This window comes from Vulpes vulpes, chromosome 14 (assembly GCF_048418805.1).
Source record: "Vulpes vulpes isolate BD-2025 chromosome 14, VulVul3, whole genome shotgun sequence".
In the NCBI taxonomy this organism is placed as follows: Eukaryota; Metazoa; Chordata; class Mammalia; order Carnivora; family Canidae; genus Vulpes; species Vulpes vulpes.
The window spans coordinates 28,899,509-28,971,230 of record NC_132793.1 but is presented as its reverse complement, the minus strand read 5'-3'; the positions used below and the strand labels follow the sequence as shown (position 1 = coordinate 28,971,230).

At 46.3% G+C, this 71,722-nt stretch overlaps 1 protein-coding gene across 1 annotated transcript; it reads right to left on the bottom strand.

Annotated features, from left to right (window-relative positions):
* Window positions 1-26,363: 26,363 nt before the first annotated feature.
* On the bottom strand, window positions 26,364-66,359 carry TGM3 (transglutaminase 3). Its single transcript, XM_072736228.1, has 13 exons — window positions 66,297-66,359; window positions 55,286-55,459; window positions 54,646-54,888; window positions 53,858-53,976; window positions 52,431-52,559; window positions 49,681-49,858; window positions 49,457-49,592; window positions 40,194-40,297; window positions 37,348-37,593; window positions 33,875-34,183; window positions 31,620-31,777; window positions 27,310-27,443; window positions 26,364-26,972 (listed from the first exon to the last, which is right to left on the bottom strand). Exons 1-13 carry the CDS (start codon window positions 66,301-66,303, stop codon window positions 26,825-26,827), a joined length of 2,085 nt encoding a protein of 694 aa, XP_072592329.1. The 5' UTR covers window positions 66,304-66,359; the 3' UTR covers window positions 26,364-26,824.
* Between the last annotated feature and the right edge of the window lie 5,363 nt (window positions 66,360-71,722).

Here is a 71,722-nt window from a genome sequence, read left to right as displayed (position 1 = left end):
GTCTCTTATGAATGAATAAATAAAATCTTTTAAAAAAATAAATAAAAATCTTTAAGAAAAGAATTTGCATTTTTCATTGTATGTGAATTTCACATTTAAGAAAAGAAAAACTGTAAGCAAATTTCAAACTCTAGTCAATGATAGATGTGAACTATTTAGAGGGAAGTGTACTGATTCTGAAATTTAATGATAGTGCAATTGAAATGCAACAAAAATGAGATGGAGGGATGTATGGAGAGGTGTCATAAACCACGTAAAGTCACATGTTAGTGGTGGGAACTAGGTGGTGGGCATATGGTGTTCACTATAAAATTCTTTGACAAAACTTTGTAAAAGGTATGTTCAAACATTTCATAATAAAATGAAAAAGGGCTTTCTTTCCATGGTGCATCATCTTATCTAATTGCCCAGCCCCTTTTGAATGCCTTTGCTGAGTATGATGAATTTCCAGCCTCAAGAGTATCAACCCAAAGGCAGAACACAGAAAATCCTGGCCTCCCTTGCAGTTAGGATTTAGACCTGTGACCTACACTCATCAGATCACACCAGACTCAAGCTCAGAGTGTGTAGTCCTTGCACATCCTGTGTTTGCTGGCATGAGTGGTGGCAGAGACCAGCTGCTCTGGCGGTTATGCTTTCTTAGATGTCGCAAGGATGAGCTCCTGTCCCAGAGGTGGTATTGGCAGGGCAAGGGCAGGAGCCTCAGTAGTATCTGCTGTTTCCTCTCCAGGCTGGTTGTGAGGTTCCAGGTATCATTCCTAGAAGCTGAGTGCTCCTGATGATTCTGAGTCCTCCTTATCCTTTTAATACACACACACACACACACTCTCTCTCTTTTTGTTATTGTTGGAAACAGCAGTTGCCAGGGAGGGGGCTTGAAAGGTGGGCCTGAAACAACCTTCTTATATATAACATGTGGGAATCCAGATGTTCTCATGTGCCCCTGGGAAGTAGAGATGCTGAAAGGGCTGGTGGAGGAGGCTTTCTGGTTCCCAGCCCTGCATATAGGGAGCTTGGATATCTCATGCTGTTCTATCAAGTAAACAATGGAAAATCAACAACTCTTCTTAGATCTGTCCCAGAAGTGGGGCCATAGGGTAGGCTACTGACCCCCAAATTGGAGAGATAGACAGGCAAGTAGAAAGGCAATTTACTGGAGCAGAAACCTCCATGGGAACTTGTCTTGGTATTGGAAGACTTAGTCCATTATTGATGAATTGCTGGAGGCTCAATGTGGACCAGTTTGAGAGATAAAGACTCCGGGGGCCCCGTCCTAGAAGGGACCCTACACCTTTGTAAGTTTTGTCTCCGGGAGCCCTACCAGATTCTCACAGTGCAGATTAGAGAACACTCCCCCATGCTTCAATCAGGGGCAGGGGAAAGGAACCATTTAGAAATAGCCCAAAGAATTCTGTTCTTCTTAACAAGGCCTGTCCTTAAGCGAGACTAACCTTAGCCTAACTATTGTGTGTGTGTGTGTGTGTGTGTGTGTTTTTAAAGATTTTGTTTATTTATTTATTCATGAGAGACACATAGACAGAGGCAGAGACACAGGCAGAGGGAGAAGGATGCTCCCTGTGGGGAGCCCGATGCGCAACTAGATCCCAGGACCCTGGGATCACAACCTGAGCCGAAGGCAGATGCTCAACCACTGAACCACCCAAGTGCGTCTCTACTGTGGTTTTGTAGAAGCCTAACTGACTTGGGCCAAGGAAAATACCCAACTCCATGCCCCTTTAGCCATCCTGTCCCACCAAAGGAGGCTGAGGGGCTGAGAAACACTTGTGATGGTCACAGCCCAGAGGCTCAGGCTCACTAAAAAGCTGTGACCCAATCATAGAACCACAGAATGCTTCCCTCCCCTCTCCCCAACACCTCACCACCATCACATCACTACAGGTCTATTTATCGAATTATTTTACCCAGAACATCATGTTCAGCTTTCAATGAAAAATCACAAAACATACTAGAAGGCAAAAACACAATTTAAAGAGATAGAGAAAACATCAGAACTGGACTCAGATACAGCAGGGATGTTAGAATTATTGGACTGGGAATTTAAAAGAACTCGGACTAGGGATCCCTGGGTGGTGCAGCAGTTTAGTGCCTGCCTTTGGCCCAGGGCGCGATCCTGGAGACCCGGGATCGAATCCCACGTTGGGCTCCCTGCATGGAGCCTGCTTCTCCCTCTGCCTGTGCCTCTGCCTCTCTCTCTCTCTCTCTCTGTGTGACTATCATGAATAAATAAATAAAATCTTAAAAAAAAAAAAAGAACTATGACTATTATGCTAAGGCCTCCAATGAAAAAACAGACAATATGCTTGGCTTGGGTAATGTAAGCAGGAAGAAGAAAATTCTAAGAGAATCAAAACAAATGCCAGAAACTGTAACAGAAATGAAGAATGCTTTCAATGGGTTTGTTAGAAGACTGGAAATGGCTAATGAAAGAATCAGTGGGCTTAAGAATATGTCAATAGATACTTCCAAAAAAGAAAAGCAAAGAAAAAAAAGAATGAAAACAAAAACAAGCAAAACCACAAAGACCCCCCAGACCAGAACAGGATATCCAGAACTGTGGGACAACTACAAAAAGTAACATCTGCGTAACAGGAATGCCAGAGTACAAGAAAGAGGCAGAGAGAGAGAGAGATAGAAGAAATATCCAAAGCAATCATGAGTGAGAATTTCCCCAAGTTAATGTCAAACCCCAAATCACAGATCTAGGTAGGTCAGAGGGCACCAAGGAAAAATGTGAAAGCCTGCAGCCCTTGGAACCAGCACCATTCCCAGAGGGCCATGTGGGACTGGGCATAAGTCACTTGTCACCAGTCAAGGAGCAGATGGATAGCTCTCTGTGAACAGAGGACTCCATCATATAAGCTCCAGATGCAGTGCTGGAGAGAAATAGGGAGAGAAGGAGCTCTGAGAGGCTGGGCATTTATCCAGTAGGGGTTGGACCATCACTGTGGACCACTTGGACTGACCCACATTTAAAATCCATTGTTTCAGGGCACCTGGGCGGCTCAGTGGTTGAGTGCTTACCTTTGGCTCAAGTCGTGATTCCGGGGTCTTGGGATTAAGTCTTGCATCGGGCTCCCTGGAGGGAGCCTACTTCTCCCTCTCCTTGTGTCTCTGCCTCTCTCTGTGTGTCTCTCATAAATAAATAAATAAATAAATAAATAAATAAATAATATCTTTAAAAAAATAAAATAAGATAAAATCTGTTGTTTCTGGAACCCAGCACAGCCAGAGTTCACAAAGATTAGATCATGATAGAATGTTTATAAACTATCTTTTCTTCACCTTTTTGAGAAATTGTCATGGTTACCATTTTCAGTTGTGCTTCCTCTGTGCCTCTGCTCTAACCTGCTTCTCATGAATTATTAGTTACCAGTGTTGTCCCCACTTCTTAGAGAAAACTGAGGCTCAGAAAGGATCCATATATGTCTCAAGGTCACACATTTGAAGACCGATAGAGCCACACTTGAACCTGTGTAGCCTAAGTGTGGAGCCTGTACTCTCTCTCTCTCTCTTTTTTTTTTTTTTCCAAAATAACATTTATTTAGAATTGTAAAATATGAGCAATAGCAAATAAAATGTCTTCATTCCGACAGTTTAAGAGTTTGAAACCAAAGCATTTGCCCAGAAAGTTTTATGTATCTAGATCTCAGTCTGTACCTATCATAGTTTCTTTTTAGTTCATCTAATAAATGGCCTAGCCACAATGAGTCCAAACAAATATTTAAATTAGATGCCCATTTAGTAATTTTGGTTAAATATTTATTTATTTTTTGATTCATCTGTACGTTAGTACACTTGTGGATATTTTTCAAAGGGTAAAACAACTGCTATAGTACCATTTAATGATTTCATTAATATAAATTTATTTGGGAAGCCAGGTTTAAGATGACCCAGGTTTCTGGGTCATCTGTTTTGGTTAACTCTCTGGTCTAGTCTTATGATTGTATTTTTTAAATACATATTCTCTCTTAATCTTATAAATTGCTTTAAGAATTGCTTTTATGATATTATATCTAATATGTTTTTTATTTAATTTTTAAAGATTTTATTTTTTTATTTGAAAAAGTGTATGAGTGGGGGAGGAGTAGAGGGAAAGGGAGAAGCAGGCTCCCCAGTGAGCAGGGAGCCTGATTCGATGTGGGGCTCCATTCCAGGCCCCTGAGATCATGACCTGAGCCAAAGGCAGAGGCCTAACCTATGGAGCTACCCAAGCGCCTCTAAATAGTTTTTTTTTAACGTATCCTTGTCTTGCCTGTTTTTCTTACTCCTTGACCTTAATGTAGAGAACACATCTTAACCATTTTAAAAACCTTATTTAATGCCCTGTGCATATAAAATGCTCCATATATGGAGTACTAAACTAAATCTCAGAAAAATGTATGGAAAATAAATTATGTGTATGCATGGATGTGTATATATCTGTAATTTAAATGATATGTACGTTCATAGCTTTATGTGAAATGGTGTTTTTTAAAGATTTTATTTATTTATTCATGAGAGACACAGAAAGAGGCAGAGACACAGGCAGAGGCAGAAGCAGAGTCCATGCAGGGACCCCGATGTAAGACTTGATACCAGGACTCCAGGATCATGCTTTGAGCTGAATGCAGGCGCTAAATTGCTGAGCCACTCAGGAATCCCAGAAATAGTGGGGTTTTTGACAAAGATTCATACAAAGGTATAAAACTTGTATAAATTGGGTATGCAACACTGGCTGTTTGAATATTAGACAAAAATATAGAAGACACAATTAACCCCTCTTCTTCTCATGCAAAACCAGTGAATAAAGGAAAAATACCAAGCCAAGGCTTTCTGTGGTAAAGCAGGTTAAACAAGGGCACGTGGGGGGCTCAGGTCAGGATCCTGGAGCCTGTATTCTCAATGCAGGGTTATGCAGTGAATTGATGTTCAGCCCCAGGGCAATTTTTTTGTTTCTTCATTTCTTCAGTAAATAGCTGGTGCTATTTATTGGGTTGGGATAGACACAGCAAGAATACAGCAGGGACACTGGGAGATTGCTGTGCTCCTGCTTCTCTGGTCCAGTTATCACTGTTGGAGACTCCCCATATCTTCTTGTCAGTCATCGAATGCATATTAGCACCTATATAGGGCATCTGGGCAGGGTCCTTGGAAGATTAAGGAGTTAAACACACTCCTGCTACCAAGTGTTATTTTGTTCAGAATTCCTCGATTCATTTATTCATTCACTCCATCATTTATAATGTTTATTCACACCTGCTCCTGGCAAAGTGACAGCAGGAGGTGGGGAGAGAGATTAAAATGAATAAGACAGTCTATAGCCTTAAAGAAACTCAACGTTTGTAAGAGAAATAAAACACATACCCCAAATAATCACAACACATGGTAGAGATGGATTATTCCCAAGAAATACATAAACAGAGAATAGGTTAGCTCAGAGCTGGAAGAGGCCATTCCAGCAAAAGTTTCCCAGGAAACGAATTAAAAGTAATTTAGTTCTGTTGGGAGTAGGATGTTCTTCCTGTGAATTCTGAGTGTTTTTTTTTTTTTTTTAATTAAATCTCAAATGGAACCAGTTGGGAGAAATACTCTCACAACCTAATTCCCAATCTCCCCCGCCCCAAAGCATTCTTCAAACTCTCAAGGGAGATGAAACAAAGAAAAAGATGAGCAATGGGTGAGAGTCTTCTGGCTTTTGCTGTGTCCTGGCCAGCACCACTTGGATGGTCCTCAGACCAGTCACTCCAGAAAGTCAGCTGGGAATGCTCCCCCACAACTTTACTGAGAGCTTCACAGAACAAGGAGGGGCGGGGATGGAGGATGGGGGGAGGACTTCCAGGGAATGGCACTGGAGTAAATGTGTTCAGGCATTTCCTGAAACTTTGCTGCCAAAATGGCAAGAAGGAATTTCTGTGGAAACACATACGTGCACGAGGACCAGAGAGCCAGGGAGAAGGTAATAGCAGCAAAGGTTTGAAATGTAGAGAGCAGGGAGAGGAGTGCAAATCACTAACAGATCTGAAAAACAATTCCCAACCTGAAATCACCAATGGAAAAAGCCAGGCAGTAGTGAAAACCAATGTTGAGTTACTGTGGAGTCCCCCTAAGGCTCTGGAACCGACAGCCAAAGACACCTCCATCATTGAAATCTGGGGTAGAGGAGCTCATGGTGAGAAATAAGAATTGATTAAAAGTCTGTTTATGAAGCAGTACATCACCCCCGTCACCCATGTGACCTGAATGACTTCTCCTTCCCTCCCTAGTAAAGCCTGGAACTCTATTCTTTGGAGAGAACACAACAGAGGCTGGCCTACACCATACACAGTTGAGAGCTGGGGTACCACTGAAAACAGGTGCAATGGGGGTGGCACTCACTGGTGCACCCTGCCTCCACCTCCCTCTCAACTTCCCACCCATGATGCTGACAGCCGAGAAGAAATATCTGTCAGGAGGCTGACCATCCAAAGGAAAGACTTCAAGATGCAAGGTTGGAGTTTCCCACCTAAATAGCCCCAAGCTGCCACCGCACCATGGCATTCCTGTCCCCCCAGGCATCTCCAGGCCTCCCCCCCCACCACCCGCACCTCCTATGAGCACTTCAGGCCCCATCCTTAACCCTGGGCAGACAAGAATCGCCATACATCTGCAGAAAACTTCTCATGAAAGAGAGGAAAAGAAATAAACATACTAAAATAAGAACCTTGGACGAAAGAGTCTATTTGAGGAGAAACATTTCAGATAAGTAAACCATGCTTGGTATCCTCAGAACCATGAGAAGATATTGTAGCCATGGAACAAAAACAGGGTATAATTAAATAAACAAACAAAAAAGGAATGTTCAAAATGAAAAGCTCTAGGAAACCACAAATTTGATAGCAGAAATGAAAAATTAGAATATATAAGTCTTGGAAAAGAAAGTTGAAGATATTGCCCAACGAGTAGTGTGAAAAGAAAAATAAGCAAGTATGTACACTGTACACATGGTAAAGAAAAGATCAGAAAATTTCAAGGCCAGTCCATAAGGTCCAATATCCAGGCCACGGGAGTTTCATAAAGACATAGATGGAAACAGATATGAATTATCAGTGAAGTATTTAAAGAAAATTCTTCAGAACCCAAGGACATGCCCTTCCAGGGAGAAAAGACTTTCTGGAGGACAAGTAGAATGGACAACGGACAATTAAGGACACCCACCAGGTCTTGTGAAATTACAGAAGCCCTCAGAGGAAAGCAACAGATCACAAACAAAGAATTGGGAATGGAAATGGCTTCCATTTTCTCAGTAACACTAGAATGCAGAAAATTCTGAGGGAAAATAATTTCTGCTTCAGAATTCTTGATCCAGCCAAGCTAGAAGCCAAGTGTGAGGGTAAAATAAAGACATTTGTAGACATGCAAAGTCTCAAAAGATTTACCTCTAAGGACCCTTTCTTGGGAAATTACTGTAGCATATCTTGCAATATAAAAGAGAGAATAAGTCAGGTAAGAAGAAAAGACAGGTGATATAAGAAACAGGAGCTCCAAAGGAGAAGAGGGACAAATTCCAGAATGATCCAGAAGGGAAACCCCAGGACTCCAGCTGGTTACTGGGTGTAAGAAGCAACCCGTCCAGGGTCCAGCAGGTCGGAAGGCTCTGAGAAGCTTCTCCAGAATGTTAGAATGGATGGAATAGCTGAGGTGTCCACAAATCTTGAGAGGCTATTTCAACATTTGCCAGAGTGTTTGGTTTTTGAAATAGTAATAAGTATATAGAAAATGAAGCAAACATAAAGTCTAGATTTTAAATCATAACTCCAGAGAAAACCAATTTTGTGCAGGAAAGGAAGAGTAAGCATGATGCAGCTACATGGATGTTGTAATAATGTAAGGACCACATAATAATCCTACCAAAGTTATGACATAACTACCCTGGGAGGAGGAGGACAGGAAGAGTGTACTGGAGGTTGGGCTGGGGGTGGGAATCAAGAGGACCTGACCCTCATTTTCCAAGGTGGGAAGTCAAGGGACAGTTGTCACTGTATTTCTGAAAAATAAAGATGCAGCTATCAAATTATTCAGGGTATGTTATTTGAAGACATGGCTGTAGACTTTTTAAAAAATCAAGTAAAAGAAAGGTGTAGTTGTGTTTTAATTCTACATGATAAATTGCCACAAATAGCAGCTAAAACAACATGTATGGAAAAATATTTGGTGGCTCCTCAAAAAATTAAACATAAAATTACCCTATAAGTCCACAATTCTACTCCAAGCTGTATATTCAAAATAATTGGAAACAGGTTTCATGAACAGGTTTCATGTATACCATATTCATGGCAGCATGATTCACAATGGCCAAAAGGGGAAACAACCCAAATGCACATCAAATGATGCATGAATGAATATATTGTGGGATATGCATACAATGGCACATTATTCAGCCATTAAGAGAATGACGTACTAATGTCTAGCATACCATGGATGAACCTTGAAAGCATCATAGTAAGTGAAAGAAGCCAGACACAAAGGGCCCCACACTGTATGGTTCCTTGTCTATGGAATATTCAAAATAAGTAAGACCAGAAAGACACAACTGATTGGTTGGTTGCCAAGAGCGGAGGGGAGGGGATGTGGGGAGTGACCATTTCATGGATACGGGGTTCTTGTTTCGAGGATGAAAAGGTTTTAGAAATTTATAGAGGTGATGGTTGCACAACATTATGAATGTACTAAATGCCACTGGGTTGTTCACTTTAAAGCGGTTAATTTTATGTCATGTGAATTTCACCACATTAAAAAAAAAACCTATATAATCCTAATAGTATGGTGTCATTCTGGGTTAGTGTGTGTAGCAGCCCACTATCCTGATGAAGAGAACCTACCATGTAGAGTTATAACCTCCTCCTCCTTCATTGTCTGTTTTCCAATTCTGTTTTCCTTCATTCTGTTTTCCGATTTAATTCTACTCCCCAAAATGGAATAGTACACTTCCTTTTATTTTTTATTTTTAAATTTTTCTTATTTTTTAAAAAAGATTTTATTTATTTCTTTGACAGAGAGAGAAAGGGAGGAAGAGAAGGAGAGAATGAGGAGAGGGAGGGGCAGAGACAGCGGGAGAGAGAGAATCCACAGCAGAATCCTCTCTGAGTGGAGTCTGGGGCTTGATCCCAGGACCCTGAGATCATAACCCAAGCTGAAGACAACAGTTGGCCACTTGACCAACTGACCCACCCAGGTCCTCTAAAACTCTGTTTTTGAAAAACCAGCCAAACCAAAAAACCCAGACAGCTCTAATTTCACAATTTCTGTAGGTGTAGGCTTGCTTTAACTGGAGTCTCTGCTGATGGTCTCACATGGCTGAAATCAAGTTGTTGGCCTGGGCTGCTCTCTCATTGGAAGCTTGGGCTTCTCTTTCAGACTCATTCAGCTTGTTGGTAGAACCCTATAGATGTAGGCTTGCGGTCCTTTTTGTCTTGCTAGCTGTCAACGGGGAACAGCACTCAGCTACTAGAAGCCATCCTCAGTTACTTGCCAAGTAGCCCCACAGACAGTGTACAGCATGGATGTTTGCTTTCTTCCAGCCCAGCAAGAGCAGGTCTTTCTGACTTCCTTTTCTGCAACCAGGCAGAGAAAATTTACTTTCAAAAGACTCACCTGATTAGGCCAGGCCCTCTCAGTATAGTCTCCCTTTTGCCATGTAATGTAACAAAATCATGGGAGTAATACCACACTCATAGTTTCTATCCATACTCAAAGGAGAGAGGATTTTTATAAGGAGAAGGGTTATTGGTGGTTGTAATAGTCAGGGTTCTCCAGAGAGCCAATAAAATGTATATAAGGACATTTATTACAAGGAATTGGCTCATGCAGTTATGGAGGATGACAAATTCCAAGATTAGCCAGGTGAGTTGAAAAGCTGGAGACCCAGGAGAGCGGATGGTGTAATTCTAGTTCAAATTCAAAGGATTGAGAACCAGGAGAGCCAATGGTGTCTTTCTAATCTGTAAGTCAGTGGCTGGCAACCCAAGAAGAACTAGTGTTTCAGTTTGAATCTAAAGGTAGAATAAAGAGTCCCAGCTTGAAGGCAGGAGGACTTCCCTCTTACTCACAGAAGAATCAGCTTTTTTTTTTTTTTTTCTATTTAGGCCCTTGACTGATTGAATGAGGCCCACCCACGTGAGAGAGGGCAATCTGCTTTACTCAGTCTATCAATTTAAATGTTAATCTCATTCGAAAAGATTCACAGAAACACTCAGAATAGTGTTTGACCAAATATCTGAGCACCCTGTGGCCCAGTCAAGTTGACACATAAAATTAACCATCACAAAAAATCAACCAAGCTCATAGGTACAGAGAACAGATTGGTGGGTGCTAGGGGCGTGTGTGTGTGTGTGTGTGTGTGTGTGTGTGTGAAGGGGTAGGTGAAACGAGTAAAGGGGGTGAAAAGTTACAAATTTCCAGTTAAAAAAATAAATCAGTCCTGGGGTTGTAATGTACAGTGTGGTAAGATTATAGTTAATAATATCGTATTGCACACTTGAGACTTGCTGAGAGTAACTCTTCAAAGTTTTCACAAGAAAAAAATTTTCTAACTACGTTTGGTGACAGATGTTAACAACTTGCGGGGATTATTTCACAATATATACAAATATAAAATCATTATATTGTATACCCGAAACCAATAAAATGTGGTATGTCAATTATACCACAATAAAAAGAAAAAAGGGACGCCTGGGTGGCTCAGTCTGCTTTCCGCTCGCGTCACAATCCTGGGGTCCTGGGATTGAGTCCCACACTGGGTTCTCTGCAGGGAGCCTGCGCAGCCTATGTCTCTGCCTCACTCTGTGAGGCACTCATGAATAGATAAATAAAATCTTTAAAAAAAAAGAAAAAGAAAAAATTAATCATCAGAGTGGCCATCTTAGAATTCTGTTTACCACGAAATGGGAAAGAAGTTGTCAGTGGAGAGGGGCAATTAGGAGAAAGGGAGTGGGTAACTGATACTTTTCATACAAATCTTGTAGAATTATTGGATTTGATTTGTCCTTAGACCTGGGTCATGCACTGTACTGTGTTCCCCCTACCGCCCCTTGCCAGGGAGAGAATTCTGGGAGGCCAAGACGTCATGACTACAGGGAGCTTGTGATACCATCTTTTATTTATTTATTTATTTATTTATTTATTTATTTATTTATTTATTTATTTATATTGGAGTTCAATTTGCCAACATATAGCATAACACCCAGTGCTCATCCTGCCAAGTGCCCCTCTCAGTGCCCATCACCCAGTCACCCCAACCCCCCGCCCACCTCCCTTTCCACTACCCCTTGTTCATTTCCCAGAGTTAGGAGTCTCTCATGTTTTGTCACTCTCATTGATATTGTCACTCTTCTCTCCTTTCCCTTTATTCCCTTTCGTTAATTTTTATATTCCCCAAATGAATGAGACCATATAATGTTTGTCCTTTTCCGATTGATTTATTTCACTCAGCATAATACCCTTCAGGTCCATCCACGTCAAAGCAAATAATGGGTATTTGTCGTTTCTAATGGCTGAGTAACATTCCATTGTATACATAGACCACATCTTCTTTATCCATTCATCTTTCGATGGACACCGAGGCTCCTTCCACAGTTTGCCTATTGTGGACATTGCTGCTATAAACATCGGGGTGCAGGTGTCCCGGCATTTCACTGCATCTGTATCTTTGGGGTAAATCCCCAGCAGTGCAATTGCTGGGTCATAGGGCAGATCTATTTTTAACTCTTTGAGGAACCTCCACACAGTTTTCCAGAGTGGCCGCACCAGTTCACATTCCCACCAACAATGCAGGAGGGTTCCCCTTTCTCCACATCCTCTCCGACATTTGTGGTTTCCTGCCTTGTTAATTTTCCCCATTCTCACTGGTGTGAGGTGGTATCTCATTGTGGGTTTGATTTGTATTTCCCTGATGGCCAGTGATGCGGAGCATTTCCTCATGTGCTTGTTGGCCGTGTCTATGTCTTCCTCTGTGAGATGTCTGTTCATGTCTTTTGCCCATTTCATGATTGGATTGTTTGTTTCTTTGCTGTTGAGTTTATTAAGTTCTTTATAGATCTTGGAAACTAGCCCTTTATCTGATATGTCATTTGCAAATATCTTCTCCCATTCTGTAGGTTGTCTTTTAGTTTTGTTGACTGTATCCTTTGCTGTGCAGAAACTTTTTATCTTGATGAAGTCCCAATAATTCATTTTTGCTTTTGTTTCCCTGGCCTTCATGGATGTATCTTGCAAGAAATTGCTGTGGCCAAGTTCAAAAAGGGTGTTGCCTGTGTTCTCCTCTAGGATTTTTTTTTTTAAATTTTATTTATTTATGATAGGAACACAGTGAGAGAGAGAGGCAGAGACATAGGCAGAGGGAGAAGCAGGCTCCATGCACCGGGAGCCCGACGTGGGATTCGATCCCGGATCTCCAGGATTGCGCCCTGGGCCAAAGGCAGGCGCCAAACCACTGCGCCACCCAGGGATCCCCTCCTCTAGGATTTTGATGGAATCTTGTCTCACATTTAGATCTTTCAGCCATTTTGAGTTTATCTTTGTGTATGGTGCAAGAGAGTGGTCTAGTTTCATTCTTCTGCACGTGGCTGTCCAATTTTCCCAGCACCATTTATTGAAGAGACTCTTTTTTCCAGTGGATAGTCTTTCCTGCTTTGTTGAATATTAGTTGACCATAAAGTTGAGGGTCGACTTCTGGATTCTCTATTCTGTTCTATTGATCTATGTGTCTGTTTTTGTGCCAGTACCTGTGATACCATCTTTAATCTTGACCACGCTCTGTGACCAGCAACAGCCCCAACCGAGCAGCTCCATGCCTGCATATAACTCCTTCCCCACATTGGTTTCCAAAAGATCTGTTCCCCAGATTGGTCCTCTTGTTGGATTGGACACTGCTGTGTGTAGTATCCCTAGATATGAGAAGTGGTTCGGGGCTGCCTATTGACAGATGGTACCATGGCGCTGGAACACGTTTGCCCGGATGTCTCTTTTCAGTGAAACTTTTAATTCTGAGGAAATTGCAGAATCACATGCAGTTTTAAGACATGACAGAGAGATCCAGGTACCATTTATCCAGTTTCTCCCAGTGGTAACATCTTACAAAATTCAATCGAGATGCTGACAGTAATAAAGTTCATGTGCTTTACTTGGATTTCTCATTTTACTCATATCAATGGGTGTGTGTTTTGTTTCATGAAAATTTTTATCATCCATGTGGGTTTGTGTATCCACTCTCACAACCAAGATACAGAGCAGTTCCATCCCTAGAAGGAGCCCTCCTCATGTTGCTCTTTTATAATCACACTCACCTCCCTCCTGTATACTCCCTCCCCATCTCTAACCACTGGAAATCAGTAATCTGTTCTCCAGTTCTTTTCCTTCCTTCCTTCCTTCTTTCTTTCTTTCTTTCTTTCTTTCTTTCTTTCTTTCTTTCTTTTTCTTTCTTCTTTCTTCTTCTTTTCTTTTCTTTTTTTTTTTTTAAAGATTGTATTTGTTTATTCATAAGAGACACACAGAGAGAGGCAGAGACATAGGTAGAGGGATAAGCAGGCTCTCTGAAAGGAGCCTTTTGTGGGACTCCATCCTAGTACCCCAGGATCACGACCTGAGTCAAGGTAGATGCTCAACCACTGAGCCTCCCAGGCATCCCATGTTCTCCATTTCTATAATGTTGATGCTTGGAGAATGTTATGTAAATAGGATCATAGTAGGTAATCTCCCAGTATTGGCTTTTCTTCTCTTCCACATGGCATAATTCCCCCCCAAAGTTCATCTAAGTTGTGTGTACCAATAGTTTGTCCCAAATGCTGGTGAAGATGTGAAGAACCTTGATGACTCATCCATTCTTGATGGGAATGTAAAAAGGTATGGCCACTCTGGAAACAGTTTGGCAATTTCTTATAAAACAAGACATGTGATTCCCATATGACCCAACAACTGTATTCTTTGGCATTTATCCAGAAAAATGAAAACTTACATTCACGCAAAAACTTGACACCAACCCATAGCAGCTATATTTGTAAAATCCCAAGAATGAAAACCAGGCCTTCACCTAAACAACGGGTGAATTATTTACAGACAGTGGAACATCCACACCATGGAATTCTACTCAGCAATAAAGAGGAATGAAATATTGAAGACACAAAACAACCTGGAGGTCAATCTCACCCTGATGCCAAAACCAGATACATGCAGGAAAAAAAAAATTGAGAAGTGTTCTTTCTTCTATTTTCTGTAAGAGATTACACAAGCTTCGTGTTAATTCTTCTCTAATGTTTGATAGAATTCTTCAATGAAACCCATCTGGGGTTGGAGATTTCTCGGTGTTCATTGTGGCAGGATCTCCCTTGCTGATGTCACTCAGCACCTGGCATCTCTGGGTGGGGAGGAAAGCCCTGGTTGCCTATGGGATTTGGGTGGGTCCCTCTTGCCAGAGCTGGGGTCCACTTGGTCGTGTCAGAGTGACTCCTGTTCAATCCAGGGAAGGAATGAGCCTACCTGGACCACCTTCCCACATTGGGCTCCCCACAGGGAGCCTGCTTCTCCCTCTGCCTGTGTCTCTGTCTCTCTCTGTGTGTCTCTCAGGAATAAATAAATAAAATCTTAAAAATAAATTAAAAATAAAATAAATCAGAAGCATATTTAGAAAATAAAAGTGAGCTCATACAGTAAAATGGTGGCTGTCAGGGGCTGGGGGCCAGGTGGGGGAAACAAGGAGAGGTTGGTGAAAGCATACAAACTTTCAGCTATTAGAGGAATAGGGTCTGGGGATCTAATGTACAACAAGGTGATTATAATTGATAATACTAGATTGTATAATTGAAATTTGCTAAGAGTGGAATACAAATGTTCTCACCAATAATAATAATAATAATTAATCTGTGAGGGAATGGATGTGTTAATTAACTAGGTGGGAGGGGACCCTATCAGAATGTGTACATATATCAAATCATCAGGGCGGACATTTTAAATATTACAATTTATTACAATTTTACTCATCAATTTTATCTCCATAAAGCTGTAAAAGAGAGGTGTAAATAAGGTTAAAATAGGAGTTCTTTCATAAAGAATGGAAGTTCTATCCAGTTGCAGTTCATTCATTACCATTAAAACCTCACCCTTCAGATCACTCCAGTTAGGTTGGAAAACTGATTCTTAAGCTTCTTTTCTGCTCTAAATATTCACCTTCAGTGACCTCATCCATGCCCATGACATTGAGGATCAATTATAGCTTGGTGTCTTTTTGAATCTCTGTCTCCTGAATTCTAGAAACTGACAACCAATGTCTACCGGAGCTTTCACCAGGATACCCCTCAGGCACCAAAGACACATGTCCAAGACCAATCTTTTTATCAACCCTCTATCTGCTGTGAAGGCCTCATTTCCCACCCTCTGAACTCGGCCAGGAGCCCAGGGCTCTTTCCTCTGCTCCTTCTGTCCCTCAACTCCTGCTCCCAGGCACTGTGGCCTATTTATCATGCTATCATTTGACATGAAGCATTTTAAATGTTATATGAAGTCAAGAGCATTGATCATTTCCTTTTGGCTACTTTTTCCTGACTCCAGACAGCTTCTTGGAAGTGAAGAAGGCAAGGCCACAATGGTCAAGGAGCCTGGGGTCACTGGCTGTCACCCACCCAGGAAAAGCCATTTCCTTGCTGTTTCTTTCACTATAATTTTTAACTTATTTTCTTAGTGATTGCCTGGGGGTTACAATTAGTATCTTAAAACATTCTTGCTTGAAAAAAAAAAAACATTCTTGCTTGGATTAATACCGACTTACTGCAAATGGCATCTGGAAACTTTACTCCAGGATAGATAGCTCTTTTTTCTCCTTAATGCTTTGTGTCATTATTGTCATACACATGACATTTTTATACCTTGTAAACATATCAATGTAGTTTTATAATTTTCTTCATCAACTTGCTAGAGGTTTGTTCTATTATTTTTTCCAATAAACCAATATTTTGCTTTGTTCAGCCTTTCTACCGAACATTTTCTGTTCATTTATTTTTTGCTTTCTTTTTTATTATGGCCTCTATTCTATTTTTTCTTTTATTCTTTTATTTTAGGCAGTCTGGCATTGTTTTCTGCTATTACCTTAAAAAAAAAAGATTTTATTTATTTATTTGAGAGAGAGAGAGTGAGAGAGAGCACATAAGCAGCGGGGAGACGGAGAGGCAGGCTCCCCGAGGAGCAGGGAACCTGAAGTAGGGCTCCATCCCAGGACCCTGATACCATGACCTGAGCCCAAGGCAGATGCTTAACCAACTGAGCCACCCAGGGGCCCCTCTGCTGGTGTCTTTAAAAATCCATACTGGATGAATACGTGCGACTATAACAAGCTCCCCTGGTGCTTTTGATGCACTCTCTGTGGTGCTAATTCTGTCTTAATGTCCATTGAAATCACCTGGTTTCCTGAGTGAGTCTTTTGCTAGTTGCTGAATTTTGGAGGCTGGTTCCGGTCTAAGGCTCCCTCTGTTGGTTATCCTTAAGATTGCAGCAGGCTGTCCCCAGCCCTCATCACCCTGGGCTCTTAATAACCAGGCCAGGGTTCTCAGTGTCTATCCCTGTGATTCCCTGGAGAATGGGGATTCTGCTCTATTCCAGGCAAACCCTTAGAGCTCTGAGCTGGGCTGAGAGCCTCAGCCCAGGTCTCTCTCTGTCACCAACTCAGCCCCCATTAGACCATCCTGAACTGAGAGGAGATCAAATCTCATCCATTGCAAAAGTCCTTCCAGTTATCTCCAGGCAGAAGGAGTGTGTCTTCCCTAGTACTCTCAAACCCTGAAGCCCGGTTAGGAGTGGCTAGGATGATGCTTGGATCTGGCCATAATAATTAAATCTGCCCTTTCCTGAACACTTCTCTGCCAGGCACTGTTCTAAGAGCTCAGCATGACTAACTCAGCTCTGTCAGGTGGGCACCAGTATTGTCTTCACTGTATGAAGGAAGAAACAGAAGCACAGAGAGTTTAAGTAATTTGCCAAGGTCATACAGTCAGTGGAGAGGGAGAGCTGGGGTCCCTCGGCAGTCTGGTATAATAAATCATATTATTTATTGTTTAAAATAATTTTATTTATATAATTAATTTCATTCAATAATTTAATCAGTTTGATGATTGATTTATTATTAGTCATTTATTATGTTGTTTCTGTGTCCAGGTACTGTGAACTGCTTGATATTCATGACCCCATTTAATTTTGTGGATGAGAAGTCGGAACTCAGAGCAGGAGTCAGAAAATGGAGTGGACTTGGGTTTGTTTGCCCTGATGCTCCTCCAAGCCAGGTGCCTGTGTTGGCAAAAGTCATCAAGGATGCTCAGTGGAGTGCCTACATCAGCTACATCTGGATGGCATAAAATGCACATGCCTCACAATTCCAAGCCAGAGAGTTTGGAGGTTGATCTGTGAGAATCTGCATTTAACAAGCACTCCTAGTTGATCCTGATTAAAAAATGTGACAAACCTTATTGCACTGCTCCCTCTACCCAATAGAGCATATCTGACCAGTCACCTTAGATGCAAGTGACTTAGCATGTGTCTCTTTGCCTCTGCAACAGTTAAAAATGCTTTTGTTGCAAGTAATAGAATCTCTGACAACAGTGGCTTAGGTTCTAAAGACTTCTATTGTCTCTTTAATAAAATGTCTAGGATTAGACAGTCTCAAGGCTAGTATAGCAGTTCAGCCGTGCCATTAAGGAGCTAGTTTTTTCTTTTCTTTTTTTTTTTTTTAAAGCTTTCTGCTATATTATCCCTGGCTGTTGGCTTTTCTTTTTCACACTTGTTTCATAGTGACAAGAAGGCTGCTGCAGATCCAGGTATCTTGTCCAAAGTCCCTAGACTTTGATGCAGCAGGCACACAGTCACATGACTTAGGCTTAGCCAAGCACGTGTTCTCACCTGGAATTTTTAATTGAGAGCTGGTGACAAGAAGTGGGGACAATGAGGACTGCATTCCAGGGGACGATTGTGACAGTTTTGGTGGCCAAAATAGGTTCTAGTGCTACCTTATTATCACATCAGCAATCATGTGCTCAATATACTGGTTTTATGATGCAATTTTGTCTGTGATGCTGCCTCTGTGGCCACCTTTTGCTTCTGCTGCTTTCTAAGCCTGGTTCTCCGTCTTCTCCGCCCAGGTCTGGGAGTTCCTGAGGTCCTTTCACAATTTCCTCCTTTCTTTGATCCAGCCAGAGCCAATTTCCATTGCTTGCAGACAGGGCCACCAAGCTTAGCTCTTTCCAGTCTGCCTAAAGGCAGCTCCTCAGAGAGAGCGTCCCTGGCTCTGGTGGGGGCGGTGGGGGGGGGGGCGGCGGCGGGGAAGGCAACCTGCTATTCCCCAGACAACATGTGTGTCTTTCCCTCATCATACTCATCACAAATGGTCAGTATTTTATTTGTGCAGCCAGACAGAACATTTACTTGTTCTGTCTGGCTGGATATTAGGATGTAAACTCCAAGAGACCATGGACCATCATGTTCTCCTGTATGCAACACAGTGCCCGACACCTAGTGGGTGTTCGGGTGGTTGTGATGGGCTGAGCAGGTGCAGAGATGGCTGGTGCGTGGCGTGTTTGGGATGGGGCTGACCTGGGAGGCACCCGATGGGTAGAGAAGCCCTTACCTCGGGTCTTATCCCTTCAGTCCCCCATATCTTCTCCTTTGTGAGGACCAGGCACATCGTTGACTATGAGAGAGCATCATGGAGAGAAATCCCTGCTCTTAAACAGAATCACAAGGGCTGTTCCTGCCCTGGGTGGGGAGGGTGCCTGCCTCCCCAACAAACAGGCACCAGCCAAGCATGATGGGGAAAAAAAAATAAAATAATATTTAGATAAAAGTCTATAATTAGCCTTAATGCCTGGGCATAATGCCTATTTAGACATTGATCACCCTGGAAATAATAGGGAGACATAAATGACACTAGGAAATTAATTCGCCAGGCTGACCATGTGTTAGAGCTTGTCCCAGTTAGTGGGTAAAACACCCCCAAACTCAGTGGTGTAAAACATCCATTAATTGTTCTCCTGAGCAGGATCTCAGACAGGACATGGTGGGGATGGCTCCCCTCTGCTTCATGATGTCTGGGGCCTCAGCTTGAAGTCAGAAGAGAGGGGGTAACTCAACATCTGGGGCTGAAGCCACCCGAAGGTTCATTTACTCACGCGGTTGATGGTTGATGCTGGCTGGTGGCAGGAAACTTCGCTAGGCTTTCAGCTGGCCACCTACAGAAGGCCTGGGCTGCCTCACAGCACAGGGGCTGGGCTCCCAAGGTAAGCGCCCCAAGAGAGAGCCAGGCAAAAGCCAGGCCGTCTTTTATGATTTATTAGAAGTCAAAGTGCATCACTTCTACTGCATTCTGTTCATAAAGGCAGTCTCAAAGGACAACCCTTTGAAAGGGAGGAAATTAGACTCCACTTTTTGATGGAGTCTGGAAGAGCATATGGAATTTTAATTAGTATGTGGCCCTTTTCAGAAAATGGAAAACATAATCTGCCACAGGGCTCCCTTCCCTGGGCTGCCCCCCCAAATTGAAATTGACTCTGGCCAGTCAGGGCTGGGATTTCCCCCGTCCTTCTCATTCTCACATTTAGCAACACAACTTCCTTCTCTTGTCTCCCCCTGCCAGGGTCCTAGGTCCCCTGTTTGAACATGAGGGAGTCCTAACATCCTTCCAGGCTAGCTCCTCTGAGAAGTCCTCCCTGATTACCCCAGTCTCCCAGCTGGACCTCAAGAGTTCTTCCCTCCCCGCCAAATCCCTCCCACCCACCCCACGCCCCTCCCCCACCCCCTACTGTGCCTAACCAAGCCCTGCTCTTCTTTCCAGGATTGGCATGGAGCTCTCAGCATCTGGGACCTCTGCTGAAGAAGATGCTTCTTAAGCTTAGACTAGGGTCCCAGCACAGCAGCTCGGGGGTTGGACAAGAAAGGCGGCCTGATGGTGGCAGGAGTGAGCCTGGGAGGAGGAGGTAAAGAGCCTTCCACGTTAGTTTCCCAGGGCTCACGTGGTGGAGGAAGAGCAAACCAGTTGTGCTTGGAGAAGTCTGGAGTCATGGAATGGCTTGGGCTACCAGATAATGTCATTTGGGACTACTTTCTTCATATCCCACATCCAATCCCTTGGGACAGCTGGTGGGTTCAGCCTTCTGCACCACTTCTCACCCTACATTGCTGCCACCCTGCTCTGAGCACTGGTACCTCTGCCCTGGACGGTTACAACAGCCTCCTCACTGGATGCCCTGCAACAGCCAGAGGCTTTCTTCAAAAACACAAGTTAAATCTTGTCATTCCTCTGCTCAAAACCATTCTGGCCTCCTCATCTCATTCAGAGTAGGAACCAAAATCCTTACAGTGGCCTTACAGTGGGATCTCTAACCACCACCCCATCCTGATTCTTCCCACCCTCCACTGCTCACTGCAGGAACGTTGCTTCCTCTGTGTTCCAAGGATACTCCCTCCTCAGAGCTTTGCCCTGCTGTTCCTGGAACTCACTCCTTTAGATCTTCACATGGCTTTCCCTCTTAGTCCACGCTGGGGTTCCACCCAAATATCATCTATCAGAGGGCCTCCCCTTCCCAACATATACCCATATCCTGGATTTTATTCATCCATTGTATTTTGTGTTTATTTGATTACTTATTTTATTACCTATCTCCCCACACCCACTCCTGTGCCTCTGTCTCCCTCTGATGACAAACTTCCAGGAACCACAGTTCATCTGTGTGGAATCCCTAGAACCTGGTCATAGTAGGGGCTCATTAACCATCTGTGATTCAGTGAGATCTTGGCCATGGCATTTTTTAATGGCTTGGTGACCCTGGGAGGTCAGGCGAGTCAGTTTGCCAATGTCATACACAAAGATATCAAAATCTCTCTGTAGAACTAAGTTCCCAGTCTCTTAAAGTTTAAACAGGCATTTCAAATTTCAACAAAAGGCTAGTCCTTCAGTCTGAAGCACTGGCCATCAGATGCCTGCAATTCCCATAGTGGAACAGTAGGAGGCACCTTACTCTCATCCCTCAGGGGCTCAGAAAACTCCGGAGGAGAGCATGGCAATCTCAAAACCTGCCTGTTTTCTGGGGGGAAAAGTGGAAGTGAGTGGGGAACAGGAACTGTTTTTTCATTTTCCTATGCTTTTGCATTTAAGTAGTTTTGTATTGTGAATATATTTGTATACAATATTTTAATAAATGTGTCTTAAATTTTTTATTTTACAAGAGAGAAAGCTAATTTACTACAGAGTGGCCATAAACTCAGAAGACATAAGTAATATTATTTTATTTTGTTCCAGATTGAACCTCTTGATTATATCTCCTGAAGCATGCTAAAAGTGTGGGTTTATTCAGTGGAAATCAGAGGCATTGATCATACCAGGCAGCATGCAGGATTAATGGAATTGCCACGTTAACACTCCAATTTTGTCGCCCTTTTTGCACAGCACAACAAATTATGCTGTGCAATAATTCAAACACATTTAATTTATCATGCAATGTCGCTGAATGTATCATATATTCTAATGTGATATCAATAAATCATTTTTATGCATGTTTGCCTATGTCTCCACGCTGTAGATCGGCAACCACTGACAGGTAAATGGTTGCAGTAAATATGTAGGTGATCATAAAGGCAGATGAAGGCTAGAATGAGAGCCCAGAATGGAGAGAGCTTGTCTAAACTGTTGCTTCCTCGTTGGTCCAAGGGTAGGTACGTAAAGTCCCCTCTTTGAAGGTTGCCCAGAGGAGAAACAACATAATAGAGAAGCCCTCCTCCTGAGCAGGAGATGTTGGTTGAATCCAGTGTTTTAAGGCTGGCTTCTTAGGCAGAGGGAGGAGCAGGAATCCCATAGAAAGCCCGATGTGGGACTTAATCCCAGGACCCTGGGATCACAACCTGAGCCAAAGGCATATGCTTATCCACTGAGCCACCCAAGTGCCCCTAAGGCTGGCTTCTCAGGCAGGTATGATCAAGGTCAGGAGGAGGAGTGACTGAGAGCCAGAAGCTGGGCAGATGAAGAGGCTGCTTCTGGAAAGAGGGACTTCCAGGTGTCCTGCCAATGGTACCTCCTCAGTATTGGAATGCCAGAGCCGGTTTCTAAGCAGTTGCAGGCAAGTAGTTTGGGAGGAGACATCCAAGAATGCCTTTCCAGGGCTGTGTGCCACAGCAGAGACATTCTTCCTTGAGTTTCTGCATCCTATACTTCCCTGTCTCTTTGTAAACCTGTGATAAAATTTATCACTGGGTACCTTTTTAGAATCTGTGTAGGCAGCACTGCATAACACAGGGGTTAGACAGGAGCCAGCCTGCCTGGGGACCAGCCACTGCCTTTACTAACTCTCCCATGACCTAATTAACTGTTTGAGTATCAGTTGTCTCATTTGTAAAATGAAGGCAATATTAGTCTTTTCCTCAAAGGATCATGGGGTGGAGTAAATCCACAAATACCTATAAAATACTTAGAATGGGCTTCTGGTCTGGTGAGTACAAAGCTTGAAAGTTGCTACTCCATCCTAACAGGTACAAAGCTGAACAAACCAACTCTCTTAGAACCATAAGAGAGGTGAGGTCACAGTGCAAACAACCTGAAATTGGAGACACTAACAGGCGAATATAGAGTCATCACTTAACAGAAGCATAAACCCCTAAGCAGGGACGCCTGGGTGGCTCAGCGGTTGAGCATCTGCTTTGGCTCAGGTCATGATCCTGGGGTCCTGGGGTTGAGTCCTGCATCAGGTTCCCTGTGGGGAGCCTGCTTCTCCCCCTATGTCTCTGCCTCTCTCTGTGTGTCTCTCATGAATAAATAAATAAAATCTTAAAAAAAATAAAACATACCTAATCATTGGACTATAGGATGCTTTCCTCCCTCCCACATCTGATCACCACATTACTAAAGGTTATTTACAATAGTTCATTTGATCCAGTGCATCACTGATGCTTGGCTCTCCCCAAAAATTGCAAGGCAAAAACACAGTTTGAAGAGACAGAGAAAGCATCAAAACCAGACTCAGATGCAGCAAGGATGCTGGCATTATCAGACCAAGAATTTAAAACAACTGTGATTGATATGCTAAGAGTCCTAATGGATAAAGTAGACAACACGCAAGAAAGAGCAGATGGGCAATGTAAGCAGAGAGATGGAAAGCCTAAGAAAAAGAAAAAAGAAAAAAAAAAAAGAAATGCAAGAGATCAGAAACACTGTAACAGATATTAATGTATTTGATGGGCTTATTAGTAGACTGGACATGGCTGAGGAGACAACCATTGAGCTTGAGATGTCTTGATAGAAACCTCCAAAACTGAAAACAAAGAGAAAAAAAAAAAAGACTAGGGAAGAAATAAAAAAGCAGAACAGAGTATGCAAGAACTGTGGGACAACTCCATATGATGTAACATATACATGTGATGGGAACACTAGAAGGAGGAGAAAGAGAGAAAGGAATAGAAGAAATATTTGAAACAATAATGACTAAGAATTTCCTCAAATTAATGTCAGACCCCCAAGTCACAGATCCAGGAAGTGCAGAGAAGACCAGGCAGGATAAATAGCAAAAAACAAAACCAAAAAAACCCCCAAACACCCTACACCTAGACATTTCATTCTCAAACTTCAGAAGATCAAAGATAGAGAAAAGCTCCTGCAAGGAGCCAGAGGGGAAACAAACCCGACCTTCTCTATATAGGAGCAAACATAAAAAAATTACACCTGACTTCTCAGAAAGCATGCAATAAGGAAGAGAATGGAGCGAAATATTTAAAGTGTTGAGACTAAAAACCCCATCAACCTCATACCCTTCAAAAGTGAGGAGAAATAGCAACTTTCTCAGGCAAACAGAAACTGAGGGAATTTGTTGCCAGTAGATCTGCCTTGCAAGAAGTGTTAAAAGAAGCTCATGTGAGAGAGGAAAAACGATATAGTTCAGAAAGTAACTCAGCTTTACATAAAGAAAGGAAAAGCACGAGAGGTGGAATAAAGTGAAGGTAAAATAAAAACTTGTATTTTCTTATTGTTAATTGATCTAAAAGATAACCGTTTATTCAAAATAATAATAACAATATATTGTTATATATCTGATATATATATATGCCAGATATAGCATATGTATGTATGCTTATAAATAAGTGAAATGAGGGACAGCTATGATCAAGGAAAACCACAGAAAGGCAGAAAGATAGTAGGATATAAAAATAGGAGCAAAGCATCAGAGGAAGAAATGGAAACCAGTAACAAATAGGGTAGATACGAATCCAACCGTGTCTAGTTACTTTAGATGTTAATCGTCTAAATACACCAATTAAAAGACAGATTGTCAGAATGGATCAAAAAAAGACTCAACTATATTTTGTATAGAATAAATTAACTTTAAATATAAAGATTAAAAGTAAATGAATGGAGAAAGATATACTATGCTAATCAAAAGAAAGTGAGAGCAGCTACATTATTTTCAGACTGCACAGATTTCAGAGCCAAGGAATGTTATGGGAGGTAAAGAAGGACATTCCAAGGGTGCCTGGGTGGCTCAGTTGGTTAAATGTCTGCCTTTGGCTCAGGTCATGGTCCCAGGGTCTTGGGATTGGGTCCCACATTGGGCTCCCCGCCCAGTAGGGAGTCTGCTTCTCCCCCACCCCTGCTCTCTTGCACACTCTCTCTCTGTCTCAAATAAATAAGTAAATATCTTAAAAAATGAAAGAAGGATGTTCCATAATGATAAGGGGGTCAATTCTCCAAGAAGACAAGGTGATCCTTAATGTGTATATGGAGGACAATTGGATGTCAAAATACCTTACAAACTCCAACTTTGGTTCTCCCAGAAATAAATGTAGTGCTGTGACCTCTGCCTGCTTTCCTTTGTTTCATTGCTAAAATTCTCTAGAACCCCAGTGGGATGGAGGGCTTCTATTAGATACAACCCTTACAGGACACATGTGCCTGGGGTTGGTTAGGAACTCCACATGGATTTTTAACATCACACCTTAGGAGTTCCCCTCGAGGGTGGAAACCCAAGGGCAGGGATCACACCATGACTGATTTTCAATCTCTCTTGATCCTATGCCTGGCAGAGAGCCTGGCACAAAGTATACACTCAAGAAATACTTGCTGATCAGAGATGCTTGAGGGAATTAAGGTCTGGGGCAGGCCTCACGGGGACAGAAGATATGGACACCTTTGGATCTCCTTTCTATCAGAAACTGGAGTTGGTGTCTGTCAATTTCACCCTAGCCCTCCTCATTGGGGCCTGGTGCAGAATCTCTTGAGGAGGAATGGAACATCCCATCTCCAGGCCGAGTCCCCGGGCAAGGCCCCCAGAACACTTGGAAAGAGTGGCAGAGCTTCCAAGAAGAGAAGCAAGCCCCTTGTTTCTGCAGGGGACGTCTGCTGCATCCAGACAATAGAGCTGGGGCCTGGTGAGGGTTCCTTGACATTGGGAGTGCAAGTGGGCACAGGTTCTGGTGCTGACTGCCCCCAGGGAATTAGGGAGAGGGGGGAGCTGAGCCTGGAGCAGCTTGAGATGAAGGAGGAGGAGAGGGCCAGCTGGGGCCAGAGAGCTCACTCCCTGCTTGGTGGATCAAGGAGATGTGATTGTAGCTCAGAAAGGCTGCCTTTACACTCCAGCCACACAGACAGTCTCAGTGGCCAAGCTGTGTCAGCTTGGGACCAGTAGGGACAGACCTTTATGGTTTTTCTCCAGCTCTGATGGATCAAGCAGTAGGAGCAGGGAGGTGGATGGAAGACAGAGTAGGTTAGGCCTGAGCTGAGCATCGGCAGACACTTTGAGCTGGATGTGGGGCTGAAGCTTCCATTTAGCCTGGACTGGTCCCTTAGATTCAGAAAGCGAGGCACAATTGCCAAAACAAAATTCGTCAGCACAAGTGACAGTAAAGTGATGGGCTTTCAAGAGGCAAAGACTGGGGAATCATCAGAGCATGTGTGAAGGCAGAGAAGGTTCCAGCTGAGCTAGCAGTGCTGAGGCCTCCTGGCTGCAGGAGGGGCCGTGTGGCACGAGGAGGGAAGAGCCCAGCGTGAACAGAGGCTGGGCCACCACGGGGAGCCTGCTCAGCCAAAGGGTTCCAGGAAAGACTTTGAAGTCTCTTCCCACTCTGACACCCGTAGAGCTGGCCCAGCAGCCACACGGAACTAGGCGCTCCCTCTCCAGGCAGCCTAATCTATGTTTGGACATCATATTAGAGAATGTTTGCCTTCTGCACCCGGAGCCACACAGAACGAACCCGCTCCCTTTGGACTTTAGGATGTGGGGAGCACAGCCCCTTTGGGTCATCCCTTCTCCAGGAGAACACGGCCCCCGCCCCGTTTTCTCTTCCACCTCTTCGGCAAAGCAGCAGTCTTGGAGAGCCTGTGCTGATTGTGTTCTTTTTAACCTTTATTTTGAGTGTAAAGACGTGAGTGCCACGTCAGAGAGCCAATCATCCCCATCCCTCCGCTGTGGCCCGAGGGAGGAGTAGGAATGTCCCAACTGCAGGCTTGGGATCAGCAAACAGTCCAGACTGTCCTCTCCCCGGATCCATTCAGAGAGCCGCTGGGTCAGGTGCCACTCTGTTCTGCAGCGCTGATGCGCTGGGCGGCTGAGGGGGCCATGGGGCTCATGGGAATGTGCAAAAGTGAAGTCCCAGGCCCCGGTGGAGCCAGCCCAGCCTGGGAGTGCGGGCGAGGGCGTGTGCCTGAGGCTGGGCGTCCAGGCCAGGCCACCGAGGGGATGTTGTGGGTTTCCCAGGCTGGACAGCATGGGCAGGGGGCTCACTCCACAGGTGCGCCCTGCCTGCTCCGTGTTACCCAAGTTTGTACGGGGGCCACGCAGGCCCTTCACTCGGCCACGTCAATAGACAGCATGGCCTTGATCGCAGGGAACTTGTTGCAGGAGAAATCCGCGAGCAGCTGCTTGGTGCCACTCCGAGTGGGCAGGATCTCGAAACGTACCCGAGAACGCTCCTTGGGGCGCAGGGTTGGCACACTGGTGGGGAAGGGCATAGGTCAGTGTTGATGAGGGGGTTCCCGGACCTCAGGCTAGGCAGGCCCTCTGCGGCCCTTGAGTCCTGCACTGGTGAGGTGGCTCCCTCTGGCTCCCTCCCTGGATTATGGGTCCCCTCAGCAGGGGAGGGAGGAGTTCCATGATCTCTCACATCTGCTAAGCCCTTGAGGACCAGCTCCAAGCTCTGGTGATCTGGACTTCCCGGGGGGTTCAAGCCTGGCAAACCCCCAAGCCAGGTGCAAATGTGCCTCCCTACCTGCAGGTTCTCCCAGGGGCACCCCTCCCAGCATCCCACACAGGGCCCTAGGCTGGGACTCACTCAATCCTGAGGCTGCCCAGCAGCAGACCGCTGCCCTCCACCATCAGCACGCAGTCTTTCACCGGCTCGTCCAGTGGGTTGGAGAAGAGCATCTGGACATTCACAGGCTTCTGCACCTGGGCCTGGTCCAGCACCTGTGGGGAGGATGGGTTGACAGAGTCAGAGTGCAGCTGCTCATCTCACCTGCCTCTTGCTGAGATCCCACCAGGCTGGGCAGGCCACTTGGTGATGGGAAGGTGTCTGTGCGGGGGGTTCCTGGGAAACTGTTGTCATCCCCATGCTTCGGACAGGACACCAGGCTCAGTGGGAGAGGAGGCACATTGTAGTGGCTGAGAGCACTTTACCTTCTCCCCTGGGCTCCCAGGCCCTCCTGCCTGGTCATCCTGGGAAGGGAAGCTCCACCTCCCAGGACTGCCGAGTTCCACGAGTTCCACGCGGGCAGCTCAGAGGGCTGGAGACTATTTCATTCTGAACTTAGTGACAGTACTTTCCTTGAGGCTCTTACTCACTGGTCCTGTCTCTTCCCTCCTAGCCTAGATGTGCCCTCCCCGGGAGGCTTGACCCTGCTCAGACCTCCACCCCTGCTCAGAGCTTCATGCTCCTGTCCAGAGGACAAGGCATTGGACCCCTACCTCAATTCAGGCCACTCTCCTCTGCTGACACCCCAGTCTATCAATGTCCGTCGATACCTCAGGGGCCCAAGGATTCCCTGTGTGCCACGTGTGGTCTAGACAGGGCTCCTGCACCCCACCTGCACCCCTCTAACTCTGGTCAGAGACCGGAGAAAAGCCACCTGGACTCTTTGCTGTCAAAAAGAAAGCTGTGCTTTTGCCAAGCAATAGTGACTGAGCAGACACATCACCTCTCCTGGCCGGGCATCTGCTAACGAGGGCTCACTGTCCCTCCCTGCCTTGCATGGGAGGAACTAAATGAGATCATGAATGTAGAAGAAAACGTCTGAGAAATAGGTCTGGAAACGGTGTGGCTGCTGGCTTTCTTTTGTCCTTCTTTGGAGGATCATCTGTTGTTAGCATGGTTTTTCTTTTCTTGCCCCTCATCCACACAGCAACCCATTTGACAGCAATAAAGCTTTAGATAAATGCAACAACCAAGGTCTCTCTGGTTCTGGAGCCTTTGCTCTTTGCATCCTGGGATGTCTACCAATACTTTGTGCAAACCTGAAACATTGAGACCATGATCTCTTTGGTAATTATTCCCATGGAACTCATGTACAGGTGTGACAGGATGTGAAGCATGCAGCATAATTTTATGCCACTGGGATACAACAAGGCTACGGTTAATAATGCTGTATTTTTCACATTGATATTCAATTTGAGATTTTTGTGGATTTGTTCTTTCATTATTGCTGCTCACCGCCCTGGCCCATTGACCCAAATCTGTATATGCACCCAAAAGAGAGGGTAAGAGCCACCAGAAATCTGTGTCTGATTATCAGTGGTTCACGGGCCAACATGAAGGACATCACCCTATGGAACAAAGTTCAGATTTCATGGTCTGATTCTACAGTGTAGCATCCTCAATGCCTGCTGCTAATCAGTGCCAGATAAGGTCATGGGATTTCACCTGAATTATTATCTTCTCATACAGATTACCCTCATGAGTTTTGAAATCTGTGCCCACTCTGAGTGAGCTACACATTGATTCTTTCAATCAAGACAAGACTGTGTTGATGCTCTCAAGGCTGAAGGTGACATTGGGTTAGAAGGAGATTCACACAAAGATGTCCAAAAGAAGAAGGATCAGATGCCTTCTTTAGAGGTTAGGAGAAGGGCAGAAGGTGAGGGAGAGAGAATCTTACACAGATTCCACACCCAATGTGGAGCCGGATCTCACAACCCTGAGATCATGACCTGACCTGAAATCAAGAGTCAGATGCTGAACTGACTGAGCCACCCAGGTGCCCTCAGATGCCTTTTTAAAAGATTAAGCAAGAAAGTTCTTGGTGGCACCTTTTCAGCCTGTTTATATTCTGATCTTCTTTTTAAAGATATAGGCTTTTTAGAGACAAAGCTGACTTGATATGGAAATCCAAAAGGTGTAGAGCAAGTGTTGAATAAAAGATAAAGCTATAAAAATGTTTGAGGATAAAGGAATGTCATAGGGAAAAACTACCCTCACTTAAACACTGATCATTGTAACACGGAAAGTCTTCATAACTGAACTGGCTGCTACTCAGCATCACCTCCCAGTCTCACGCAGGAAGCAGATCTCCGCTGCCCATCACGTCTGCAGGGAGGAGGTGCGGGTCTAGGAAATGTCTTGGGAGGCAGGAAGAGGCTTCAGCACACAGAGGACAAGCACTGAGTGACAATGAAGATTCTTGTGAGAGGGACAGATGCGTGCCTGGAGCCCAGTGCTCTCAGCTTACCAATTCCGATTAGCTTCTATGATATCATACGGACAATGCCCAGAACAGGGGCGGCACCTCCCCTGGTGGAGCTGACAGTCCGACAGACGACCAAACAAGTGCACAAAAAAGGTATAAGTTCAGGGCACCTGGGTAGCTCAGGGGTTGAGCATCTGCCTTTGGCTCAGGGTGTGATCCCAGGGTCCTGGGATCAAGTTCAGCATCAGGCTCCCCACAGGGAGCCTGCTTCTCCCTCTGCCTGTGTCTCTGTGTCTCTCTCTGTGTCCCTCACAAATAAACAAAATCTTAAAAAATAAAAATAAAAAAGGTATAAGTTCAACCAGAGCAAATGTCACAAAATGAGAGGACACAGGCTCTCCAGGGCGTATAGCTGGAGACCCTGCCTCATTTGGATGGGCAGGGAGGGGGCGCACCAGGAAAGGCTTCTCTGAGGCCTGAAAGTATTCTGTTAGCCCCGTAACAGAGTTGGAACACCTGACACACAGAGATCAAGGTTTACTCAGTGTGGCTGTTGATACATGATGGGGCCTGGATACAAGGTCAGGTCCAAGGGCTGAACTGCTGCCCCTCTCTGCTCTTCCTCAAACTGCCTGTCCACTCACTGGCTCCCCCTCTGAGGTAGGGGACCGATTCCCATTCTGGAGCCCAGTCCAGACCCACCAGAAGAGCAGAAGAGCTCAGGAACAGGCAAGTGGCTCGGGAGTGGGCACCCCTTGGTCCCTGTCCTCTGAGGTCAGGAATCCTGGAGGCTAGGGTGCAGATTAGGGAAGGCTGGCACTGGGGCAGCCACAATCATCTGGCCCCTCTAGAAGCTCAGAATGCTGCTGGCACTGCGACAGGACAGAAAGGGCCAGTGTCGTCTAGGCAGCCAGGGCAGACAGTAGGTACAGGAGATGTGGGTGGACCTGACCTGTGACCTGTGAGGCTCTCTGTGGGACCCCATTGGAAGAGTCATCTCCTCTGCCATCATCTGGCCATCCTTGCCTGCCAGCACCTCATCCCTCAGATCTGTGCTGCCTGGTTCTACTGTCTTCCACCATGGGCTAGGGGGAGGGTGCCAGCTAGGTTGGACAGGAAGAGACAGGCTTGGAGTCAGTACAAGGACGGGCCCTAGTGCTGAGAAAGGGACAGAGTGGTCCCCGGTGTTTCAGTACACCGGCAAGCCCCCCTCCCCCAACCTGGGCTCCTGGGAAGGACCCTGGGAGCCAATCAGAGCCAAAAGCAAGCCCTAAAAGCAGAGACCGGGGCCCCTCATCCTCAACCACCATGAAGATGCTGTTGCTGGCTGAGGACACACCCAGACACCTGGAAATGGTCCTGGGCTGGGAATCCCAGGACCTGAGGTCCAGCCCTGGCTCTGGCAGTGATGGCAGTTCCCTTTTCTTCTCTGGGCCTTGGTTCACTCATGTGTGAAGAGGCGGGGTATGGAGCATGAAAGTGGGCTCTTAAGAGTCCATGATTCTGTAACTCTGGCATCTTGAATGTGGAGAGATGCAAGGGAGTGGGCCTAATTCTGAAATGCTCCACAGACATGGCCAGGGGCTGGGTTGTAGGCTCCTTGTGGGCAGGACCCACCCCTTGTGACTCCTTGTGATTCCTGAGCCTGGCGGAACCCAGACCATAGCAGGTGCTCAGAGCTGACTGGGTGAGTAAGCCGAGGAGTCTCTCCAGCTGCTTCTCAGCTGACACCCCCCAGTGTATCTGGAGCCAGAACCAAAGGAGCCTGTGGGGAAATGTGCCTGTTTGTCATAAGGAGCAAGGACACTGGTGTGAGTGGGAATCTTGCCAATCCATTTGGCAAAGGCTGGACCTGAGCTATGCCCAATACCCTGCCCCCTCAGCAGGGAAGGAGCTTCCTTGCGGTTTGGGGGTGCTAGCAGGGCTGGGATGGCTGGGAAGGCACCCCTTCACCCTTATTTACCTCCAGGGTCAGGCTGGGGTTGTCCAGAATGATGTCCCTTTCTACCAACACCTCTGCCTCCTCAGAGACCTGGCACACAGCTGTAGTCCGGATCATGTTATCTGCCTTCAGGTACTTCTCATATTGAGCATATGTGATCTTCACGGGATGCTGTATTTCTGGAAGGAGAAGCCAGGGAGGGCAGAGTGAGAGGGAATGGGGTTGACTTCTGGACCTTCAGAATTGATGCCAAACCAAGGTGGCGGGAGCTGGCCAGGAATGTCTGCAGCCAGAGCTTGACTGAACCCTCCCTGCTGGGCTCTGTGGGAAACGTGCCCCCGTTCTGTGCAGCCTCCAGAGCAGGGCCCAGGGAGGCACCAGGACACTGACTGGCTGGGTAGCTTCCTAGGAAACTGGGCTGGTAGGGACTGAAGCTTCCTCCCATCCTGGAAAATGTCAGAGGGCAGGAAAGAATACAAATGCTAACTGATTGCTTAACGATGACAACACAGTAATAACTGGGAAGGGAAGCCAGGGATTAGCTCAATATGAGCTCAGGATCCTCCCAGACCCACTAATGGCCTGGGATTCTGTTGTGGCAGCACCCTGAACCACTTGCCCACCTCTGGTCTCCCCTGCTTCCCAGTCACCCCCACAACCAGGCAGACATGGCTTCAGAAGCATACCACCCCCCAACATCTTACCCCCCTTCTTCCCTGTCACTTCAAAATTTTTCCCATGGCTCCTTGCTGCCTCGGAAATAAAGTTCAGACTGCTCAATCTGGCCCTGCATCACTGAAGCTAACTCAGCTCTCCTTCGAAAGTGCCCTTGGTGTTTCTCATTGGTCCTTGGACAACATGGGCACATTGTCACCTCCGTGCTTGGACACACATGGTTCCCTCAGGTGGCAATTCCTTCCCAGCTTCTGTCTCTTTACCTGGCTCCTCCCAAGACTCAGGGGCCCTCTCCCTCCTCTGTGGCCCAGGTCACTCCCACCTCTCTCTCAGTGGTCATGCTGGGTGGCCTGGGTGCCCTGATACCCACAGGGTCATATGCTCTTTGAGGAGGAAGGTGCCTCTGCTGTTTGCACTGGAGGAATTTGCCTGGCCTGCCCTGAATGGGCAGATGAATGTGCGGAATGGGTTGGCTTTTTGTTTTTGTTTGTTTTAATCATTACCCTCATGTGAACTATTTTTGACATGCAAAAAAAGCTCTCCCCTTGGGCTTTGAAGGTAGCTAGCAGCCTGATGGCTGCTTCTGGTGTGGGGATGATTTCGGCTAAAATTCCGCCAGAAGATAGACTTAGCTAGGGATGCTGCCTTCTGACGGGTATAAAACATCTGTTTCCCTAAAGACAGAGCTCTTTCAAGACAGGCTGTATAATTAATCAGTTTTTATTTAGGTGAAGCCAATAGCCACCCCACCCTTGTTAATCTGCTTTGTAAGGCCCAACTTTTCATAACAGCTTGGAGGATTTTGCCAATGTGGACACACCTGCGTGCTAATCCTCCCAGAGCACCAGCCTTTTTCTGCTCCACCTGGCTCCCTCCCTGTCTGTGCTACCTATCTGCCTCGAGTCTCTGTTCCTCCCAAATTCTCAGGCCTCCGAGAAAAGCCATCTCTGCCCTTGGGAATCAGGAGACTCCCCACCTGGCAGCTATGCGGGGAGGAACACAAGACAAGGGTTTAAGACCCTGCTGTATATTGCCACCTTTCCAGGGTCAAACCTGGAAGTGAAAAGTGGTTCACTGTGAGATGGGGGGTGGGGAGCCCTGGGGTGAGGGCAGGTGGTGGGGAGTGACAGAGATAGAATCTAGTAGATGGGGAGTGGGCCTGGATGTAGCATTAGGAGATCCCAGTCTTGCCACTTACTAGCTATGACACTCAATCTGTTATGCAAGTCATGATCTCTCCAAGCCTCAGTTTCTGCCTCTGTAAAAGGTGATTCTAAAATCTGTCCTTTTTAGAAGGCTAAATGAGAGAGGATCTAAGGCAGCTCTCTGCGGGCTGAGCGAAGTGGTACATACTTCGGTGTGGCTAACTGCCAAAGGCTCCCTCCTTCCTCTCCCCAGGATGTCGAAGCATTTTGGTTGGCACCAACCTGATTTGCACTGTTCCCCATGACTTGCAAACCTTCAAAACCCAAGCCTTAACCACAGCGACCATGTGTTGTTCCTGTGTAAGCTGAATCCGTTCCAACAGGAACTCTCCAACCCCAAAAGAACCTCGGCCACCTCGGATGCGCGGCCTCCCCACACACCACAGGATGAGTTACCTTCTTTGGGATCCAGGGATATTGTGACAGAGTCCTTCCACACCTCGTGTACCAGTGTGCCATTGTAGACGATGGTCCAGGCCGTCATGTTCACGGTCACTGTCTTCATGTCGCTTGTCAGGTTTTTGAGTATCAGAGCCATGTTGACTTCTTTGCCCACTTCCAGTATGCCAGTGACCTTGAACTTCCCAGAAATGCTGGGTTCCCTTTCATCTTCTGCCAAGTGTCTTGCAGACGTTGCACCAAATGATGCACGGGGTTTAAGTTTCCCCAAAGCCTTTTCAAACACTTGCCTCTCCTGGCTGGAACCTGTGTGGTGGGAAAAGAGGGAACCATCTCAGGGAGGGGGCGGCAGCCCGGATGAAGGACAGTGCTCTACCTGGAAAGGCAGCCTGGGACTAATTGGCTCTGCGGCCACGCAACGATTCTGATCCAAGCAAGTGTCCACGCTCTCTGAGTCTCTCCATTTCATCCTCCTTAACACGAGGCTCACAGACCAGCCAGTCTGTGCGCTTTCCCAGTCAGCTCTGCATTTCCAATGAGCTGTAGGGAAGGCTTTATCAGCACCTGCACAAAATTACCATATGGCCTGATATTTGTCTCAGGCTAATTAGGTTAGGTTTCTTCCTTTTCTGTTTTATTGATTGATTGATTGATAAAAGTTTCCTTGTAAGAACAGATACTTTAAAAATAAGTAACAAAAATTGAGTTAGAAAAAAGATTAGAATACGTTCATTCTAAAAAGGTTATGATTTAGAATTGGCTTCACTAAAAAATTTTTTTTCAAAACACTTTACTATGTTATTCTGCTTCGTTTTTAAGGTGCTTTGAAGTCACATAGTGGCACTTCTGCCCTCGTCAAGGAAGAACTTCCCATGGTTGGTTCGGTTCCATGTTAGGACTAATTTAATTTGTCGAGAGACTTCAGGTTTTAAAAACACAAAGGACAGATTTTCTGATGGTGGCTCAGCTTGTGAGTGCTGCTGAACGTGATGGTATAAATAGCTCCCGGAGAATGGCCGTCGTGTACCCTCAAAGTCATGGCTTTTGGGCATTAAGGCAGGTAACCACTTCTAAGCCTCTGGGCTGCACAGTTCACATAAGGCTCCCTGTCGTGACCTGAAGGCAGATCCACTAATAAGAAGGTGTGTTGACTTTCCAGGAATAAGGGCAAACATATGCAAAGAGTTACCATGTTTTTAACTGCAGACCATACTTAGAGCCCCCATCTTCCCCAACCAACTTGAAAGTTTTAAGACACCAGAGGACTTATCATAAGCACTTTACTACGAAGCGAGGTCTTTCCCGTAAGTTATATGTAACAACTGGCTGAGACCTCGGAGGCCAACTCATCCAAGCCCATCATGTTAGAAGTAAGGTCCTAAGGATGAGAAGCAACCTGTCCAAGTAACTGGTCTAATCTTGGGCTTAGAGGTAGAGGAGGGGGTGGCCAGTCCCCAGGCATCTACAGCCATAATCCAAGCATCCCCCCAAACCTCATATTGAAAAGGAGACAGGCAGCCAGATTACCCAAGCTGATGGCTCCTGGTGGGCTGGGTTCTTTGTGGTGCCTTCCCATCCTCCAGCAGAGTTCTAAGTCCACACCCAGGGCTGATGTTTGTGCCGGGAGCTGAGCCTCCTGTGCCCAGGACCTCAAAGCAGGTGTGTTTGCACAATGAGGCTCAGAGCCCAGATACCTATATAGGTCACCTGATAGGCTTACTCAGGACCAAGCTTCCTGCTACTGTTTTCTCCCTTGGTGTTGTCATTGTGTAAATGCTTGGCAACCCATTTTATAAGCTTTTCTTCCCTGGGGCCCTCGGAGACAAGCTGGCATCATTAGGTAAGGAGAACTGGGTAACAGGGTGATCGGCTCTGCTGTCACGCAGAGAGGCTGGGGCATTGCCAAGAATCCTGCGGGGAATCACCCCAACCTGCCCATGGCTTGGCCCCCCTCCATTGCTTAGAAGGTCTGGCTGGGACAGTCAGAGCCCCTTAAGGAGCAGAAGCAAGGTATGACAGTAAGAGAAGGAACCCATAGGACCTATATCCAAGTAGGCAGTGCACTTCCAAAGGCACCTTGGGAGGTCATTATTCCAGTGAAGCCGCGGATGTCCAAGTAGATACACTTCACCACAATTTAATAATAAGTCCTCCCCAGGTGCCAGGCACTGCACTTGGCACTTTCTGGAACTGACCTCCAGCCCTCAGTTATTTGTCCCCTGACCCCTATACTAGTTTCTCCATCATGACAGTGTTGAAAATACTTCTCCTATATCTGTGAGCTCAGCCCAGGGGGTGGGGGGCAGGGGCCCCATCTGCCATGCCCCTCATTGCCTCCCCAGAGCCAAGCATGGAGCAGGCCCTGGGGTGGGTCTTAGGATGTGTTTTTGAGAGACACAGGCTGTCCAACCCTTCCCATGGGAGGGCTTTCAGAGGCAAACTGGGGACCACACCAAGGCCACCAATCTTATTACCCTAGGCCCATGCCTCTAAATGTCCCCAAATATCACACCCAGAGGGGTCATCCACTTGGACTTGGAGTCAGATCCCATCTCCTGAGCTCTTTCTCCAGCTCTCCTCTGCTGTGAACTGTCGCTGATGCTAACAGCCAGCAGTAGTGAGAGTGTTGGGGGTTCACTTGAGGGTGTGCTCGGGGTGACTTTAGGAGCACATGGCTCCTGACCCCTCAGAACCTGTGCTCTTTGAGGATCAGCCCAAGCATCTGTTTCCAAATAGACTAGAAAGAGAAATGTGACCCCTTACAGAGTGACTGGCCTGCTAGAGCCAGCGTTCATTTACTTTGGGCTATTTCTGCAAATGAACATCACCTTTGCATGTGTAACTCTGTCACTCTGGAGAATTCCCAGCAACAAAGGCTGTTGACTCCCAAAGCAGCTTCCAGACTAGAGTAACTACTGTAATTTGCCAAGCGTCAGCTCTGTAGAAGCGAGCTTTCCCGCTGACTCAGGTGGGTGCTTCGGGCTTCTTGGGGGGCCTCTGATGCATGCCTAGCATGGACCCACATCTTCAGGGTCTTTGTCCATGTCTTTGTTCACATGGTGTTTCCTGCCTGTATTTCCTGGAGGCTAGGGGGACAGGCTGACTGAGAAATTTCTCCTAAAGCCCTGGGCAGCCTCTCCTGGGGGCGATGTTTCTTCCTGTGATGTCCCATCACAGGGCTGTCACCCCAGTTGTAGGAAAGGGACACAGCTGGGGAAGAGCTGGGTTGACAGCTGCTGTGCCCTGCAGCAGAAGTCCATGGGCGCTGGATCTGCCTGTGACGGTACTGTCCCCAGTGGAACTCCTCTGTCCCCGAGGAGCCGGGTGTTAGGTGCCAGGGAGCACTCCCACCATTAGGCAGAACGGGCTGAGGACACGGGGGAGGATGAGCGGCTCTCCCTTCTCCACCCGCACAGCGTCTTCCCCCGGTCAAGGCCGGGGTGGCACAGCCCCACCAGTGCGCCTCCTACCTTCTGGATGCTTGTACTTCTCGGTGATGTCCATGCGAGAGTTGCTGCCCACCGCCTTGGTGCTGATGTACCTGCCAATGCTGTGAGCGTCCGAGGCGTTCTGCTTCTGCGTGCTGTTGTAGACGTCATAGATCCAGGTGATGCGGTCGGCGTTCACCTCCGCGAAGACGAAGGGCATGTCAAAGTCCAGGTTCACATCTCCCTCCCGGACAGCGGCGACCGAAGCGGGGCCGCACTGGAACACCCCTGGTGGTGAGGAGCAGAGACCTCGTGCATGCCACGGCTGGGCCCACGTGCCACAGCCCACCCCAGGACCTGTTCCCCGGGAGCCACCCACAGCGGCACCACTCCCCTGCCTCTCCCCGCCAACACTCCCTCGGCCCCCCACCTGCCGGCCCCACTCATTCAGCACTCGGCACCGACGCCCCTGGTCCTGTTATCTGCTGCAGTGGCACCCCACTCAGAGTGCTCTCCTGCAGAGCCTGGCCCCGTCCTGCCCTCCGTGGGCACATTGGTGGATGCTGACCTGCCGCCCTTGCACTGTCTCCTTTCTATCTCTTGTGCTCAGGGCTGCCTCTTACCTACCCGTGCAAATCATCCTTCCCAACTCCTCACTCCTTATTTCTAAAAGAATTCCCTAAACCTAGGCCACAGGAGACTTGCTCCTCTGAGCTCACAAGCCCTGCCTATCACCTTCCTCTCCTAGCACTTGGCATGGATAGATCAGCTTAATAGATAAAGTTGTAGATAGATATGTTAATGCAAAAATAGATATATAACATAGAGTTTCATTCACAAGGTCCCCAAGTGAAAAAAAGCAAGGTGCAGCAGAATAAAAAGAAGGGGGTTATTCTATTTGTGTTTACAAGACAAATAAAAAAGACACATTTAGGGTGCCTGGGTGGCTCAGTTGGTTAAGCATCTGACTCTTGATTTCAGCTCAGGTCATGATCTTGGGGTCATGAAATTGAGCCTCATGTCAGGCTCCGTGCTGAGGATGGAACCCACTTAAGATTCTCTCCTCCCTCTCCCCTGCCTCCTCACTCTAAAAAAAATTTTTAAAAGACACATACATGTACTTTTATATGCTTGGAGCAGTGACTTTCAAATTTTTTTTTTTTTTACCATAATTTCTAGATCATGGCACATAGATGGTTCTGAGACAGAAGTTTTACAGGACAATACTTGTTCTTACTGTGTCCAATGCACCCTGATATTTTTCTTTTCCTCTCTTCCCACCTTTCTATGACATCCTACTTTACTTCTTTCTTTTGTTTTTAAAAGATTTTATTTTTTATTTTTTTAGATTTTATTTATTTATTTATTTATTTATTTATTTATTTATTTATTTATGAGAGACACACAGAGGAGGCAGAGACACAGGCAGAGGGAGAAGCAGGCTCCAATGCATGGAGCCTGATGTGGGACTCGATCCCGGGACTCCAGGATCACGCCTTGGGCCGAAGGCAGGCGCTAAATCACTGAGCCACCTAGGGATCCCCCTAAAAGATTTTATTTTTAAGTAATTTCTACACCGAGTGTGGGGCTCAAACTCATACCCCCAAGATCAAAAGTTGCATGCTTTACCAAATGAGCCAGCCAGGCACCCCCATTCTATTTCATTTCTTAAAATGATAGTCATAACCCACTAACTTGATTTTATAACCATTAAAGGGTCATAGTGAAAAGTGTGAAATCCACAGGCCTGGAAAATATCTGGAAGGTTACTCCCCTCCCCAAATCCAGTAATGCTCATTGCTTCTTGTTGAGGCTGGGATAGGGGATGGGGGGGTATGACTTAGTTTTTATTATAAATCCTTTTAGAATGGTTTGAATTTTTTTTAACCATGTGCACATATTACTTTTATAATTAATTTTTTTTTTTAAAAAGTAAGCTCCATGCCCAGGGTGGAGCCCAACGTGGTGCTTGAACTCACAACATTGAGATCATGACCTGAGATGAAATCAAAAGTCAGATGCTGGATCACCTGGGTGGCTCAGTGGTTGAGCATCTGCCTTTGGCTCAGGTGGTGATTCTAGAGTCCTGGGATCAGGTCCTGCATTGGGCTCCCCACAGGAAGCCTGCTTCTTCCTCTGCCTATGTCTCAGTCTCTCTCTCTGTGTCTCTTGTAAATAAATAAATAAAATCTTAAAAAAATAAAAAGTCAGATGCTTAATTGATGGAACCACTCTGATGCCCCATAATTTTTTTTTTTTTTTTAAGTTTGAACAAACAATTTGAAAAGAAGGTGGCAAACAAGACCAGCCCTGGAGGGGGCGCTTTTCAAGAAAGAAAAGAAAAATTCTGGGAGAGTCTGAGACCCAAGCTCTGAGAGACCAGAAGTGGGAGCAGAAGCCCTGCGCACAAGGACAGGGATGAGGCCAGACTACATGAAGGAGAGCTTGGCTTGGCAGAGGGACACCGTGGATGGGACAGAGGTGCTGGGAGACTTCGATCATGGAGACATCCAGCTGAATTGGGGAATTGAGGCTAAATCCCTGGGCAATGGAGACCAGAAGCTTTCTGTGCTAGGAGACACAGGCTACTAGAGGCATTGTGGGGAAATCCCTGTTGGCAGAGTGTGGTTTCTTTCCCTTGTTGCCAGGCACGTGCCAGGGCCTCCACAGCAGTGACAACAGTCTTGTGGGCGCAGGTCAGGGAAGCCACTCATTTAAATAGCAGCCGGCGCCAAGCAAAATTAGGTTGGGAAATCTACTCTGAAAATATTTTTGTTTTAATTCCATCATGTCTTCCAGAGATGGCGAGCCCTCAGTGGCTTTCCTATGTTGCTGTCCACTGTCATGGACAGAGAAGGGGGTGGTCAGCAGGGCCAGTAGAAGGTTACCTTGGCTCCTCTCCTGGGGCGTGGCATCCAGAACCTGCCATCCATTGTACGAGGGGCCCAGGTCAGTCCGCACAAACCAGGCTTCATTCCAGACGTGGAAATTCCTGCAGACAGAATCACAGACTGCAGAGCTTGCCCAAGGCCACACAGAAGGAGGGAGCAAAATACCACATCTCCAGCCCAACAATGTAGCGTCCAGTACCCATTGAACGAGTTTACTCTGCACCAGCTACTAGGCTTAACCTTGCTGAGCACTCTCTCATGAGTCCTCATGGCACTATGAAACAGGTACTATTTTTATGCCAATCTCAGAAAAGGAGAAACTGAGGCTCAAAGTTTAAGCAGCTTATGATGGCAGAGTCAAAGTTTGGACCCAGTTATATGCCTACCCCCCAAATCTGCATCCTTGACCACCACATTCTACTGCCTTCCTGAGGAGCAGAATGGCTCCAGGTTAGAGCCAGCAACCAAGCAGGCAAACCCACACCGCTTTCTCTTGCATGTCCTACTGGGGCACATGTCTGTATCTCATGTTGGCCGAGGATGGATGAGGCTGCAGCAAGAGTGACAGCTCTGCAGAAGAGCCATGTGCTTCCAGGCTGAGGTCTAGATGGAAGAATGACATATGCTAGCCCTAGAATGTTCTTCATTGTTAGGATCCCTTCGTCTCCCAATCTGTATTCTCAGTCACGTCTCCAGGGATAACCTCTTAGCTAAAGTGTTAGTCATTCCACCTCATTGTTCTGCCCTCTTGGGTCTGGTTCTCTTCTCCACACCCAATGCAACTGCATTAGCAGTGGCTCTGGCAGCTTTGATCCGATTAGAAGATGCTATAAGTGTGACATGAATCCAAGTTCTATACAACTTGAAAACAATTTTTTTTTAGTATTCATGAGGTGGGGAAGTTAGTTCAAAGCAGAGTACCAACTTGGAAACCATAAAGAAAACGACTGAAAATTTTGGCTAGGTAAAAATATTAAACTTGCATATACAAACCAGCCAACCAACCAAACTGTAGCTCTGTTTCCTGTATGTTAGATTAAGCTCATAACAGATGGTCCCTTCTGCAGATAACAATCAACTCCAAGAGAAAAACAAAACAAAACAAAAACCAAAAAAACAAAGTAATTACTCAAGAGTGAACAAAACAGGAGGATTTTGGAAAGGAGACAAAACTTGGAGAAAGGAGCCATCATGGGGCAAATTGCACTTTCAGTGGCTGGGCCCTAAGGATAGGTCACAGTTGGGGTAAAGTGCTGGGCAATAAAAACTGTAACAGACATACCACATTTTCCTGACCTGAAGAGCCAAGAAACAGCCCAGGTCAACCAGGACCACTAGACAGTGAAGAGGAAGCTCTGGAAAGGAAGGAGTCAGGGAAAGAAAATCCCAGATTTGTACCTAAACTGCACCCAAGCCTCTGAGCAACTCTGACCCATGCATGTATGTGGCAGACAACGATCAGTCTGACTGAAGATAAAAGAAGTGAGCTGAGATTTGAGTTGTTGCTGGTCACACGTGAGACAGAGGTCACAGTCTAAGGTCCACCTTAGGCAGGCTGCTAAAATAACCTAACAGCATCCTGACATACCCAATGCCTAGGATACGGTCCCAGATGACTCAACATACGAAGAACCAGAAAAACGTGATCTATCTTTCAAGGGAAAAGACAATCAACAGAGTAACCTTAAAATAGTACAGATGCTGGAATGATTGAACCAAGACTTTAAAGCAGCTATTGTAACCATGCTCAGTGAAATAAAGGAAAATATGGCAATAGCAAGTGAAAAGAGAGGAACTCTTAGTAGAGCAAGAGAAGGGCAGCCCAGGTGGCTCAGCGGTTTAGCGCCGCCTTTAGCCTAGGGCGTGATCCTGGAGACCCGGGATCGAGTCCCACGTCAGGCTCCCTTGCATGGAGCCTGCTTCTCCCTCTGCCTGTGTCTCTGCCTCCCTCTCTCTGTGTCTCTCATGAATAAATAAATAAAATCTTAAAAAATAAAAAAGTAGAGCAAGAGAAAAGATGAAAAAAAAGAGGAAATTTTCAACTGGAAAAAAAGACCACTATCTTAAATGAAATAATTCAGTGGATGGGCTTAGAATGGAGAGGACGGTGGAAAAAATCTGTAAACTTGAAGATAGATCAGTAGAAATTGCTGGAGCTGAATGAGAAAGAAAAAATGATTGAAAAAAAAATCAATAAAATAGGAAAGACATATACAACATATATATAGACAGAGATTTACTGTAATTAATAGTATAAAGTACTTACAAATCAGTAAGAAAAACACACAAAAGAACAAGTGAAACACACCAATAAAGGACGATGAGCAGGCAATTTTTATAAAAAAATACAAGGGATCACTGAATGTATGAAAATAGTTTTAATCTCACTGCTGTGAAAAGAAAATTAAAGTGACAAAGAGATACCATTACACCCATAAGATGACAAAGATGAAAGCCCAGGATGATACACATAATTGTGTGATAGTCATTTCTAAGTGTGAGAAAACAAGCATGGTCAAAGGCCACTAGTGGGAGTTTAAATTGGTGTGATATTTATGGAGGGCCATTTGGCAACGAGTATGAAAAACCTTTAAAAATCTACATATCCACTGAGCCAGTAATTCCACTTCTAGGAATTTCTTCTGTAAAATAATTTACATGAGTGCGCACAGGTGTACATGGAAAGATGTTCACTGTAGTATTGTTTGTAACAGCAAAAACAATGGAGGAAAAATCCACCAATAGGAAAATTGTCAGGCAAGTTATGGCACAGCCATGGAACAGAGTATCCAAAGCTGTCCAAAAGAATGAGCAAAATCAATCTAGCACTCACAGGGAAAGATGTCTAAAAGATAGCAAGTAAGAAATAATGCAGGGTCTCTGATTTTAACCACCAAACTATAGTGTCACTCTAAATTTTTATTTATTGGCATAGAAAGATACAAAAATCATTTTTTTGAAAGATACAAAAAATTATAAAACAGACTGTTTAAGTTTATCCTGTTTGGCTATTTAAAACTCATTACACATACATCCAATGTGTGTGACTATAAACAGAACGAAATGTCTGGGAGGATCTATCTCAAAATGTTATTAGTGTTTTCCTTTGGATAGCTATATTATTAATGACCCTCCTTATATATTTGTTATTATTTTTTAAATATTTATCTGAGAGAGAGTGAATAAGTGAGTTGGGAGAGGGGCAGAGGGAGAGACTCTTCAAGTAGACTCCCTGCTGAGCATGGAGCCTGCTCATGATCCCACCACCCTGAGATCACAACCCAAGCTGAAACCAAGAGTTGGAGGCTTAACTGACTGTGCCACCCAGGCGCCCCTACTTTTTATTATTTTATAATCAGGAAAAATTTGTTTTCATTTTGCATGTTTGGAAGAGGGTCCCCATAGGGCCAGATAGGATCTATGTGCATGAGGGGTTTGTACACTCTACAGCAATTGGAGGAGTTATAAGTGCCCATGAGTACTTCTGGGGTGCAACATGACCCTGGTAATCCTTCAGGAAACAAGGGGAGATACAAAAAGTCAGCTTCAAAACAAGACAGAAGGGGATAAGGCCCTAAGAGGTGAACAGATGATTAAGAAAGGTATCAACCAACTATATGAGTGGAGAAAAAGAATACTCTTTTCACTACTGCGATGAAACACAGATCATCACAATTTTTCTGGAAGCCATAAGCCTTTAAAATGTTCATTCTCTTTAACCCAGGACATACCATTTCTAGGAATCTTTCTTATAAGACTAATCACAGATGTGTTCAAGACTTACATGTAAGAATGCCCATTACTGCGTTATGTGTAACAGGGACAAGAAGGGAAATAAGTAACCTGGGGAATAGGGAATGGTAATAGCAACAGCAGGAAAAGAAATAATGGTTCAACCATATAAGGGAATACGATGCATTTAAAATCTTATTTTGATGATTATTTAATGACATAGGGAAAATGCTTATAATATGACGTTTCAGTATAAACACACAATTTAAAACTGCAAAGTTGATTTCCAGATGTGGGAAAAAGTAGGGTATACCTGTTATATACTCTGCCTTGTATCCATGCCTTATAAAATGTATAATCTCAATTCCATAGACGACAGAAACTGATAGAGAAAAGATTGGCTGGAAAACTATCAAATATTAAAAGTATGTGAACAATAGGATTTCAGATGACTTTTACTTCTTTATCCTGAAATTTCCTATAATTGTGTGTGTGGGGAAAAGTCATCATAAAAAAATTATTACTAATGGGGGTGCCTGGGCAGCTCATTCGGTTAAGCATCGGACTCTTGATTTCAGGGTTGTGAGATGGAGCACGGTGTCAGGCTCCGTGCTGGGCATGGAGCCTGCTTAAAACCTCTCTCCCTCGCCCTTTGCTCCTCCCCACAAACACCCACTGGTGTGCTCTCTCTCTCTTAAAAAAAAAAAAAAGTTATCCCTGGGAAGACCGACAAAAATATCTTTTTGAATGGGTCTTCAAGATCAGTGAGAAATCACCACCAGGAGAAAGCAGGTGGTGTGAGTAATGATCAAGGTACAAGACAGGGATGAGAAAACAGTAAAAAACACCCAAGTTTCACGTTCATCTAGTCCCAGACAGAGAACCCCAGGGCAAGGGTGGGTTGGTAGCAAAAACAAAAACAAAAAGTAGCTGTGTTTTAATACTTATTTGCAAGGCGGGAATTTATGACAGAGCAGATAACAGATACATCCTGGTCCCTCCCTCCTTTGGAAGCCAGCACTTTACTGGCAGCTATTTGGGATGCAGATGCCTTTCAAATGCCCAAGGGTGCACCATGGAAATTCTGCTTTGTTTCTGATTGGATGACATGCTCTGTCTCACCTCCCACTGGGGCTCTGTTTCAGTCTGGAGGGGTTTCAGGAGGAGGAGCTCAAGAAAAGGACACACTGTAGGTCTCAGAACTACTCGAGATATCTACTAACAGGTGTGGCTTCCCCTCTCTCCCTCCACCTAAATCAATTCTAATGTGATCTTGAAAGTTGATAAACCACAGCCCTAGAGACAGCATCTGAGTTATGCTTACCTTTGAAATCGCGGGGTCAGGAGACCCTGTCTAGCAAGTGACCTCCCAACTCCTACCCCTTCTACTGGTAAATAGCAGTCCAGCTACTACTCTCGCCACAAAAGCCTTTCCCTGACGTATTGGAAGAGTACCAACAATATGTCTGTGTTACCTCTGAATTTTGCACACGATTCAGTTATTTGATGTTTTCTACTCCATAATTATCTGTCTTCTCATGCAGCTGTGAGCTCCTCAGGCATAGTTCCTACATCTCCCCCCTCTTGGTACCAGGTGCCAGTGGCAGGGTCCTGGGGCAGAGTACATAGTTAATCATGTTTTCTGGAGCTTGAGCCACTCTTAGAGTCTTGGATTCCTTGCTGCAGGTCTGAGCCAGGTACATTGGGGTGGCTAAGTATGAGTGGAGTCTGGTAGCCATGGAGAGATTGCATCAGGAGCCAGGAGCTCGGGCTCAGGTGTGGTTGCCCACAGCTCTTCCCCAGAATTAGTCAACTCCACCTCCCTGCGATGGGGCAGGGCAACCTCCACGTGCCTGCCATCTCGGAGCTATAGAGCTATATAAAGTCTACAAGTAGAGTCAGGTCTGTGACTCTGGAAATTGGGGAATCAAGTCAAACAAATTAAGAAAACAAGCCAGAAATGGCAAGTATTACCTTGGTTCTACTGTTCCAAATCATTTGCTTACTGCTCAGTGACTGAACAAGGAAGGCCCTGGAGTCCTCCTTTACAGTGGCTCAGAAAAAGAGTTGTGTAAAAGAAGCATTCCAAACTAAGCCCCCCACCCCCTCCCCAAAGCAGCCTGATTCTCAAGAAGCAAATACTCCAGGGGCTTGGACCTCCTAAGCCAAATCACTGGTATGAGCTGGATGGGTAAGAAGAGGGGCATCTGCGTGGCTCAGTGGTTGAGCATCTTCCTTTTGGCTCAGGTCATGATCCTGGGGTCCTGGGATTGAGTCCCATATTGGGCTTCCCATGGGGAGCCTGCCTCTCTCTATGTCTCTCATGAATAAATAAATAAAATGTTAAAACAAAAAAAGAATAGTTAAGAAGAACATGTACCCCAGTAGAAGCAGTGAATGTGATTTAAAGAAAGAAGATCTAGAAGAAACTGCTGAGGTCCCTTGATCTAGCCCTTCTTTGGACAGATGGGAAACTGAGGCACATAAAAGCTCATTTTCTCATTCATGAAATCAGCAGGTCCCTCCCCGAGATCCTTCCAGTCCTAAGGTTTTCTGATTTGGGAGAGTACCATCTGTGGGAATCTGTGTTCCACCCCTAGCTTGGACACAAATTCGCAGTTTGACTTCAGGCAAGTCATTTCCCCCTGCTGAGCCCGTGAGGTACTGCTTAGCCTTGACAGAGAAGTACCATCTGCTGCCCAGGCATGAACCAAAAAGCCTCGCTCCGCCATCTGCATGGGTTTGGACGGCACCCAACCTCACCATAGCTCTGGTTGGTATCCAGCCAACCAGGAAAATCTCAAGGTAAGCAATGTTCTATTGCTCAAGGTAACATCAATCAGAAATAATAACAACATTCTCTGGCATCTCTCTGGTGCTTTATAGTTTACAAAGCTGCCTGGGTTCAAATCCCAACTCCACCATTTGCTAGTTGAGTGCCCTTGGGTGAGCGACTCTGTGTCTCAGTTGCCTCAATTGTAAAATGGGGTGATGATAATAGTGCCTACCTCATCATTTCTGACGAGTAAGTACCAGGATAGTGCCTGGTACACAACAGTTGCTCAGCAAACTATGCACTACTGCTATTATCAACAACTTTCTGATGCTTAACCTCACTTGATCCCTACTTTCTATTACTTTAGGCAAATTGGGCAAGGTTCTAAACGCTTTCAACATGTGCAACACAGAGAGATTCACATCGAAGTGTTTCTGTCCAAACCCAAATTGTCCTTATAATAAGGGCTAGGAAAGTCATGCCAGGCAGAGAATGACTCTTGGTTTATCTCCCCCTGGGTGGAATCTATGCAGAAGGAACCATATAGGTCCCTTGGGAAAGGTAGCTCTCATACAAAAGGGAAGATGAGAATAAAAAAAAATTAAAACCAGTAAGAGCAAGATGGTAGTGGGGCTGGAACCAGGACTCAGGACTCCCTGTCCTCAGGTTCTCCACCTGCAGCTGGTAGGCAGTGGGTTGGGTAGGGACCGCTGGTTGCCACTGCTTTCTGAGAGGGCTCAGAAAGCCTGGTGGGGGGTGAGAGGGTAAGAAATGAGGAGACCTCTAGCAATAATCAGAGCTTTGGGGCCTGACACCCTCCAATGAGGCCAAAAAATGACAGTGGAGACGCCCTGGAATGTGTCCACAGGCCCATATTTGTCCCTACATGATTATTTTTGGAATGAATTATAAAGCTAATGTGGGGTGGTAGTGTGAACCAGTAACCAAGAGGTCTGGGTCGTAATTCCAAATTCAGTTTAAAAGCCCCACATTTCTGTTCCCAGGGAGCCTTCCTCCATGACTCCTTCCCCAAGCTCCCACAGGGCTTACTGCCTGATGCACTTCCCTGGCATACCACACACTGTCCCACGACGCACTAAACAGCTTTGACTAATGGCTTCCCATTCCCTGTCTTCTAACAGAACCAGAATGTTTTCAGTAAAGGATGGAGTCTCCAGCTTTCTGGTCCCTCTCTGGATCCTGGCAAGGAGGATAATCCCAGAGGTGTTACGCCCCAAGGGACCTCCCCTCCCAAATGATGTTGGATCAATCATCTCGTCTTGCAAGGAAACCAAGGTCAGGAATGGCATTTTCACCCAGTGGCGAAAACAGGTTGCAATGGGATTTTGGACACAACAACAAAAGAAAAAAACAGGGAGGAGAAAAAGAAAATACTCATTTATGAGCAGCTGGGAAACAACATCTTGCTATGTAGCAATGTCATTAGAGAAAAAGTTGTATATGTGCAGATCAGGAAGGAATGTCCTGAAACAAGCCTTCTCTGTCTCATTACACCCTAGAAGCCACGTGACCTTGGGTGAGTTATGTAAGCCTTATTCTCCCTCAGAGGTGAGGGGATATTTATCTTAGTTCCATTGTCGGTATGGGGTTGTTGTTTACCTGTTTTAACAACTTTTCTGTTTGCGTTTATTTTCCTTCAACTTTATTCAATTGATTACATTAAACACATTTCAGAAAAGTTGGACCTACTTATACTGGGAATATTAAGTAATAGGAAATATCTTATATAGACTATCTCAAAATTGGACATCCGGAAATAAGATGGCATCCACTATCAGGTTATCTAGCCCTATATGTGTGTGAGTGATTGTGTGTTTGTGTGGAGGGATATTCTTTGAAATGGATTAAAACCAGTAGATTGTTAAAAAAACAAAACAAAACAGTAGATTGTTGACATATGCATGTAGTTCTTTGCAAATATAGGCACATAGATATCTATGTAATACATGTGGGTATAGACATAACCATTTTCAGTTACCACTTGGTAATAAACTGGCATTTAGTATGATCTCAAATAGCTGTAATAATATTTATTTTATGCATTTTTATACTGCTATATGAAGTTATAGATATATGTCCATAAGTTTTATACAACTGACTTCCAGTTGCCGCCTATTACATATTACATACTTATGTGTAGATACATACATGTGCACATGGCATGTTGATGGTTAGAAATATATATGTTCAAATACACACAAAGCTTCTTTTTTTTCCAGTAGGAATCCAGAATAAATTGACTTTTTATTCTATCAATCAAAGTACATAAAAGGTACACATGCATAAGAGAAAATGTGTTGCCTTTCTTTAAGCAAACCATAAGTCATATGGGTTGCCTGATATAAGATAAATTTATATTTGTTACTGGAAAATCAAGAGTGTCATCATTTATATTCTTAAGTAGCTTAGGGTCTAGTGGACCCTATAAATTCAGGGCAGTTGTGCAGAGCCCGTGAGCCACTATCTTTCACTGGTATCAGACCCTTCACCCTAAGGCAAGACACTGGACTTCCAGTCTTTACAGAGCCCTGGAAAGAGTTGTTTTGGATCGTACTAGAAGTCTAATAAGCATGGCCAACATTCCCATTCTAAAGCTTGTGCTGACTTATCACTTGTCTCCCAGCTCCTGTTTGGAGTCTGGTCCCAGGACCTGTCGGGGGTTGGGGGTGGGGGGTTGGGAGGTGGACTAAGAAGCTGCTCCGGTTTGGTGCTCAGAAAGTCAGTTACTCACCAGACGCTATCACTGCCTTTGTCCATGGGCCTCCCATAGGGGTCGTAGTACACATCCACGCTGAGGTTCCGGTCTGTGTCATGAGCTGAGTTGAAGTTGGTGACCACCCGGGAGGGAATCCCAAAAGACCTCAGCACTGCAAGTCAAGAGGCAGCATAAGGACCCAGGCTGTGATGGAAATGGCACCTTGGGGTCCCCCATTGTTGTCCACCAACCCCGAGTACCTGTGTTGAGGGTTCCAGCAAAGACCCAGCACTGGCCAAAGCGCACTGGCCTGAAGCCAGATTTTCTCCACTCCTTGAGGATCTCCACACTGCCATTCCAGTTCCGTGGGTCCCGGCCACCTGTGTAGTTGCCACTCCAATTTCCTGAGATCACACCGTTGTCATCATTGCCGTTGACCTGGGCAGGGGGAGCCCCAGATGAATCAGCATAGAGGGGGACAAGGTGGGGACATGTGGAAGGAAACCATGAAGATGTCAAGAGAATTTTCTATGTCTTTCTGGGTGACTTGAGAATGATAATTGTAATAATGATCTTCTAGGGGTATTAAACAGTTTATTAATTTAAAAGTGTTTTGCTTAACAGGCCATGATCAATTGCCCCTAACCCATCTATCAATCCCACGAGCAGGCTCACATGGCAACCTGAGAATTCATGGCTTGTCAGTGGCACTGCAGGGTCAGACAGGCAACGTGCAGATAACTTCCTGCCAGCACGTATGGGCTGTCATTCATGTCTGACTTGGGAGTCTGTATTTTGAAGCTCAGTTTTGGTGTACTGGTCTAAAAAGGTGCCTTTAGAACTTTAGCTGCTAACTTCTTGGAACATATAAAGATGGAATACTGCTTTTCATTCATTCATTCACTCACTCATTCATTCAACTGAAGATCTGATTCTCTTATAAGTAGTACAAGCAGGATGCCGTGTGAACAGAGCACCGGATTAGGAATCAAGAGACCTGAGTTCCATTGTCTTTTAGAGACACATATTGTAATATTTACAGATGAAGTGATTTAATGTCTGGGATTTATCAAATAATCTGTAAAGGAGGGGGTCAGAGCTGAAACCAGACTGGCCTCAAGGAGGTGACCACAAAAGCTGATGGTGGGTAACCTGGGAGTTCGTTGTACTGTTTCCTCTATTTTTGTGAAGGTCTGAGCTTTTCCACAATAAAAAGTTTACAAGAGAAAGAAAAGAGAAACCAGGGTATAAGCCCAACTTTGTCACTTGTCAACTGGGTGACTGTGGGCAGGTCAGTTCCCCTCTCTGGGCCTTTTGTTCTTCACCGTCCTTCCCTTACAAGGAGAGTTAGAAACAAATGAGCCTCCAGGAGCCAAGTGTCAGAGTTCATGAAACTTCAGCCAGCACTTATTCCAACTGTCCAGTGAGAGGCTGTGAGCCCTGCTCCCTCTCTGTGGGCTCTGCAAGGGCCGAGACTAAGGAGAACAGAGCCTGGACACAGAAGAGTCCTTGCCCCACAAGGGTGGAGCCACCTTCCACAGCCCCTCCCCCCACTTCCAGCAAAGTCTGGGCTCTCATCGCAAAATCAGGCAAGACAGGCCTTCTCCATGATGGAATATTCTGTGGCCCATCCCATCTCTGAGTCACACAGGCTCCAGCCACTGAAGTGGTAATCAGCAAGGTCATCTCTGGCTGAAAGCTGAGCATTTCAAAGCCCCGTACAGACCATAATTAGCTGCAGGCCCAGCCCGACCAAAAGGCCTGGAGAGAACGGTGGGGAGGAGCAGCTAAGGAACTTGGTGCTACCATAACCTGCTTTGTGCCCAAGGTCAGAGTGAGTCAGCAGCTGCTGGAGCCGGCTGGCCTCCCCCACCCTCTCCTGGGCCTACGAGGCTCAGCCTCCCTTAACCTCAGCCTCAGCACCATCCTGCTGCTCCCAGGCCACTCCACTGGCAAGATTCAGCCCAGGCCTTCCCTCCTTGGTTCCTGCCCCTGCCTCAGCGGCTCCACATCCTCTGGGCCTCCCGCCTCCTTTCCCTGCAAGCTCCGACTCAGCCTGCACTTTTTCGGAAAACAGAAGATTGCTCCAATGTCTAACAACATAACTAACTCGTTAACTCAGGCTCCAACCTCAAAGTAAAGAGACAGAGAAATGCCTCGGCCATTAACAACAAAAAAGTTAGACGCTTCCAGGCCATTGGTTTGAGAGGATTCAAGTTCAAGAACTCCTTGACTTTCAGCTTTGTAATTCATAACTTTTAAGCAGGTTGATACCATGTTTGGACACTTTGTGATGGGGGCCTTGTCAGTGCATTGAGTACCAGGAGATAGATTCCTCCAGGATCTAGTGTGTGTGTGTGTGTGTGTGTGTGTGTGTGTGTGTGTGTGTGTGTTCAGGGAGGGGGCAGGTCCCACGTGGAAGGACTGAGTGGATGCAAGAGGCCCTGGGCAGGCCGTTTGAGGACTTGTTCTGGTTTGACTCATTGGCCATGGGCTGTGAGCCAGTCACTGCAGCTCTGCGGGTTTCCCATCTAGATACTGAGTGGGTCAGCTCACTGCCTGCCCAGTCTGACATGTGAGTGCTCTGCTGAGGAGGGGATGGAGCAAAGCAGAGGAGGTTAATACCTCAGGCTTACTTGGGAACTTACCCTTTTCTGGAGGAGCCCAGTGATGGAGCAGTTTCACCTTTGTCTCCTCCTAGCCTAGACACCAAAAGGGCAAGTTCCCCTATCATCCAAGAAAGGCCTCAAGATACAGTGGCCAGGGCCTTGGAGCCAGGCCAGACCTGGGGCCAGTGCCGCCTCTGCCATTCACTCACCATGTGTCTGAGGCAAGTCCTTTAATTTAGAGAAGTCTCATAGTCCGTGTGTGCAGAGCAGGGTGGTAATAGCCACCGACTATATTTTGTGAGGCTTCAATGAGATGATATACGTAAAAAAACACAGACCTAACCCATTGTTGAGTTTGATCGATGGTAACAAACAGTTATGATGGTATTCCTATCACTCACCATGGCACTGAGCACTCGGCCAACATATTTGGGGTCGTTTCTGCGGGCCACATCCGTAGCAGGGTCACGGCGGAAATTCAGGCTGTGATCCAGGATCGAGAGGCAAATGTTCAGAATGCCTTCTTCAAACTGTTCCAAAAGACACCATAGATGATGATGAAAGAAATGACAAGGAGTGTTGGCTAATTAAGGGTACAGGAGCTATGCTGGTGAGAACCACAGGCATGACTTGGCTCCTTTCACCCTGTGGCTTCCAGGACAGAGAGCTCCCAAGGAGCAGCCGCCTCGCCCAGCCTCGAACCCGCAAACTCAGCCAGAAGCCCTGGCTATGCACAGAGCCCTGTGCCAAAGTCCCTAAAGTGAACCAGACTCCCTCACTGTCAGGGCAAATTGGGAACAAATCACTTAGCCTGCCTGGGCCTCGAATTCTCCATCTGTATGGAACAGGGGAGCAGGCTAAGCTCATCTCAAAGTTTCCAGCTGGCTCTACAATCTTGAGCACATTATTTTGACTTCTCAGAAACTAATTATGAAGATATAATATCTCACTAAATGAAGATTTTGAGGCCATTTTCTCAAAATAAGGCTTGTTTTTAGTTACCACTTCTCAAATGGAGAAGGCCATGCTTCCTCTTGCCTTAGGGTCTTTGCATGTGCTGTTCCTTCTGCCTCTAATGCGCTTCCCCAAGACACCTATCTAACTCCTTTGCCTCCTTCAGGTTTCTGATTAAAATTTCCTCCCTAAGAGAGGCTTTTCCAGACCATGCCATTAAAATTAGCCTCCTTTCTACCCCGAGGTATACCCTATGCCCTTACACTTTTTTTTCTTTTTTCTTCCTTCCAGTGAAATTTGGCCCCAAACCTCCAACATATGAAATATACAGCTGCCTTGCTCTAGTTGACTATATGCTGGGAAGAAAAGGTGGAGGGGGTCCCCTAATATGTTCTAGGCTAAGCACACCTGAGAGCTCTGTGGACTCAGATGGGGTGGTCAGAGTAACGGAGGACAAAAGGCTAAGGCTTTGAGAGGCCAAACTTCCTTCCAGGAAGTTCTGTCACATTCTTAGATGGAATGAGTAACAGAAAGTACGTTATTGCCCAAGTATCTCATCTAGGCCTTATCCTCATCTGTGTATCATGGCACCAAGAAAACCTCATTGTATCGATTTAATGATATATTTGTTTTGTACACTAGATCACGACCTCCTCAATGACAGAAAATGTGTCTTATCTCTCTTCCGTGTGCAAAAGTGTGCAGCTGGGTCCTGGTACAGAGTAGGTGGTCAGTAAATGTCTTCTGAATGAGTAAATGAATGAACAGAAGGGCAGGCAAATAGAGTTGGGAACTTCCACCTCTCTGCAGGGCCAGCCACAGAGCTTCTTGGGTAATAGGAACAGTATGCCCAGCCTCCTTATGACCCTTTTACCTGTCCAAAGTTCCAGCCAACCATGCCGATTCGATTTGTACTCCCCACATAGATGATGCCGGCATCTTCCAGAACGTACTCCTCTCTTTCCACATGGTTACTCATAAAAACACCATCCTCTGTTCAATACAAAAATCAGATGTAACAAACTAGAATCTTACAGAGGACTTCAGAGACCAGTCCTTCTCCCATTCCTAAGTACTGGCCTTGTGGCTGGAACAAACCATACTTGCAGCCCTTCCACCAATCTCCACTAAGGAATGAAGCCTTGAACTCTAATGCTTCCAACTCATATTGTGGGAACTATGAACTTGAAAGAGAAGCTGGGGTGACCTGAGGGTCTGAAAATGAGACTCCAGGAATGAGACACTTGCTCCTTCAGGCAGGAAGCCATCTCCATGCTGTAGAATTACACTGTGGTCATTGTCTCTTTTAGTTATACCATATTATGCACTTTGTAAAAGCTCATGAGGTCCCTGCAATAGCTGCAGAGGAAATAGCAGGGTATCCATTTAATGGTAAGGAATTTGAAGCTCAGAAAGATAGATTGACTGCCAAGACTTACAGAGCTGGTTAGGTAGCAGAACTGGGACTCAGATCTATGGCTTCTGGAGGAGCCCAGTGATGAAGCAGTTTCACCTTTGTCTCCTCCTAGCCTCCTCCTGGCTTCTATTTCCATAGCCCACAAACCTCCCCTAATAGAACTTGAGCCTGTAAAAATCATTCCCCCAGCTTCTTTCCATTGGTATTGCTTAGCTGATGGCTGGGAGTGTGGGTTACGTGCCTACCTTGCAACCAGGGGTTAAAGAGCAGAATGAACATCCCAAGTTTCAGAATGAAGTCTTTGCCCTGGGAGGAGATCTGAGTGCTCAGTGTGTACCATCCTACAGGTGCATTGACAGGACTGGAGATGGAGATGGTCAGAATATTGTCCCTGTTGGACACAAGCTCTGCACTCCAGCCACCACGACTTGTCCTATTGGAAAGTGGAAACACAGCCTTTGTCCTGGCTGACTCTGAGGGTTGAGGTCCTATAAAAGAAAACAGAGGACAATGAAAACCAAGGCGTACTGGCCAGACTGTGGGGAGAGACCAGATCTCAATACAACCACAGGGGTGTTTGTGGGGACATCATCCACTGAGGTACCAATAATAACACTGGACACAACTGACACAACCAGAGAAGCCAGGTGGGCCAAATCTCTCTGGTTTGAAGAGTTGGACTCTCAGGCTCAAAGACATGCAGAAACTTGCCCAAAGTCACACCAAGTCAATGGCAGAGCTGGGTTAGAGCCCAGAGCCTAGTGACCCCAGTGTCACACCACCACTCCCAGGAATGCACAGCCCCAAGGGCTGCTCAGGTGTGTGTGTGTGTGTGTGTGTGTGTGTGTGTGTGCGCGTGTGTGTGTGTGAAGGATGAGCAGGTACCTGTGGAGACTACGAAACCCAGACTTTCTCCAGTGCCAAGACTTCGGTTCAAGCTCAATGAGAAATTGAAGGATTGGCCTCTCCGCAAGATGAGCTCCTGGCTGGAGAACCTGTCTGTGTGATGTGCGCGCCGGTTGGAGGTCGCCTGCCAGTTGATACTCTGGGGTTCTAAAGCTGTAAGACAGAAGAGGGGAACTGAGGTCCTGGAAGGCAAGGGATGGTGGCTTGGGGAAAGGTGTAAGTTACCTAAAGGACAGCTTTTGGGTGGGGCTAGTTGGGAAAGAGCCAAACTTCTAGGAAGAATCACATTAAAATTCAAAGACTTTGACTGAGCATAGCAAGCACTTCATAACCTATTCCTCATGCTGTCCTTTCAGGCAGCTGAACCTCTGCAAACACTACTCAAGGAGCTGAGAATATCTTCCCTTCTACTTGGTCAACTGTCATTCAGCCCTTAAGGAACAGGCCATGTGCTCAGGGTACTTTCACCCAACCAGCCAGGAGAACCATGCGATCAGTTCTGTATAACCACATTTTGTCGCTTTAGCATCATTACTTTGGTGGGGGGAGAGGGGCTCGGACAGAACTGGGAGGAGGTTATGTCTCTCAAATCCATCATCCCAGTTTGACTTGCTTGCTTTTCTCTTTGTACCTTCCTAGATACCACATGTTTTTTTTTTTTTTTTTTTTTTTTTTTACCACTGCAACATCCAGCAAATGTGTACTAGTGTAGTGTATTCCTTACTTTCTCTAGATGTGCAATACCTGGATGTCAGCTGGGCCTCTGCTGCTGGCTGGGGAGGATAGCTGACTCTGAGGAGCATTTCTAGGCCTAGAGATTGGGTGATCACTGGCCTGGAGGGGGCTTTCAAATGCTCACTGGCAAAAGTGGAATATGGGAACCAGTCAAAGCCCCATGAGATTTCTGGATAAGACCCAGAGGTTAAACACTTCGAACCTCCACCCAACCCCAGATTCTCCTTATGTGGTTGTGGAGTTAAATTGAGAAGGATTTATGACAGATGCCATGATGTATAAGGAGGGTAGCCTAGACAAACCTTCTGAGAAATTGTATTCCTCAAAGTTGCATGCGAGATTTTTATCACTCATTCCTCTGCAAACCAAACTGGTTTCTGGCTATATGATGAGAGTGTGGTGACACGTCCCAGTGCCAGACACAACTTTTTTTTAATGTGTATCTGTCTCTCACCATCAGAATGGGCCTTCTTGATCTTCATATTCTTATGCCTAAGCACATCACTTGATAGTGTTAGGACAGGTAGATAGACAAATGGATGAAGGAATAAATGAACACATAAAGTCTCATCATGCAATGATCATCATGACTACAGCTCAAAATTTAGCCCATAGGGAAAGTTGAGTGTGGCGCATTCATCCAGTAAACATACATAAAGTATCTATTATTTGTAGGACACTACATTAGGTGCAATGTTGGAAGTGTAAAAATGTATGAAAAGGGGTTTTAACCCTCGAAGAGTTTCAGCCGTGGGTAAGACAAGCACAAGTGGAAATAAATGATATAATGGGGTAAGTCCACTGTCTCCCCATAAAAGTTGTCCTGGAGATGCAGGCAGAAAAGAATCACTTTCAATTGTAGGGATTAGGAAAAGCTTCACTGAAAATGCCAGGTCTTGAAGGGAGTTTTCTTTGATGCAAAGGGAATAGCCTGCATTCCAGAAGATAGGGAGAGAATCCTAAGGCAGGGCAAGCAGATGTATTGTTTGGCTAGTGTAGAGGCTCTGCACACAAGAGAATGTTGAGGTGGGAGAGAGTGGGGCTCCAGGGCAGGCCTGGGGCCATGGGCTCCCACCCAATTAGCTGGGGAAATGGGCAGAAGCTCCTCATAGATACTCTATCAAGTGAAATGCAGACTGTCTGGGGTAGTGAGCCAAAGAATGCGAGTGGAGAGAGGGAGTTCAGGAAGTGATCTTGCCACCAGCTCAGGGCATGAAAGATTCATTCATTTACATCTGCCCATTCATTCATTCACTCAACAGGTAAGTATTGAAAGAATAAAGTGATAAGCTTTGGCACAAACTCAGGGAAATGAAAACATTCCTGCAATCCATAAGTATCTATTGAATAAAGGTAAGAGCAGAGGAAGAGCAGAAAGGAGATGAATGTTCCTGTACATAAATATTGAATGGTGACAGCCCAGATCTTAGACCTTTTATATACTCCCACATAACTGGGCAAACATCGAGCTCTTTAGGGCTTGTACAGAGCTAACTTGTTAGTTCCTTGGTCTTTCTAGGGCAATGTTCCCATGTTTTTGAACCCCTGCCTCTTGACAGCTTGTTTACTACCTTCCGTGCATCCCTGACAGTTGTGATTTGGTAGAGCTTTACACTGTCTTGTTTTAGAAAGAAGAGCTCTAAGGAACATGTAGCCTCAGATCATATGAGTCTCCAGAGATTCCTCACCCTCCTCCCAAACCCAAAAGGAAGCATACCTTTCTCCCCCAGATGAAGCTCACTACTTTAGATCATGAACTTTTTGAGAGTAGAAACTGTATACCCGGATAGTCCTCTGCAAAGCTCAGAGGGAGGGAAAGAGGGGTTCGTGTCTGTAGCTGGCATCTGCCTCCCCTCCAACAGGCCCAAACATCCTTTTTTGCTCCACCAAGGGTTATGCACTATTTGCTGAGTCCAGAATAAGGCCTTCTCCCTTTCACTCCAGAAACCAATGGTTTGTTCATAGAGAAGATGATGAAGAAAATGCTGAGCTCCAGGTGCATTGGCTACAGAGACACTGAAAGGAGATGAGGAGCACTGTGCATGCCCCGGGAGGCAAGACCTCACTCAGAGTGACTGTGACAGTCATTTCTGCATTTCCTGACACCAAGCGTGAGCCCCAGCACGAAGGAGCCAAGCTCCCCATTAGGACATCTGTGAGACACACAGGGCTTCTCTGAACTGGAAGGTGAGGAGAAGCAAGCCTTACATTTGACATCAGTCTACTGCAAGTCAATTGCTATTAACAATATACAGAGCACTTTGCATACATCATGGGTGGAATCCTTCTACAAATTGGAAACTGACGCTTAGGGGGATCAAAGTCTTATTTGAGGTCATATACCTAGTAACCGACAGGGTCAGGTTTTTACTGGCACTCTCCTGTTGCTGTGATCCCCAGTTCTCTGCCTGGAATGGGGGGCCTACAAGGCCTTCAGCCCAGAAATTACCCACGTGGTGAGTGGACCTCATTACGCATTGTTTTTCCCACTGGCATTTGCATTCTGACCAAGAGGAAAGAGTGAATACCTGGAAGAGAAACATGTTCAAAAAAAAAAAAAAAAAAAAAGAAACAAAACCCCCACAAAACAAAAAGGCATTCCTTCTACATGAGAGGTGAATAAAAGGGGAGCAGCCTGCCCCTGCATCCCTGAGTGGGATGGGCAGGTTGGGTGCATACTCATAAAGCCTCTGGTGTGGTTTCTGAAACTTTTCTCCTTGCCACCTTCAATCACTGTCCTTTCTCTGAACCCTAGGATTGGCTCTACCAGCCCCCTAATCAAGGATCTGATGATCCTGTCTGTGGATTTCCTAGTTTCCTTTGTTTTCCCCCACCCTCCATCCCTTGACATATCACTTATCACAGCCCCCTCTGCCAGAAGGGAAGGGGAAGGGGAAGGAAAGGGACAGGCAGGGAGTGGGGTAGGGACACAACTATGTAAGGTTCTCCACAAGGTTGAGTTTACTACAACCTCAGGGCTGTATCTTGCCCCAGTCTGGATGGAAGGAAGGGAGGAAGGGAGAGTTGCATGACTCTTCCAATTGACTCATGAACATATACTCATAAAAAACATCAGAGGGAAAGAAACTTTGGAGACAGATCATACACTCACACTCACACTCTGGATGTGAGCTCATGGAGGCCTGGAATGTGGCTTTCCCACAGCAGGACATCTCTGGACTCTCATCCCAGGGTTCTCTCATTTCTATGCCACCTCCTGGAGTTACTGCTTAACTCCGGTGGCAGGCTTGGGGCAATTTCTCAAATTCTATTTCCTGAGAATATCAGTGACTCCAGCAGTCCCAGTGTGGCAGAGACTATTCTAACTGTCTACCCCTATATTCCTTCACCCCTTCTTTTTTTCTTTTTTTTTTGAAGATTTTATTTATTTATTTATTCATGAGAGACACAGAGAGAGGCAGAAATACAGGCAGAGGGAGACGCAGGCTCTATGCAGGGAACCTGATGCGAGACTCGATCCCAGGACTCCAGGATCACGCCCTGGGCTGAAGGCAGGCGCTAAATCTCTGAGCCACCCGGGCATCCCTCTCCCCTTCTTTCTTCGTAATAAAATCCCCCATATAACTGGGCACTACATTTCCCGGGCTCCCCTGCAGCCGGCGGGGGGTGGGGGGGGCAGTGTCACGTGAATGAGTTCTGGCCAATGACCTGTAGGCAGAAGTTATAAAGCTGCCAGGAAACCTCTTTTTTTTTTTTTTTTTTTTTTTAAATTGAGCTAAAAGTCACAGAACATAAAATTTCCCAGTGTAGCCTTTTTAAAGTGTACAATTCAGTGGCCTGTAGTACATTCACTATGTTGTGAAACCATCACCATGGTCTGGTTTCAGATCTGCTCATCACACCTATTAACAATCATTCCTCATTCCCCCTGGCAACTATGAACCTGTTTTCTGTTCCCACAGATTTGCCTAACCTGGACATTTCATATAGGAGGAATCACACAGCTATGTGGCCTTCAGGGTTGGTTTCTTTCACTTAGCATAACGTTTTCAAGGTTTGTCCATGAGGTAGCATTTATCAGAAGTTCATTCCTGCTTATGGCTGCAAAATATTCTGTGGTATGGCGGTACTGTACTTTGTTTACACATTCATCAGTTGAGGGGCATTTGGGTTGTTTCTACCTTTTGGCTCTTGTGAATAGTATTGCTAGGAATGTTCTTTTGCAAGTCGTTGTTTGAATACCTATTTTCAATTCTATTGAGAAAAATCTCTTTTTAAAAACGGTTGGCAAATGCCCTTAATCTGCTTACCTCCCTCTTCTTCCATCCTGCTGCCCAGAGTGTGGGTGTGATGTGGATAGATGTGCAGGCCCATGCCCTGGGAATGGCAGAGTGGGAGCCTGGTTGGGGTCGGGCCCCTGGGCACTGTGCAGCTGCCTTACCCTCCCAGAATGGCCCACATCTCAACCCACTGTTTAAGGAAGAAGTAAACTTCTGTTTTGTTTCTCTAAGCCATTCCTATTTGGGAGTTCACCGTCATTCATAACCAAACCTAATCACATATACCTAAAGCATAACTCCCACTCTGTGGTCCATCTTTGGCAGAGATAACATGAGAAGCGCAGAACAGATTCTGGACTGCGTTACTAGTCAGCTGTCTCCATCTTTATCAGCCTGGCTCTATACCTGAATCATCTGCCATAGACAGGACAGCAGCAGACAGGGGTTGCCAGGTGTATGCCTGGGGTTCTCCGCTTCCCATTCCCAGGAGGACCACACCATACAGTTGCTGGCACGTGGTCCAGCATGACATAACTAATACTCCAGTGGCTGGATCTTCCCCACCTGTCCAGTCCCTATTCCCCAAGTCCCCTCTCTAGGCAAAGATTTGTATCTTACAGATTTCTAGAGCTAATTAGGGCTGATTGTTGAACTAAAAACCGTCTAGCCAAGTGTCTTCAAGTATTTTTTTAGAGACCACATTAAGAAATTAGAGTGTTTAAATACATGAGTCTATAATAGATATAAAGTTTCACAAAATACTAACCTTTACTATTTACAATGTACTGATATTTTCTCTCCTCTTTTTTTTTTTTTTTTTGATTGCTGGTCACAATCAGCAATGTGATTATAAACTGATTTTATAATCTTCTAATGAGTGACAGCTGATAGCTTGAAAAGCAGTGATGTAATCCAATATTCTCATATTACAGGAAGAGCACTGAACCCCCAAAAAGGATTACAAAGTAGTTTAGAAGCAGAGCGTGGCCCAGAAACTAGGTCTGGAAGCCTGGTCACTCACTGAGGAGCTGTGAGCCATTCCCAATTCCCACCCTCTCCTGCCACTCCCCTCTGGACGCCCGGAACACCCCCAGCTCCTGGCCAGCCCCCCACTGGCTCCAGGCACACAAGGCTTTCCTCTCAGCTCTCAGCTCTCTTGAGCCCGGGTCATTCATTTCCTTTTGTCCTTCACCCGTGTTCAGACATGTTCGATCCCCATGCAGCGCAGGAAATACAGTTTCTTGGCACACAGGTGGTGGGGAAGATGGGGTTCCACTGGCCAGCTGAGCAAGGGGCTGGCGAGGCCCCCTGGGGTCATGTGGAATGCACCCTGGACTGGTGGTCTGAAGGGTCCTGGGGCCTTGGACAAGCTCTCCACATCTCTGGGTGGTGCTTTCTCCATCTATAGAAGGGGACTGTGAGGCCCCAACATCCTCTCTTGTAGGGTAATTATCGGGATCCCGTCACTAAAACCTGGGCCCCCAGAGATGGGGGCAGGGAGGGGGACAAGTCCCTTGGGATCCGACACGTTATGCCAATAGTGACATAAGATAAAGGATAGTTGGAGCTTTTTTATGGACTGCCATTGGGGACCTCGGACACACCAGGCACCGTGTATCTTATTGACATTATGTCCTTCAATAGTGACAAAACTCCCATGATGTTGTTATTCCCCTGTCACAGATGAGAGATTTGAAAGTCCAGTCGGTGACATCACTGGCCAAATAGCACATACTCAGACAGAGAACCTGGCCCCAGCCCAGACTGGAAGCCAGTTTTGCCTGACCACACATGCCTCCAAGCTGCCAGCCTACAGCCAATCCAGGTGACTGTGGTGTCAGTGAGTTGGGCACGGACCCAGGAAGCTGTAGAGGAGAAAGGGCCACCCCTAGCTTACTCCCTACCTTGACAGTAGGCAGTCAGGGAGAGAGGAAGAAAGAAGGACTCCTCAGCCCCCTCCTTTCCAAAAGGAGCTGTTAGAAGCCCCTAAACCAGTGGTTCTCCACCCTGGCTGCACATAAGAATTGTCTAGAGAGTGTTAGATTGGGCCGGGAAAGATTCAATTAGAATCTCCTTCCCCTTCCTAGAAAGATTCAATTAGAATCTCAGGGTTAGGGTCAGCACTAGGGGGTTGTTGTTTTAACCCCCCCCACCCCCAAGATTCTAATATGCAGGGAGTACTGAGGGTCCCATCCCTTGGGCCTGGTCACCATTTTAGGCTCATCAGCAGCACGCTCTGCCGCCACCTGTCTCACCTGAGCCACATGGCCATTCTAGGGGGTGGAGTGGGGAGGGGGGAGATCACAGCTCCTCATCACAAAAGAACTAAGCTAAGAGCAAGGAAGGCAGAGCCTTCTGAACCCATCCCTCAGCTCCTGCTAGAACCCCTGGGGCCTTGTTCCCTCCACTCCCCAGGGATGGGGAAAAGGATTTCCTATTTGAGCTCTCACCCCAGCGGCAGGGGAGCCTTGGGGGGAATCAATTGCCCCATCTGTGCAGCCCAGCCCAGCAGGGTGGACACAGATGGAGAAATCATGGGAGGTGAATACAGATAGCCCACATACAGATGAGAACTGGGGACTCCAGAGGCTGGTGAGGAGGCTGGAGGGGGAGAGGGTCCTTGGAAATCCTCCTCCATAGAAAAACAAAATGCTTTTTGTCTCATAGCGTTTTTTCTTCAGACTCCAAGACAAGGAGAAACAGGCTCAGGAAATAAGTTCCCAAGTGATAATAAGCTATGTGGCCTGAGCACCTATGAAGTGGACACTAAAATGCCACTTGTTATTTTACTTTATTTTAGATTTATTTATTTGAGAGAGAGAGAGAGAGAAAGAGAGAAACAGCATGAATAGGGGAAGGAGCAGAGGCAGAAGGAGGGAAAGAATCTTCAAGCAGACTCCCCACTTCACTGAGCGTGGAGCCTGATGGGGGTCTCCATCTCACAACCCTGAGATCATGACCTGAGCTGAAATCAAGAGTTGGATGCTTAACCAACGGACCCACCCAGCCTCCCCTAAAAGCACCCCGTCTTAGAGATGAGAAAACTGAGACACAGGGTTAAGTAGCCTGCCCAAAGTCACTCAGCTAGTAGGGACAGAGCTGAGATGCAACCCAGGACACGTCTGACATGCACTTGTCACCCCGAGGCTGTCCTGTCTCTGTAGGTGGAATCCTTGGTGGCAAAAGTGGAATCCTGGGTGGCCCTCCCTGCAGGTGGTTGCAGCCACTGGGTGACAGGAAGCTGGGGGGTAGGTGGGGTCCTGAGGCAGAGAAGGGGCAGCTTATCCTCTTACAGGTGCTAAGCGGGTATAGCCCTGAGCCCCTGAGCCCAAGGGGTGATCTGCCTGCAGAGGTAGCCTCGGTGTCGCTCTGGTCCAGGGGGCTGAGACAGAAGCTAGTACCCCCTGCTCCAGGAAAGCCCTGGACTCTCTGAGTTTACCCTGCACTGCTTCAGGGGCAGAAAGAGCCACTGGTGTCCCAGCTCCAAGGAAAAATTTTCTGAGGCAGATCTACAGCCCAAAATGGCACAGGTCCTCTGCAGATCAGGAATGAGGCTGAGGAAGGTGAGCACTCTGCCCCATAAAGCAGGTGGCAAGAAGAGCTCACCGCCCCACGGGGGACGGAGAATTAGTCCTGGCCTCCTGCAGGTTTAGACTTTGGGGGTTCTGTCTCTGACTCAGACCCCCCCAAGGCGCTTTGGGGGATGTTTGGGGGTGGGGAACAAGGCTTTCCCCCCTCACAGAGGGCCCTAGGACGCCGCACCATTTTGTGCAGAGCATTGCCAGCCAGGCCTTCCTCTGCCATTGTCATCCCCACCACCACCCGGGCAGCTCCCTCCAGTAGGCGAGGAATAACCAAGTCCCTGCTGATTCCAGTTAGAACCTTAAATCAGGAGCAGGACACAGAGTCCTTTCAAACCAGCACACGTGGGACCCTGCTTGTCCCCTGGGTTATACCTGCCGACCCATCCCCATTTATTTTCCTGTTTCCTGTGCCCCAAACACTCCTCACCCCACGAGGCTCCTGACCATGCCTAACTCATCGTCTGTGACCAAATGCCATCTGCTTCCCGGGGCCTCCCCTATCCTAAACCCTGGCTGCACTTAATCCCCTCCTCCTCTTGGCGCCCCACAGCACTGGGTTTGGATTTGCTAAGCAATCTCATGACCATTCACCTTGTGGGTCACTTGCCTAGGAACTAGTGTTTCCAAGCAGTGTCAGGCCGTGAGTGCAAGCTCACTGAGGGCATATACTACAGCTCATGTATCTGTGTCCCCCACCCGCACCTGCACCTGCCATGGCTCTATTCCCTAGGTGTCCCACAAGTAAAGCCATTCATTCCAGAAACATTTGCTGAGCACTACCTGGCTTGGCTGATGCTAAGCTAGGAACCACCTGTGTGACAATGCCACAAATCGAAGGGAATGCTAAAAAGGCGGGTACTCACCCTGCCTTTTTAAAAACGGATTTTTTCCCCCAACTGGCTACTGTCTACATTTTGTTGTGACCTTAGGATGGCTCTGGTTGATTTAGATACTGAATCTAGTGTCTCCATGAGTCACAGGCCCTGAAACACGGGCCTGCTGAAGTGGTGTGGTCTCACCACGGGCAGGCTATGCTGGGGTCCCTGCAGGCCTGCAGAGTGATGCCATGCACTCGCCACTGGGGTGAGCGTGTGCCAGGACCCGTGCTCCCTGATCCTGGTTTCCTCTCACGGCCAGGGCAGCCAGTACCAGAAGGAGCCTGAGCCTGTGTACTGCAGGCCTTTCATCTTGCAAATGGGAGCCTGAGGCTTGGTGATGCCAAGGAACACAGAGCAGTGGGGAAGAGAGCTCAACCGAGCAACCAAGGTCTGTACTGTTTTCCTGCGTCCCAGATGTCACATGTGCTCATCTCTGAGCTCAGCTCTGATAACAGGACAGAGCAGAAAGGTCACTGCTGGGACCAAGTTTGGGCTGTGTGGCCCTGGGAAGACTGTCCCCACTGGGCCGCTGCCCTTTCCACCTGGAGGGAGGGGGATGGCCTAGAGGACACTTATCTCCTCATGCTAGAGTCTATAGGGTCCAGAGTTCTTCTTAGCAACCCAGCGTGAATGCATGTTCCCAGGAGGATACAGAGGACAAGGGAGGGCTTCGTGCTTGCAGCCACCCTGTCCTGGGCTTTGGGATTACCAAGGTAACCAGCATTTGCCTTTTGCATCAGGCTGAAGGATTTCTTTGGCAGACCTTCCCGAGGTCCTAACTACCATTCACGATTTTTACAGGTTTGACTCATGCCTTGTTTGGGTTTGGCGTCACTGTCAACCCACGAGGCTGAGCACCCCTGACACGCAATAATTAGCACGCTGCCTGGCAGGGGCACTGGCTAACAAGAACCCAAACCCTCAGCAGTGACTGCAGAGCTCAAGAACCTGTGCTCCTTCGAGCTCTTTCCCACCCGTCCTCCCCTGGTGCAGCTAGAAGGGACCGTCTTGCGGCACACCTGCTCTTTCTGCCATGGGAGGTTTCAGCTCATCAAGTCGCTTTTCAAAGAGCCTGCGGTGCTTCCGGATGTGTGGTTTACTTAGGAGCATTCCAGCTGTGCTAATGAGTTTTTTTTTTAAATCAACTTACACGCTGTCACTCTCCCTCTCCCTTGTAGCTCTGTGATGTGCTTTTCTTTGCCTATGTTTACTGACAGCTGGAACAAGCGCACTGAGAAATAAGAGAGGCGGGTCTCACTGGGCTGGAAAAGGCGAGACTTGTCCATCTAAGGGACAGGACATCCAGCTGAGTGGAATACTGTGCCCATCACTCAGGACTACGTTCCAAACATGTTCTACCCCCGGCATCATGCTGGAGGGGTGAGGCAGCCAGTGAGAAAGAGGCGCCGGGGAATACCATCCCAGGGTACTAAGATCTAGCCTTCAGAGCCCCCAGGGCAACGGTCGGGGGTTGAACACTGGCCCGTTGGGCTGGCCCAGGAGAAGCACGGGCTTCCGGCGAGGACCTGTAGGGAAGATGCCATGCACTCACCCGTCATGTTGGCCTTCCTCTGCCTCTTCTCTGGGAATGGCACAGACAGACGGACGGAAGGTGTGGGGATCCGGCTGGGGATGTCCTTACCATTTATAGCAGCCTCTCCTACACACCTAATTAGAATTCTAATGAAGTGGGCGAGGCACCAGGTCATTCCTGTAGTGCTTGTAAACGTTTCCCTTACGACATATTTGTCACCCAATGGAAGGTCATCCTGCTTGTGCAAGACCAGCTTGGGCAGAAGGGAGATAAGAAATGCCAGGAGTTCGCTTTTATGATTTTTTTTCTTCTAAGACGAACTTCCTGGATTGTAGAGTTTAGGAAATGATGTCATGCTTTTCTCGAAGTATCTCGTCTAGAGCTGGTGCTCAGAAGTCCTTTGGGAGGTCAAGGGAATGGGCCTACAGAACCCAGAAATAGAAAACAGCTTGGTCCTTTCTCAGCGTATGTGACGTTGGTGTTTTCTGCCGGCATGGGAGGTAGGAGATGCTCATCACAGCCAGCTTGTTCAGGTTGCTGTGCTGTAGAAAGAGCACTTGGTTTGGGGCATGAGGCATGAAGCAGTAGTAGGTTCTGATGCTGACAGGGCCCTGGGCATCACTGGACCTCACAGCCCTGGAAGCCCTGTCTGCGATAGGGGGTGATCGTGTCTACCCTTCTCTGCCCCCTAAGTGGTGGGAACAGTCAAATGAGGTGGTACAGGGATGTGGACTGTAATGGTGTAAATACAGACTGAGGGGAGACTGTTCTTTCCAAAGAGACAGCAGGGGCAGCCGCAGAACCAGCCATGGTGACACAGTTTCATCCCAGTTCTGCCCCACAGTCTCTGCAAAAGAGGGGATCAGTCTCTCTCTGGGCCAGGCTCCAGGACATTTTGAAAAGAAGGGTGGGGAGAGGGGGATGACCCTGACAATCTACATTTTGTGTTGGCTGGTTTGTCATTTACATTTTTTTTTTAAAGTCCTAGTGTGGGAATTTACAAGTACTGAGCTTTCCTGTGATGGACAAAGGAGTTTTAAAACATCCTAAAGCTCCGAGGAGTCACAAAGGAGTAGAGAGTGCTTGAGGCCTCCCCCAGGGGTGGAGAGGGAATGAAGACCTAGCACCAGGATGACAAGATCGGGTCTAGAGAGAAGGGGGAAGAAGGCCTCGAGAAAGGTGAGATGGAAGAGACAGGCGGCAGACAGTCCTCCCTCCATCCTCTGGGCTCCCGCCGCGTTTTGCCCCTGGCCCACTTGGGGACCCCGATTGTGGGATGCATCTCACTGCACTGGTCCATCTGCTCAGGTCTGCCCCCATCCCTAGACTGAGCTCTTGAGAATACAAGCTGCATAGGATTCGCATCTTCTCAGAGCCAGGCGGAGGGCCTGCAGACGGCAGGAGCACACGTATTTTTGAATAAGTGAATCAATCAATCACCATAAACATAGAAATATTAACTATGATCAATTTAGTACTCACCATGGGCAGGTCAAACACTTCACATCTATTACCTTTTTTTAAATCTTTATAGCAATCCCATGACATCAGTACTATTATTGCTATCTTGCAGCGGGGAGAAATGGGTTAACTCGAGTCTCTGCAAGCTGGAGATTCACACCCATATGTGAGTGATTCCAGAGCCTCTTCGAGGAAGTTGGCTGGCCAAGTGAGGTGGGAAAGACTGAGTTCTCTGGTCGCTCCAAGTAAGGTGGCACCGCACCTATGCCAAGCAGAATGTGAAGACGACCTCTTGGCTCTGGAAGACGACCAAGAAGAGAGCGGAAGGCAGAGGGGTATGTGCATGGAGTGTTGCACCCCAGTTAGGAGGTGTGGGTCTTAGCCCCTGCCATGGCACTGGCTGTGACTCTGAGCAAAGCCCTCCTTTCCTGCGGAAACCCTGAGAACTGAGTGCGTTGTTTTGATTGAATGGGTGCAAAAGTGTTCTGTACACTCTTGAGTGTGGCATCAAGAGGAATTGTTTTTTTTTTAAATTTTATTAATTTATTCATGAGAGACAGAGATAGGCAGAGATGCAGGCAGAGGGAGAAGCAGGTTTCTTGCAGGGAGCCAGATGTGGGACTCGAACTTGGGACTCTGGGATCACGCCCTGGGCCAAAGGCAGATGCTCAACCGCTGAACCACCCAGGCGTCCCAAGAGGAGTTTGTTTGTTATTACTACTGTTGTTGCTATTGGCTGGGAGCTGAGAAGAACTGGACCCTGGGCACTCTTTCTAGAATGAGTCGACCTAAGATGTGCTACTTTGGATGGGGATCATTCTGAACTGAAAACAATCAAGGCCCACGAGTCTCAGAAAGAAACTTTCACCTCCCTGTTTCCCCATCTGCCTAAAATGTTTTTTTTTTTCTTTTCTTTTTTTTTAATAGAGGACCTGCTCCAGTTAGGGAGCTATCACCATACATAATGGCAGTATGACATGAACTAGGTTTGGTGGGCAGGGAGGAGCCCAACACGGCTAGTCTGATCCAAGTCCTCCCTTTGTCCCATTGTTCTGGGATGGCCCAGGAATGATCTGCTCACCAAATCTTTACCTTCCCATTCTTCCTTTACATTACTTTCCTTCCCTCTGAAGCCCCAGGCCCCTGAGTCCTTAGTCTAGAACAACACAGATTTTGCCTGTCTTTGGTATCTCTCACATTTATGTGGGTTCTCTGCATGTATGTAATTAAATTTGATTTTCTCTTGTTCATCTGTCTCATATCAATTTAATTCATAGACCAGCCAGAAGAACCTCGAGGAGCAGAAGAAGATTTTTCCTCCTGAGTAGTTGGCCTCACTGGTCAGAGATGCTGCAAAGGAGAGATCTGAGGACAAACAGCCAGTAGAAATAAGAATTCTTACCATATCAGCAGCCCAGAATCTCTGTCTGCGCTGTCTGATGGAGCCAAAGTTGGGTGGGGAGCGTCCTTTTTCTCTCTCTAAATTGAGATTAGCAGGAAAAAGAAATATTTGTGGAAGTAGTTCCTTGGGTGTAGTGACAGGCAAATTTGGGTTTTACTGATCCATTTCCTCTCAAAGAGAGTACACTGCTTTTCTCTTCCTGTGTCTTCCATGTCATTTGTCATAAGAAGGAAAACCATAGGATGCAAACTCTGGCCTAGGTCCCATAAGTCTGCTGCTGGAGCAGCCTCATGGCCTTGGGGAGCTCACAGTTCTCTCCAGACCAGCGTCTATTTAAAGAAACTTGCTGCAGGTCAATGGGCACACGAGGTAAAGGCTGTCGCTAAGGGATGTCTTGGAAGCCAAAGTCACAAAATTGGTGGGCATAGGTGGAGCACTTAAGAGCTGTTAGAGTGCTTGCAACCTAACCCAGAGACTCCCTTGTTAGAATAAGTGAGCCACAGAATGGGTTGGAGGACACAAGGTCACCTGCTAACCTCAGAAAAACTTCTGTGCAACGAGGTACTCTGTAAAACAACACACAGTCCCTCACCCCACAGCACATGCCTCTGAGGTGTCAGTGTGGTTTGGGGGAAACCCAGGACTTAGCTAAAGCTGTTAATGTGCATATAAAAAAAAAACTGGGTGAGGTTTTTCCTTTCATCTTGTTCTGTGTTCTGAGAGCTTAATTTTATGACCAGTGAGGACACTCTCTCTGGTCTCCATCATCTAGAGGTGTATTTACCATAAGTGGAAGAGGCTGGCACTTCAAGATCTCCTCTTTGCCCAGCTGTGCCAGCTCTCAAGGGGGAAAAATATGTCAGGGGTGCCTGGCTGGCTCAGTCGGTAGAGTATGTGACTCTTGATCTTGGTGTTACAAATTTGAGCCCAAGTTGAGTGTAGAGATGATTTAAAAATAAAATCTTAAAAAAAAAAGGACTTTAGGGTGCCTGGGTGGCTCAGTTGCTTAAGTGTCTGTCTTTGGCTCAGGTCATGATCCCATGGTCCTGGGATGGAGCCCCAAGTGGGGCTCCCTGCTGAGTAGGGAATCTACTTCTCCTTCTCCCTCTGCCCTTCCCCCTCACTCATGCGGACACACTCTCTCTCCTAAAGTAAATAAATAAATTAATTAAAATTTTAAAAAAATATAAAGCAACGGTTCTTGCTTTTGCAACCTACATCTTTAGAAAGGCAAAAGTGTAACACTGAGAGCATGTAAATCCCATTCCCTATATGCCTCCAGACAATTGCAGATGTTGCAAGAACCTAGAACATTAAAAAAAAATTGTGTTGGACTTAAGAAAAAGGGAAGTTTAAGAAGCAATTTCCCTAAACCCCATTATCAACCTCAGAAAGTTCATTTTTCTCCTCAAGAGGGATGGTTTCCCCTCCAGTTGAACCTCAGCCACACCCCAGAGCCTACCATTAAACCTAAAATAGAGGATGGAGAAGTGGATTTCTTAATTGACACTGGTGAGGTTTTCTTTACCGTCTGCTCAGAGGATTTCCTTCCACCTGTCCCTACTGATTCTATCCAGGATTGTTTGAGTCCCTGGGCAGCGCATTTTGTTGCCCATGTCCCAGGCCACCCCAATATCTTAGGCTCTCTTAACACTGTTCATGCCTTTTGAGTATCAAACCGCTCATCAGCTAGCCTTTTTGATAGAGCTGTGTTATGTAAATTTAATGCCACTATAATGTAGTGAAAAGGGCATTTTTCTCTCCCTTTCCTCAGACCAAGCCCTAAATCTCCTACTTCCTTTACTAGAAACTCAGTTTGATTTAAATTCATCTGAAAAGGATTTTTTTTTTTTTAAGATTTATTTATTTGAGAGACAGAAAGAGTATGGTGGGGTGGGGGGGAGGTGGTGCAGAAGGAGAAGCAGACTTCTCACTAAGTGCAAAGCCCAATATGGGGCTCGATCCTAGGACCCTGGGATCATGACCTGAGCTCAAGGCAGCTGATTAACTGACTGAGCCACACAGGTGCCCTGAAGAGGATGTCTTTAAAAGATATTCCAATTAGTCCCTGGGCTACACATGCAAGTGGAGTTGGGTCTAATGCAGTGCACAAGTCTGTGTGCACTGCATTACTTTGGAGAAGGAATAAATAGGTTCCATCAGTGGCTCAATATAGATTTTCCCTGCTACACGTAAGTAGAGCATCCTTATGAAATCTTTCACAAGCCCAAGTGGCAGAAAGTACAGAAGCAATTACTATCAATTCATATGGAAAATTTTTTTTGACCATTTCCAGACCCAAAATTAACCTCTCTTTGGCTTTGGTGATACCTTAGGACACATCTTGCTGAGAGATGCACAGAATAAACCAAGACAAAGCACAGATGCTCGCAGACACGCTTCAAAGCTATGATGCTGAGACGCTGAAGGAGCTTCTTCGGGGAAGGAGCTTGGCAGGACCGCTCTCAGCCCTGGGGTGTGTGTGTGCTGCCTCTGTGAAGGCCCACTGCAGAACAAACGCTGAATGCTATTTTTGCTTTTTGCCTTTTTTTCGTAAAAACGAAAATCCTTTTGGGATTTC

What these genes read in the sequence shown, in the direction of transcription:
- TGM3 (XM_072736228.1), bottom strand. An exon ending in TTGGCTGGAACTTTGGACAG is followed by an intron (nt 52,560 to 53,857) that starts GTAAAAGGGTCA and finishes CTTTTGGAACAG; the next exon opens with TTTGAAGAAGGCATTCTGAA. An exon ending in GAAGTACAAGCATCCAGAAG is followed by an intron (nt 34,184 to 37,347) that starts GTAGGAGGCGCA and finishes CCCACCACACAG; the next exon opens with GTTCCAGCCAGGAGAGGCAA.